This window comes from Pelmatolapia mariae, linkage group LG8 (assembly GCF_036321145.2).
Source record: "Pelmatolapia mariae isolate MD_Pm_ZW linkage group LG8, Pm_UMD_F_2, whole genome shotgun sequence".
NCBI classification, from domain to species: Eukaryota; Metazoa; Chordata; class Actinopteri; order Cichliformes; family Cichlidae; genus Pelmatolapia; species Pelmatolapia mariae.
Genome location: NC_086234.1, coordinates 5,754,295 through 5,825,697, shown reverse-complemented (window position 1 = coordinate 5,825,697; position 71,403 = coordinate 5,754,295). Strand labels below are relative to the sequence as shown.

Genomic DNA, 71,403 nt, shown 5'->3' with positions numbered 1-71,403 from the left:
ATCTGAGACCTGAGAGTACAGCTGCAGGTCTAATGTTGCCCCACGATGGCTGGGGATGTCTGACAGGACAGAAAACCACCCAGCATTGATTACCAGCTAATTATAGACTAAGGAAGTGGCAGCTTGTTTGTTTCTGGGTTGCTGAGGAATACATTTGCACTTCACCAAGAGTTCATGAGCTATCGGGTGCGAATTCCGCTGAGCACTAAGTGCTATCATTTCTGTCTCACTTCTGTCTTGAGTTCACAAGATCTCTCCATTCTCTCTTTCCTCACTTAATTCCACCACCCTCTGTTTTCACAGCCTCTGTGGGTGGTGCCTCCTGAAGCCCTCTTTCACACCCTGTTCAGAGATTTGAATAAACATATGTTGCGTTAATTATGAACCACTGCCATGGTGCTTCAGACAGGAAGGCGTTTTTTAGAAGCTGCTATGGAGGGTCTGAGCTCCAGCTAAGTCGATCTAATGAGAAACGTTTGCACGGTGATTATGAGGGATGTCCTCACTCGTGCTTCTCACAGCTCCCAAACACCTGCTCCCAGCACAGGCTCGCCAAAACTAAAGCCAAGCTTCGTCACAATATTCATTTTTATTACAAACTTAATGAACTTGTCAGCGCCGTGTAGGAAAAGAGCTGCCTATCATAGTACAGCCTCTATAACATATGCAATAACTCTTATTAATGTGTACCAGGAAAGTGCAACTCCAGTTCCAGAAAAGAGTCAAATGCAATAAATTGCACATCTCATAAACCAATAAGTAGTGCCATTCTTGTCTGACATAGCTGCTGAAGACCAAATGTTTTCAGTTGGTAAAAGATCTGGACTGCAGACAGGTCAGTTCAGCACCGGGACTCTTCTGTGAAGCTATGCTGTTGGAAATCTATTATACATTTTAGGATTTTCTTGCTGAAATATGCAAGGTCCTCCCCGAAAAGGACACTGCCTAGATGGGAGGATATGTTGCTCTAAAACCTGAATTTACCTTTCAACATTGCCTGCAATGCCACTCAGCCTTTCCACATGTGCAAGCAGGCAATTCCATAGGCACTAATACACCCGCATATCATCAGACATGCTTTTGAATTGAGTGCTGATAACAAGCTAAATAGTCCCTCTCCTCTTTAGTGCATTGGATGTCCATGTTTTCCAAAAATATTTTGGTTTATCTGACCACAGTATAGTTTCCTGCTTTGTTCACATATGGCTTCTTCTTTTCACTCTGGAAACCTGCATTTGTGGATAGAATGACAGACTGCGTCCATAGAAAATAATTTCTGGAAGTGTTCATGAGCCCATGCTCTGATTTCCATAGTGTGCTTAGTGAGCATCCAACATAGATTTTTGGCCTTAAACCCTGTACACAGAAATTTCTACAGATTCTCTGAATAGTTTGATATTTGTTTATATGTACTGCAGATGTTAATATGTTCAAATTCTTCTGACAAATACTGCCTCTCTAAGATGCTCTTTTTATACCCAGTAATCTCACTGACCCGTTTCTGAATAACTTGATTATTTGCAAATGTACCTACAGCTGTTTCTTTTTAATGTTACTTACTTTTCCGGACCTCTGTTGCCCCAGTCACAAATTGTTGGCATGATCAGTGGTCATGTCCATCTTTTATTTACTGTCTGTGCTATTTGACCAATAATATTTTCCAAACACATCTCTCTGCTGATTTTCTTTGAATCAAAATACCTTTGCTTGATCCTCAGTTTTACCTCTTCAGACTATTGAAATGGTACAATGTGTTTTCTGGCACACTGCTCAGAACTCCAAGGAAACCTGAATGAGAAGCACTGATGGTTCTAAATCATCACAAAAAACTAAAAAGTTGTCTAATTTCAGATTTTTAAACCTTTGCTCAATAATGTTCTAAATGACAACAAATTCATGTCAAGTAAATTTTTATCGTAGGTAAATAATAATCTCTTACTCATCTCTCCATGTGTTGACAACACATGGAGAGATGCTTGAAACTGCTTGAAAGTAGAGTTCAAATGAAATGAATGCAGCGGCTCAGCCTGTACAGTGGGTTTGATTTGTGAACTCTGTGTCAGGCATGCCTTGCCCACCCACATCGGCACAATGTCAAGATCAGATATTTATGGCTGAGGGGGTTAAGCACCCAAAACAAAGCTGACTTAGAACAATGAAGGAAGAAAAATAAATGACACAGTCATTCTAGAGTCAATATTATTTCAAAGCTCCAATGAAGGTTCAGTTTTGGACAGATGTGGCTCAAATACTGTAGGACGTGGATGTTAATGACAAGCATAGGAGTTTGACATAGTGAACATTTTGGTCATGAGTTAGAGCAACATGAAGCCTCCTTGAGTTTCATGTGGGGGGAGGGTGGGCCTTTCCAGTGCAGATTCAGCGGGAGCAAACTGTAAACTATATCTGTGGTGTCAGCTCGTAAATGTTATACCTGCTTTAAGGGTTTCAGTGCGATTAAGATAAATTAAATCTCATTTGAACACATGAAAAGGGAGAAAGAGTCATCCATATGTTTGCATGTTGATCCCATCCCGAACTCATGAGAAGAACTACAATAGCCGTTGATATTTTTAGCATGGTTAAAGTAGATGACCTCTTGCGGCTCTCTGAGTAATTACCTCGTTGAATTACCTGTAAAACCTTTTCATATGTCATATGTGAAATATCGATCTAGCTACTCACTGGTTAGTGAAGTCTTCTCAAAAAGACTTGAGCTGAGGAGTATTTCCATTACCATCTTGTTATTTTGAAGACAGATGTGCCGAGCGAGGAGTGCAGCAAAGCAGCCACAGCTTACAGCATACACTACTTTACTGTCTATTTGCAAACAGTGTAGTCATCCACTGCTGGTCATTAGGAAGAATGCAAGTTTAAGGCACTCCAGGCTGGTCTTTACACCTTAACCCTTTATTGACCGGCCCTTCAAATTTACCTGTAAAATGGGCCCGCCAGTGGGCCCATGGTCAATAAAGGGTTAAAGTTACTTCTATCTTTCTGAAAGTATGGTTTAGGCCCGACTGTAAAGCAAAGTAATAACAGAAAACCATGAGTAGAAAGTGAACACTGCTTGTATATGTGTGTTTTTGCTGCTGATACAACCAAATTTCCCCTTGTGGGACAATTAAAGGATTATTCTATTCTATTCTATTCTATTCTATTCCACATGGGGCACAAATTAAAAACAAATTTTTGAATTAACGCCATGTTAAATTTGCTGCATATTCTTGATAGCTGGCCTTAATATTGCCTGTTTTGGGCTTAAAATTGACAATTTGTAAATTTAGGAACCACTGGGAATGGAATAATTATTTCCTTTAGGTTTGGTATGAACACCTGTTGGTTTTTCTGCTCTTACAGAATGGCAAACTCTATGTAGGAAAGTGATGGGGGTGGATGGATGGGTCAACAAAATATTGAACTTTGTCTTGGAAGATCACTGTTCTGGTTTCTTATTTCTAATCTTAATGAAGTGGTTCTGAAGGTTCTCTGACTGTAAGCCTGTAACGACCACATGGAGGAGCAGAAGTAACCCAACACTGGTATGTCATCATCTTTTACGTGGCTACGGAAAACAAGCCGTTATCATTTTGGAGCTTCATGATTCATTTTCGGCTTGATTTATCAGGTATGCGCTGTCATTTTTGGTTTCTCTTGGGGTAATAACACATTTGTTTACATGATAAGTGCACTACTGTTCTCACTAACCATGTTTTTCTGATGTTCAGCGAAGAGCATTTATGGTATAGAGAGTTTTCTACAACTTTTTCACCAAAACAACTACGTGCTGTGGTTGAAAACAGCACAATGAGCGGTGAGGGGGAACCTGACTAGCAAAGCTTAACGAGGACCTGAAACTCATTATGGAGTGCCATAATGGAGCTGAAAAGCCTGTGTAGGCTCATTTACAAGCAACACCTTTCGCAGTGTCATATTGTTTTTCACATTGTCATTCATGCGATTTTAAAGCCAAACCACATTGCCTTCCTGATTAAGTTTTTGTCTGCCTTAATCTAACCAAACCATGCACGGTTATATAACACTGTAAATTAAAGAAAAATACCTATATTTACATATCAGTGCCCCCAAGTGTGACATTTTATTTTGTTTCTTTAAAGCCGTTCTTGGGAACATAATCCAGGGTTTGATTAGGTTTAGAAAAACCTAATTGGTAGAAAAATTTAGACAGAAATGTCTTGGACATTGATGAGATTTTAAAAAGATTGTAAATCATCTGAAAATGTGGATAATACTGGGGCCTTTAACGTGAGCCACTGGGTCATTAATTACAGGCCAAATCAAACATCTCACTTTCACATTTCCGTTATATTTCAAAGCACAGCAAATTATTTCATGCTGTAATTCCAGCTATCTCATAATCATCACCTTCCTTTAATGAAGACATGAAGACATCTGATGATGTGCCCGTCTATCACCTCTAAATTTGTCAACCCACAGAAGCCGTGGACAAGTTAACCACACTTGCTTTTACTGCATTCTTTTGAAGCCATCAAGATTTTACATCAGTTTCCAGTTACCGCATAGCTCTAAGTACGAGCGCGGTTATAATTCACTATTTATAACTCCTTCTCACCCACTTTAACCCACTGGCTGTACGTTACGTTCAGGCATCAGCGGAAAGTTTAGAATCCGGCGGAAAAGGCTGATATTGTACGGGCTCCACCAGGATTACAAACACTTTATCCTGCTCGGAATATATTCCAAGTTATGCTCCTGTGCACATGAGCACATGAGGGCCACCTGACCTGCTCTTAAGAGAAAATGAAAGCTGATTTGTGCCACACAAGGTGATGGCCTGAGGCTCTAACCGGAAGCAAGAAGAGGATAGAAGAGGAAGTGGTGACTCCAGGGGTGAGCGAGATGGGTGGAGGTGGAGGTGTGTGTCTGTGTGTGGGGAGGGGTGCCGCTCACACTGTGGCCCTCTCACCACCCGTGTCAACACTGATGACTTCAGCGTGCGCCCTTGTGAGCTCACCTTGCTAGGAGAGACGCAGGAAGTGGGATTAGAGTAGTGACAGCGTCGATGGGGATAACTGTGTCATACCTGCACTGGAGGGGGGTTTCATCTATTAATGTGTGTGCATGTGTATGGTCACACACATGCAGCTGTTAATACCCCAGGGTTATCTCTTTCATCTGTGTTTATAAAGCAGATCCCCCGTGCAGGCCGGGCTCGCTGACCAGTGACACACAAACACTAAGAGGTCTTATTAAGTAGAAGAGCCTGCTGCTGTGTGACAGCCAGCTTCCTGTTTCATCCAGCTTTGGAAGCAAATGATGTGTGATTGGTTACAAACGGTGACGCTTTGACAGTTTCAGGAAACATATGTGAAAGTTAATTTTGCATATTGGGACTGAAACTGTACCTGATGCTGTCTGAGGTGTTCTGCCGCCACAGGGCGCACATGTTAAAAAACCAAGTCATAACAACATTATATAATACCCATACTGAGTACTGAAAATGTAGTGTCAGTCCAGCAGTAAGACCCATTTAAACATGCCATTATCAGGGCCTTAAACAAGACTCTGCTTGGAGGGGGAATGGTTCAAGTTGAAGGTAAATTTCAATCATTTTTAGCCTCAGTAAGAGTCTCTCTTTGTTGTCACTTGACTTAAACCCATAGATTTTTATTTATATTCTGAATATAGACACAGGTTTGTTTTTTTTAACTGTATTATTCTTAAGATTATTGCTCAAATAATGGGTACAATGTATTTTTATGTACTGGAAATCATTTTTTTAAGTAAAAGATTACAAATATATTTAACATAAAAATAACCCAAAATATTATTTTAAAAAATGTAAAAATATAATCAATTTCCTATAAAATATGATACATTTCACTGGGCTTTATTTTTAAATAATTTCTATAACACAGTGAGCTCTCTGAAGCTGCTAAAACAGCCAGTCTCGTTGTTGATTTTTTTTATGTAAAAAATAATAAAATAAAAAATAAACTTTTACATTTTGACGTGTTTGGTGATTGAGACTGAAAATGAAAATAAAATCGTGTTGCTGATTCAAAATGTGAACTAGTTTATGGTGACAAAAAAACCTGAAACCCTGTGACACAGAGTGAGTAATACTTTAATAGACTTGTTTTTATAAATATATGTTTCAGCTAAATTACAATAAATCACACTCGTTAACGAATAAACTTTAACGTTAGAAAGAAGCACGGTGTGTCGAGCTGGGAGGAGATAAAAGTACATTTTAAGTACTTTTATTCAGTCTTATTAAAAAGTAGAAATACATAAAATTAATAAACTCGTCTTATATGAACCGACTGCACCATTGTTTATTTTATCGCTAAATTAAATGCGAATTTAACGTGTGAGACTTAACATCTGCGAATGATTGTTGCTTTGTCAAAATTATCAGTGTTATTACTCTAATTATTAAAAACCTCTGCAGGCCTTTAATTGAATTCCACCTCTCACTAACTTCATTAAATTATTATTACCTATTTTCTCTTAAACAAAATCATGACAACAGGTTTTAATGTGCGCAAATGAACCAAAAGGCGCAAAAGCATCAGTGACAATTAAAATTAAAATTATAACATTAATTTTTATTTGCTGTCACTTCTAAAACATTTCTGCTGTGTCCATATTTTAATTTTAAAGCAGAAGACTACACTCTACTCTTCTTTTTCCCCAAAGGTCTCTGCGTGCGTGTCTGTCTGTGTGTGTGTGTCTGTGTGTGTGTGTGGGTGTAATCTCGTGTCTCTGCTGAGGGGATGTTCTCTTTCATATCTGGAGCCTATCGCGCCCTCCCCTGCCTCTGACACACCTCCAAAATATGACCACCTACAAAATGTATATATCATAGGTTAGAAAAGCGAGCATGTGTTTGAGTTACTGCTAGCGACTCCACACGTCAAAAAAAGACAAACACCAACTCTGGCAATAATAAAAGTTTATCGATGAACAGACTAATGAGGCGTGAGGGATGTTTTTATATCTGAACCTCTGAGCGGCGGAGACACCGAGTTAAAAATTCATGTCGGTGCGTTTTGAGTCGTAGGTGAGGGCAAGTGACTTAGGCTGAGTTGTTTTTTGGTCTTGGTTTTTATGATTATTATCGTACATGTTTTTACTCAAACGGAGCGCAAACTTATGACATTTGACACAGCCTGGGAGCGGGGCTGCAAATGGGCGGCATAGGTGGCAACCTCTACCTCAGCATGTTGAATGGGACTGAAACGCAAACTTTCGGAAAGAACGCCGACATCAGCAGTCACTTCCACCGCGGCGGCAAGGATCTAGCCGAGTTCAAAATGGGGATTCAGGACGCGAGGTTTTACTACTCGGACTCTGTTCAGAGCGGGCAGGACGCGCTGCCGCTGCCCTACCACTCGGACCAGGCGGTAGGAGGATACGGAGCGCAGCCCGGCAGGTTTTACGCACAGACCCTCAGCAGCTGCCCGTACGGCGGCGTGCGCTCTCCGCCGAGAAGCGGAGCCGGGCAGGCTTACATCCCGACGGCAGGAGACGGGTTTCCCACGGGGGGTAAAGACGTGTACTCCCCTTCTCCGGAGAATTACCCAGCGAGCTTTCAGCACGGGTTTCAGCGGCAGCCTCTCTACCCTTTACCTGGGCTACAGGTGTGCGGGAAGACTCAGGCTCTGCTCAATAACTACCCGCTGTGGGCCAAGTTCCACAAGTTCCAAACCGAGATGATAATCACCAAGCAGGGGAGGTGAGTCTCACAGACAAACAGAAAAAACTACACATTGTTTCCTCCGCTGTCGATTAGCACATTTAATTGAGCAGAGAGGGGGTCACAGAAAGCGTGAATTTCACACCGCTGCCCTTTGGTTTTTACACTTTCTAATTTACTCACTCACCTGTCTTATCTTTACCATGAGCAGCCTCCGCTACGCCACAAGAGCGCACTTCAATTCACGTCTAAAACCAGTTTTATTTTTCTGTTTCCGAGAGTTGAATGGCGGTCGTCTTCCAGCTCTGCAGGACTGTGCAGGCATCACCGCCACGTCTCTGCTCAGGTGACGTGGTTGTTGGGAGTTTTTCTGGGATAATGATCAGAAGGTGCAAAGTTTTGCGCAAAATTTGCCCCATCCGAGCTGTAGCCTACTTAAAGGATGTGAAAGTACGACAGTTTCTAAAGAATTAAGTTTTAAATTTGAAATTTATTAGGGTACGCACAGAAGGCCACTATGTCATTTTACTGAGAGGCATCTGAAATGTATGTTACTATGCAAGGAATTACAACCGAATTAAAAAGTTGTTGAAGAGCCAAACAAACTGCAAAGTGGAGGCTCAGCTGCAGGCTGAGCTGTTCTTTGACCTATAAAGTCTCTTGGGTGCCTTCACTTTATATCAGCACCTCTTCAGCTTACCAAACAGGAAATTTTACAGTTTTTCGAACCATCAGAGAAAGCGCTAATCTTTTTTTTTTTTTTTTAAATGTTACGTAATCTTTTTAACCATCCGTCATTGGCAATAATCGACGTTACAAAACTCAGTTTGGGGGCAAATCAAATTCTTGTTCGTGCAGACAGCGAGGAAGAAATCTAAAACAAGAAACAAAAACAACCCTCATAGCGATACTCTAAGTGGGAAGCTTTAAAAAAAAATGACGATATCGAAATTGTGATTAAAAAAACATGTGGGCTAAAAGCCTCGCACAGGCAGCTCTCTGCAGTGCACACAGCTCATGGCTTGAGAGGGGAAGAGACGGCGCTGCCGGGCCTCTCTTGATAGGTCACCGAGCATTAAGATGCAGTCACGTCGATGAGGATTAATTCACTAATATGCGACACTTGTGTTTGACACAAGGTTTCAGGCCATAGGTTTCTCATGGCTCGGATCCGTGCACGGAAAACAATTGCGCTGTCACGTAATATGACACTGATATTTCCAGTGGCTTCCCTCGGTTTGTCTGCTGAAACTCAAAATTTTTGTATTAAAATGGCTTGAGTAAAAATTCACAAAGTTTACTCAAGCCATTTAATCTATATATCTAAGGTTGTGTGTGTTGTTGTTGTTGCATGTGGCGTTTTGTGGTTTTTTGAAACAGATGAATTTCAGTTTGGTAGGTGCAGCTTATGTTCTTGCAAAATATTCCCCTTTGACCTGCATGGCTTCTTTGCCTTCTGGTTTACTACTGAAAGTTATTCTGAGTGCAGTACACTTACGGTTTTGGGGGTAGGAAATGCTCCTTTTAGATATACTTTTGATATACTTTCTTGCCTTTTATCTGCTAAACCTGATCACAAATTGCACATTTAACTGTTCGCATGCTTCAAAATGGATCGTTTTAGAAATTCCCTTCAATGCCTTGGAAGTCATTTTATGGTGTGCACAGGTTTTGCAGAATTAGCCAATGATTTGGGGACTTTAGTGTTAAAAATGTAATATTTTATTACGTTTTTATCCGTGTGTGTGTGTGTGTGTGTGTGTGTGTGTGTGTGTGTGTGTGTGTGTGTGTGTGTGTGTGTGTGTGTGTGTGTGTGCGTGCGTGCGTCTTCTATTATTTGACGTAGCAATTCCTGGCAGTTTCCTCTGTAGACAAACTCACTGTGGTAAGTAGCATCATATATCAGGTCACGTAATTAAAATGCATGAAGTACACTTTTATTTTGCTCCAGCTAATTTCAGCTTCCCTCAGAGCAAAGAAAAAGTCAAAGACTACCCGCAATAATAATAGGGTCGGTGAGCGCGGAGGTGTTATCCTTCCACATGTGACAAAAAGCAAATTTTCTTGTTGTGCACAAACCACAAACCTCATATTGTGAAAATGTGAAATCCTGACGATGAAAATGTTGTCTGTCTTTTATCTTTACCCCTGTTTCTGACACTCACACTTTTTCGTAACAAAAAAAAGAAAAAATCCTACAAGATTTTGGAGAAGGTGAGCAGAGAAACACTAAAAAAGAAAAAAAAACTTTCAATATCAGAGGCAATATCCTTCTTAAAATTTTCATCTCGGGTTCAGGCTTCCACAATAATTTTGGTGTGATTTTAAGAGAGGAGTCCGGGGGTCTGCAATGTTAATCAAAACCTCGGTATCAGTAGGCGAAAGGGTGAAAGAAACTCTAGAGAAATGAAGTGAAGGGTCAAACATTACTGAAGCTTTAGATGGCCACACTGAGGAGGTGAGGCACCTTTGATGTTCAGGAAGTAAAAGACTAGGTTCTCTTTTTTTCTGCTTTCTTCAGCCTCCACTAGACGGTGGGTGTACAGCCTGACAGATCTCTCAGAAGCTCATGTAGCACACCTGGGCTTTGAAATCTAGACACATTTTCTCGGCCTGTAGCGAAGGGTGGGGGCGAATTCATCTGCACTTCTCATGAGCTAAATTCAGATTCACCTCACTAGCTGATACCATGGCACAGGCTGTCCTCGGCTAAGACGAAGTTTGTGTCAGCGCAACCGTGTCCAAGGGGTCGAACAAATTGTGGTAGAAAATGGGAAAAAGGGGAGATTTTGTGATTTAAAAGAAATCAAATGACTAAATTTGAAAAGAGAAAGTGAAGCTTTCTTCCTTATTCATTTGTTTGACCAGGGATCCTACACCTGTGGTACTCTTGGTGCAGATATGAGTCAAGAAGGCAAACTTTTCCCTGCAGCTGTTTCCAAGAAGTACATGCATTTGTGGGGACTTTTTTTGGGAAACTGCAGTAGAAAGCATCTTCATTTTTTGTTAAAAGGGTTGGGCCGCGTTTGAATTTGAAAGGAAATCACCTCGAAATGTGGCTGTAACGGAACGATCCTCTGGTAGTTTTTAAAGAGGAAATAATTCGCTTTAATTACAGCACATAACTTACAAAGAAAGTCTTGCTCGGCCATGCAGTGTGTGTTCTAGGAAGGAGAAAGTACTGACTAAGTTCTCTGCGTAAAAACACCTTTTAGGGAAATAATGTAAAACTAAAGTTCAGACTCGGAGGAATCATGCTCATCTGCCCTCTCTGCTCCACTGACTGCAAACTGTAAACTGTATCAGTCTGACATCCTGTAGTTTTTCGAGAGGAAACAATCCTCTGATTTATTTTGTTCCCAAGAATAGATGGTGCTGCTGTGTTTTGAGTAGAATGAGCGCTCAGAAACGGTAATCACCGCGTATGATGAGTTTTAGGTTCCTGTATCTGTTCTTATTAAACCGTTCTGGTGCTTTTCTCAGTACAAGATGTTTATTAACACGCAATGAAAATGAAATGTGGTTTTTATTCTTCTAATATACTGCAGCCCATTGGTGAAAATGCTGTATTTCTATGAATTCATCAAATGATTTAGGTAATAACCAGCTTTATTTCCAAAGTAGGCTTCTCATGTTGTGGAAATTATCACTTCACATCACCAAGGAAATAAGAGTGGGTGTCTTTAGAAGGGCAGCTTGCTCTAGAAATTTAAAGAAGTTAATGCTGAAATTAACATATCAGAAAAACATATTTAAGAATTGCATCGCGAGCTGCCTTTTTGGTGAATGTTTGGAAGTCGTATGTATTCGTTTTTGCTCGCATTCTCTCTCTCTCTCTCTCTGAAAGCAGAAGTGGGACTATTTCAAGGTTTTGACAGTATGACCTGTCACTTCCTGTTCAGCTGTTTATGTGTGCCTATGTAGCTTTTCGCAGAAACATCTAGTGCCAATATTTTAGACAGCTATACAAGTACTTCCTCATACCGTGTAATTAAGCTCCTCTTCAAAGTGAGTAATGTCCACCGCATTTGGAGCCTTAGGCTTATTACTGACACACTTGACATATTTTTTTTTAACTTTATAGCTCTATATTTGATCCCCAAGAAGTTTGATTAAAAAAAATACTGTTACTAATTGAACATAAAGATAGGCTGCTAACTGGTTGTGGGACTAATTAGATAAAGAAATATAAACTGTATCTACTTCCCTGTTTGTTTTCTATTGCTGACAAGTTCATTGTTAACAATGATTTGATTACACTGTTATAAATGGTCTGTATACTGATAAATACTAATATATACATTGATCAGCCACAACATTACAACCGCTGATAGGTGAAGTCAGTATCACTATTCACTGCGATGCTACTTTGCGACTTGGCATAATGGCACATACCACACACCTAAACGTTATCGCAGATGCTCCCTGATGGCTGCAGCCTCCCTCTGCAGGATAATCCAAAAACTCCTCAGGAATGGCACGAAGAAGACAACACCGAACCCGGAGCATTGACTGATCTCCAAACATGTGGTTTTTTTTTTCAATTATACATTCCCGATCTGAGAAGTTAAGCTAATGTCAAAACACGGTAAACCTGCATTTCTTATAATGGCCAACAGGGGGCTACTCAGTTCGATTATACCGAGGTCTTTTAAAAAATGACTTTACTACTCATTTGACCTCTGACCTCAGCGAAAATGTGCCTTTAATTTTATCACTTTAATCGCTAATGCAGTGTTATGTTCTTTTAAAGTGTGGTCCCTTTTAGAGTGAAATAGATGATAAAGCTGGATGTGCTCGGGCGTGGCTACATTTATCTTCTCTGTACAGTGTGTGGTTATAATGTTGTGGCTGATAGGATCTTTACCAGACTGTTTGATTGTTATCCAAAAGCTACTGAAAGAAACATTAGCGAGGCCCTCAACTAAACAAGCATACAAGCATAAACAAGCACACACCAGTACACCAACCCCAACAAATGGGAATTAATGTGCTCCTGAAATTTGTTCCTAATTCCTCACTGTGGAAACGAATGGCCTTGTGTCTTGTTTCATACACAAGAAGCTGGATGTGTTGGAAAGCAGACTAAACTACAACTGGTTTTAGTCTGTCCGCAGACTTTGTTTATGATAAAAATCCAGATTAACAGCAGCATTATCCTTTATGAGGTCTGAAGCATGAAGTCCACAGTATCAGGTGACTACCCCTGACTACTACCCCCCAAAATGGACATTTCAGCACTTATAGTGGCTGAATTCCTCTGCCATAAGTCAATACACAAACAAGGGTGTCCATGTGCTAAAGAGTCCTTGTGTCCGGCAGCAGCTGTAGACTGGCATGTTTTCGTCACAGATGATCAAGCGTACGCGCGGTGACAAAAACTGGACCTGAACTCCTGTCCAGATGAATCAGCGGGTGCGCTCGTGTGGAAAAGTCTTCTCCCTGGTGAATACCCAGTTCCTCTTCTCCGCTCAAGCTACTGCCTCGCATCCCCAGGACAAAACCCCCACCCTTCCCCACCCCACCCCTCCTCTCCTCTCCCTCCTTCCCTCTCTTCACTCCACCCTCTGCTCTTTCCTTTTCCCTTTCTCCAACCTCCGTTTCCCCCCCACAGTTTCCCCTCCCGCGCCCTCCCATTCCTCGCTCTCCAACATCCACACAGTTTATTTTGATTTTTTTTTTTTTTTAAATGTCACTGTCTCTATATTAGTGGCTGGTTCACCACACTCATCTTCTTCTATGGTATTTTGCCTTAAAAACGACTACAGTTATGACTCTTCATGTTCGTACACGGCGTGCTCAGAAATAGACATTTGCCGTTACTGCCAAGTTTCTATAATTCAGTGGCACGCTGGCAGGTTTATTAGTTAGTCTGTCTGGTAGCTGGGTAACTGAAATTTGAGATTTCCTATTGTGTTAAAGCGACTTCATGTGTCTGTGTATCATCATTTTCCAAACTGCAACAGACAGAGGTGCTTTCCTTGTGACTGTATCTGCCATGTAAAAGTAAAATCATGTTTGTGTGACACTCTAGACATGACAGCTACCGTGCCCTTAATTACCACAACGCCACCACACTGAAAATAACTGCACACTATCATGTATGTATGTAGTGCTTTTCAGCGTCTCTGAGTGAACTTTGAACACAAAGAGCCTCCCACACATGCAAATACCCCTCTGTGTTGTGTTTTCTTTGGTTTCTCCCCTTCTCAAGTTCTGATTTCCTATAAAAGGCTCTACTATAAGTAAACTGATAATATGAATGGGGCAAAAAAAAAAATTATAACAATTCCACTTCTTTCTAGATTACTCTCACTCAGTGTAGGTGGATCAATCCATTCATGAGCTCAACAGCCAAGTTTCTGTTTTCACTTGTATTAAATACTGCTGCGGAAGAAGAGCCCTTTCACCTGTTCTTTGCGAGCCACTAAAGAGCTGCTGCCACGATTGTGTTTCACCGAGAACTATGATTGATTGTTAAACTGGACTCGCCATGTAGCCAGAAAACCCCAACTGGGACGGTTCAGCGTAGGGTTTTGTCTTACTAGTGAGCAAGGAGGGCGTGTGTGTGCGAGTGTGTGTGCTGCCGTCTTAAAGAGCCAGCAGTCAAGGAGACAAACCGGAAAACATTTGATCATCTGAACTTTTTCTTTACATGAATTAAGGAAAAGTCCAGCTTTTGCCGTTCTTTTTATAATTAATAGAGATGTGTTTTTGAAAACTGGACATAAAGTTTGCATTTATATATCCAAATTTAAAGTAAAGTACCCTTAGTCTACAAATCAATGCAAATGCGAATTACCACGATTTTTGTAGTAATTTTAACCCTTCAGGATTGTTATTAAACTGTATGGGTACATATGTGAGCATTACAGAGCCCCCTAAGGGTCACATCAGGAATTTATTCAAGACTTCTTTTGCACTACCCGAAAATAACTTTTGCATTTCCTCTGATTCATAAAGAAATGCTGAGCTGTATTATGATACACACACTGCCGTTGGCTGTGGCCACAGCCAGCCTGCATACCCTCAGCTGTGGCTGCTCAGTTGCAAGTCTGTAGCCTTACAGTCAGAAAGATAACCAGAGGAGCTGGTGTACCAGTTTGCTCATTGACCACTGCCAAAGCTGATTTGGAGCTGCAGCTGTGCTCACAGCCAGTGGCTGTATGTTGCAGCTCAGCCTTTTGAGAGGTCTAATGAGCAATAAATGCATAATGTGAAACATCACATCATCTGTGCTTTCTCTCTGCAGAGCATTCCCATAAACCAGTGAACCCAAACCGGGAGCTCGAGTAGCCCAGGGGGTGCAATTGCCAGGGGGGTAATTGGAAAGCTGCTAATCTGAAAAGAAACAGTAGAAATTACGGTTTAATTAAAGTAATTTCATTCATTGTAACAAGAAATTTAACAAATAGTTGATACCGCTAGCTAAGAATATGGCTAACAGCTAAAAATGTTCAGTAACGGTATGGAAAAACAGATTAAAATGATAAACACTTAAAATAAAGCTCGAAAAAGTTATTAATAAAAGTCTGCAGAAAGAAAGTTGCCCCCCCCCTCACTTTTTTTTTACCACAAACAATATGGTTCTTTTTGGCCTCACACAATTGCTCTTATTTTAAACATAACATATGCACCGTGTAAATAGATAGAACTGTCTATTTTTTATTAATAGATTGGGCTATTTCCTAACAGCAGTGAATTACTGGTTAGAACAGTAAGTCAGTAGTTGGGATAAATGAATGTCATACTGTGGTTCACTAAGCATAATCGTAACAATCATTAAGAGTGAATCGATTATTCAAAACTGGCTGAATAATTTTTTATAAAGTTTTGAATAATCGATTCACTTAACGATTATGCTCAGCTGTCAGTTATGCTTAGTGAACCACAGTATCACAGCTTTTAGTTATTTACAGTTATTTCTAGCACTGCTGCTCATTTTGTATATTATACAGTTTAAACACAGAGTAAAGTGCCCCATCGTAATACCATGTGACAAATGTAAAAGTAATTTTATGCATCTCTTAATTTCCCGTACAAACGATGTACACAGATTCAGGCTACACGCATGAAATCCTCATCAGCACAGACGGGCCCCCGGGCTGTCGCTAACAGTAGCCTCTAACTCATTGTCTCGTTACACACCTGTCTTGTTTTTGCACCCCTAAATCACCCGGCTGCTTCAGGGGGGGACAAGCTGATTTTAGATGAGGTCAGTTTCGATCGAGAAGAGATAACAGGTTTTGTAGTTTACCAAAACGATGCTGCCAACATGTAGTGTCATGTTCTCGGCACATACTTTAACTGACTGAATTATATTTAGGCTATATGTCTAACTTTCATTTCTAACGTGTGTGTGTGTGTGCGCACAGTGTGCGCAGTGTGCGGTGATCAAATAGACATGAGACCTTATCTATCTTTTCCACCCACATCAAAATGTTTTAGACAAGAAAGTAAAGGGTGTTTCTCGAAGAGCTATTTTTTCTGTTTTTGTGCGCACTTTGCCCTCTTAAAGTGACTACGACATGCTTTTCATATAACTCATTATAACCATCTATACTTTTACACACTTTCAGCTCCTTTTTAGGCAAATCTATTATTTGAAGAAAAATAGACAAAGGCATGTTTTTATTCTATTTACATTTGTAGGTTTAAAAACACTCGTGTGCTTTTAATACCGAACAAATCAAAGTGGCAGGGGTGGGCAGCGGGAGCTGAATGTCAGTCATTACAAATGCTCCATAGCCTGAGGAGCTTTTAGCTGGGCCAGATGTCAAACACGATGCCTTTATTTACACCAGCTACACTCTGGTGACCTCATATGGACCCAGAGTTCATCGCAGGGGTATTTATAAGCATGCTATGGCACAAAAGAGACAGAAATGAATGAACATGAGATTTGGTGGCATTATCAGGAAAAGCTCAGGTCTTCCTTTAAATCACTGAGTTTCTGTAATGATAAAACAAATGAGATCATTTTTTGTACGTAGTGATCTTTAGGGGCAGGTGAGTTGTGAGGCAAATTTTTAGTCATTATATCTCCAGAAGCGGCAATTTCAGTCTCTTGAAGGACTCTGTGGTTCAGTCTGAAATTTCTCAGTAATGATTTGGTTTTATAGAGAAGCTCAAGGTCACGAGTGGCCACATCCTACGGAGTTCTGCAATATGTTAATGCAATCTTTCCTAAAATTTACATATCGCTAGACTGTCTTCCTCTAAAAAAGATTAGGTTTTTGTGAACTGTTATTCACACCTTTATTTTCATGTTAATGTTTAACACAAACCACAAGCTTTTCCTAAACCTAACCAAATAAATCCGTAATAGTAATTAGTAAATAGAGATGAGATTCAAACTCCAGGCTTCTTTAAAGTTTTCATGCCACCTCTTCTGAATCTGCACGCTAATATGATGTCAGTCAGTCATTTGCTAGATGGCATTTCAGAAACACCTACATGAGTCATTTCAGATGCTTGCAGCGTACAGCTAATATCACCATTTAGTTTGAGCATTTCTTCAGTCTCATAATATTAAAGGGCATTCTCAGTTAAATCTCAAGGAAATAAGTTTTCTGCTTAATAACATTTGCTCACAAAAACGTTGCAAGCAGCACATCTTTGCTATCTATAGTCTACTTTTAGCACCTCATCAAGTCAACTATTATTACAAGCAACAAAGCAGAGGACAGGCCTCTAACGTGGCTGTGAAAGGGGTCTTTTCCTAAAGCTCACCAAGCCGTGTTGATGTCTAACTTAACCAGGAAATAATATGAACCTAGGTGGGGAGAAAAAATAAAAGCCTTGTAGATTAAATCTCCATCAAACTTTTTCTCACCTATCAGTCATTTGGGAAAATGAATATTAAGGGACATGATTGTCCAACTAATTTCCCTTAAGCGGATTTCCCCCAGAGAATGACTAACATTTGTGTGTTACATGTTGCGCTATAATGTAAAGTGTAAACTACAACTCATTAAGGTTAGTAACTCTGAATCACTACAGTAAGTGTTTCGTGTCGACATGCACTCCGGATATTTGGCGCACACGTGAATGTCAGCAGGGTTTATCTGCCGTTGTGTGTTTGTAGTTTTGTGTATTCAGAGTCCATTTCTTATATGTTTGCGTGTGTGTCTTTAATTCCATTTAACCCAGCTTCTCCCTCTCCGTTCCCGGGTCGTCCAGCTAGGGGACAACCTGACCTCCCAGTTACCTCGTCTCACTGGAGTGATCAAAACGGGTTGAACATGTAAAGCCCCAGCAATCGAGAGCATCTTCTGGGGCATCTTTTATTGAAAGCAGCATTAAATATTGAGCTCAAGTGTCAGCCGTCCTCTCCACCTCTCATGACTCCTTTAGCTGCTTAGGAAACCGAGGATTACAGTTTGAAAGGCCAAACATGAATCATCTCAACAGCTTATGTACATACACTGTTCAGAAAATTTACAATAGTTCAGTTTTCAACAACAGATTATTTTAATGGAATGCATAATTTTTAGAGGCTATGTGATTCAAAAGAGAGAAATGTCAGTTGTTTCTGACAACTGAACTTATTTTGTACTGTTTTCTGTTACATAAAGTTTCATGCAATGATGTCAGTGTATATGCATGTAATCAACAGGCATCAGGGTCTACTTTCCACTCTCAGCTCTGTATGTCCACCTGCTGTTCAAATCTCATGTTTGTGAGAATAAAGCTGACTTAAAGCAAGAGGAGCTAAAGTGGCTTGTTTTAGACAGAGGATGAACTAACGGTCTACACCAATAAAGCTGATTTTGAATAGTGATCCAAGTTACTGGAGTCCAAATTTTAATATTTGGAAATATAACATAAACCTTTTATACGGAATAAAAACTAATCTCCTGTTTTTTCAACACACTAACCATGTGCAGGGCTAATATGGATAAAGTGTAATATGGGTTTCAGTCACTACTCACATGCACATTATTTAAAAACTCAGGGGCAGCAGACTGACATGGCTGCTTTCTGTTAACTTTGAAGACAGATATCTTTGCTGGATAGACATTTTCTATTATAGATAGATGTGTTTAACATTGAGATCTGTCAGCACTTTGATGCATTTTGTAACTGTCATCAGAATAATCGTGATAACAAAAGAAGTCATAACCTCTCGAGATTTTATCTGCTTCTCTGTGCACCTTGGACGTGGGCGTAGTTGATCCATAAACCTCTACTGTTTCCACAAAATATGGAGCTACAGTATGTGAACAAAGGTATAAACAACGTTTTTGGGTTGTTGTTTTTTTAACAAATAAATTTCTCTTATGTTTCTCCAGGAGGATGTTCCCCTTTCTGAGCTTCAATATCAGTGTCCTGGATCCTACTGCCCACTATAACGTCTATGTGGACGTCGTTCTAGCTGATCAGCACCACTGGAGATACCAGGGCGGCAAGTGGGTCCAGTGTGGGAAAGCAGAAGGGAACATGCCAGGTACACTGAAACTATAGTACAGAATGTAAAACCCTGGGGCTGCCTTTATGACTGTTAGAAACCAAGATTTGGTCCGCTGATCAAACAACTACATTTACATTCACAAATACTAAAAAAAGAAGAAAAAAAGAGTGCTGCAGCGTCTATTGAAAAAGACTTTGAACACACTGATAAAACGATAAGCGACTAAGATTATAACTTTTATATATAACAGATGTAAAAATGCAAAAGGATATAAAAGGAATGACGTACACCACCAAAGTAATTGTTCTTTACTTGACTGATTTCACTTAAAATGCTTTATATTAACTCCACTATAGTTAAAACCTTAAAATAAACTGTTTCATTATATCAAAGGAACGTAGTTGGATTAGCATTTGCACTGATACATACATAAATGCATGTAATATAATGAAACCGGCTATTCTGGATGACAAATATTGCAATTTTGGATTCATGAGTTTTACTAGTACTCCTAATACGTAAGAACAGCTCTTCTACCTGTGAAAAAAAGTGTCTACTACTCATTGAAAATAGCCATTTTCTTCTCATCGTGCATTTACCACCAGTAGCCGGTAAACAGCTCAAACCCACAATCTTCCTGGGGCTTCCTGCACTAGATTCTAATGCGAAGCTTATGATTTAAACCCGCCATCAAAAATAAACCTGGGTCAGTCAAGCAGGAGACTTCACTCAGTGTGCTGCCTGGAAGAGCCTGAGGAAGTGGTTTATTTAGCAGTATTGTAGCAAACCTAGATGCATACAGTAGGGAAACCAAAACGTGCATTAAGATGCACACTTGGTCTGAGAGGTTTTCAGTCAGCAGCTTCACAACATGTTTTGCAATTTTTCAAAGATTGCCTGATCTTCCTTGGTTTAAGGAGCTATAATAACTGACTTAAACAGGAATTTGTTTCACTCAGTTTAAACTTAAAATCTCCAACGTGTTGAGCCGAGACGAATCCTAAAAACCTATTTACTTACCAGAAAAATACAGTCAAACATTTTTAAGACGCGGAAAATTTGTACTTTGGAAATTTGGAGTATTTTTTTTAGTCAGCCTCCATCTACAAAGTACGACAATTAAATCTTTAGGAATATTATGCCATCTTTAACCCCTCTTTAAACCCACTAAAAACATGTCCAGTAATTTGATCACTTTGAATATGACTAACAATTACACTCACAGTTTCTCCAGCACCTATCAAAGCTCTCTGGGTCCCGCTTTGATCTTCCGTGGCATCCAAGAGTGTCTGAATTACTCACCAGATGTACCTCCAATCGTGCTTCTCCCCAAGAATCTCGTTATACATCAGAGTTCATTTCAGCCACTTCTCTCGTCTTTTCTTGTAAAGACGTGTTCAACGTCAAGCATAGAAATAATTATTTAACACGTTACATTTACATTTCTACGCCCTGTTCTCTCCACAACCTTTCATTCAGTATTTCCTCCTGTTCACACTTCAGAAAAAAAAAGAAAAAACTAAGCATAACAATAGCAAGTTAACCGAGATTTCATTTTATGTGTGATTGATGATAGACAAACCACAAATATATAAATGAGAGAAACTGCAAGGTGCTGTCACACATATGCCAGGTGTTGTGGAAAGGTGACTGCTGATGTGCTACAGTTGTGGAATTTGTGGTGAAACAACTTCACTCAATTAGATTTAATATTACCCTTATGTGGTGTGCAAAAATAAGGTTAGCAGGTCGTTGTGGTAATGTTGTGAGAAATCTTGGCTGCTCTAGGAATATATTAAAATATTAAAGGAAGGAAAACAAAGCCATCCCAGTTTGCAGGGGAAATACCTGATGGAAAAGTGGCGTTTTAAGAAGTTTTTCATCTTCCCTTGTATTAAACTGAAGTGGCCTACAGACAGTAACTTATTATTAATATCCATTAACTTTTGTGCCATAAATATTATGTAGTGCTTGCTGATGATTTGCAGAAAATATCATTTTTAATCGCATCAAATTCAACTTGAATTCATGTAAATCTCTATAAAATTGACTTTAGATCAGATAATATTTTAAGTCCTTAAGCCAGAGTTATTTTTTGTAAATTTACACCTGAGGGGCTCCAGCAAAATGTTGTTTCCCTCTGCCTAATCAGCAAAACAGAAAGTGAATCGCAGCATTTTAAAAATGACTCAGAAAACACTGATATTACTGAAACTGTCCTAAAAAGTCTCATTTCAAAATTTACCAAATTCGATGCTACAGAAATGAAGCATGTCACGCTGCACCTGTTTTAGTCATAGTGTTAGCGGCAGGTTGCATTTTGAAACTGCCCGGTCTCAGCGCATTGATCGTCTGGGTTAACAGGTGGAGGATTCATGGAAAAGCCGCTCAGTTATGGGAAGAATCCTAATCACAGTTAGTCTGTTCATTACTGAGAGCTTTAAAAAAAAAACAAAAAAAAAAACAACTGAATAAAACACAGCTGTAAAGGAAATGGTGCAGAAGAGAAAAAGTGAGTATCAAAGCAAAACTCGCTGCAGCACGATATTCCTGTTCTCTTGTTTTTGTGATAGTTTGAAGCCAAAACTGTGAAAATAAATAAATAAAATGTAAAATTGCGTGCAGCCCTGATTCATAACTACATGCGCGGCTCACGATGTGCTTTGGTGGTTGCAGGGAACAGGATGTACATGCACCCCGACTCTCCCAACACAGGAGCTCACTGGATGAGACAAGAGGTGTCGTTTAGCAAGCTCAAGCTCACCAACAACAAGGGAAGCACCAACAATGTGGCACAGGTACCGTGCTTTTGCCTCTTATCTGCTTTCTATCTACAAATCTGTCTCTGAATATGCTCGCATGGTCAGTGAGTGGCTGAAACATATCGATGAATGCAATAACTGTCACCTTCTGCTTATATTTTACACTACTCTAATCATTTCCTTTCCTATTCTTGATATATGAAAACATTAACCACATTATGAGTGTCACGATGGAAACCATCTGCAAACACGCAATTTCTGCCTGCTCATTTCCTGCCTTTATTTTTCTCGCTTATCGGTAAAATAAAGGTATCTTTGTTTCCTGCTCTTAATCTGTGGCAGCCAAATGACCATAATATTACATCTCCCTGTCTCCAGATGATAGTTCTCCAGTCCCTCCATAAATACCAGCCTCGTCTTCACATCGTGCAGGTAAAGGAGGATGGCACAGAGGACCCCTTCCTCTCTTCTAAAGCTCAGACGTTCATCTTCCCGGAGACTCAGTTCATCGCTGTTACTGCTTATCAAAATGCAGATGTAAGTCACCTCAGACACATAGATGAAGATGAGATTTGTATGCTTTAAAAATATGTTTTAAGGTGTGAACCGCAGCCTGTGTTGCAGACCACTGACATTCTATTCTACCATGTTTGCATATTTATTGTATTGTATTTGGCAACAACCTTCCACAACCGGCCCACAAAAACACCTCTTATAACTTCCATTGCACAGCTTTAATGATGTTGAGAGATCAATGATTCATGCCAGCGACATGTTTTACTGATTTATGCATGCATGCATCAAAAATGCATACACACCAACTTACATTTCTGCAGCCTTCAAGCTAAGAGTCGCTTCACCTCGGCTGACCTGAGCACCGTAGCTCACATCTCTCTTGTGTACGGTGTATTTTTCACAGCTGTTCAAGTAAACTGTGGAAGAGTTACTCCATGCAAGATGCACTCTCCCAGTTTTACATTTGTGTTCCTCCCCTCTGCAGTTTTTAAGATGAAATCTTTCCAATAAGAGATAAAACTGCACGGTAGCCTCATTAATTATTAGTCGGTGACCTCTCTTTCTGCGCTCTTGTTTCTTCTATGTGGTTGCTCACTCCTCTTTTTTCCTTTGCCTACGTTCTCTCATTGCCCTCCTCTTATTCCCTACACAGATCACTCAGCTGAAAATAGACCATAACCCGTTCGCTAAAGGTTTCCGTGACAATTATGACACGTAAGTAATTTCAAAAATGTCTGTATTTACAAAAAGCAAATCCTCTTCTGTTCTCAGTGTGAACCCTGCGTTTTCTCAGCATTAATAATGAGACTGGGTCACTGCTGGCACTTGAATGCCCTGAGTGCTCGTGTCAGCCTTTTAATATTGGAAAAGATGCAATTACTTGCTGCTGCTGAGCATGCTGCAGTGAAAGGGTGTGAGGGGCTGTGAGATGTTTGATAGTTGTTTGAGGTTTGGGCAGGAAATAACACCTTCTTTTTTTCCTCTTCTTCTCACACTCGCTTCTCTTCCCCTCCTCCTCCTCCTCCCTTCTGCCTAGGCTGTATGCTCCTCCCGACTCTGATCGCCTCACCCCCTCCCCTACAGAGGGCCAGCAGCTGCTGCCAGGGAGCTGCTACCCCCAAGGCTACCTCTCTGAACAGTACATGAGCCCCCTGCCCCAGAGCCGCTTCTATGGCCGCGAGCACATTGGTATGGGCCAGCAGCACAAAGACCCATCCGCAAGCCCCGGTCCCCACAGCCGCTGGTACCTGACACCTCAGCAAGGCGTGGCCCCAAATCGGCTTGACTTCACTTCCTCCTATGAGGGGGACTTCTCTGGAAATGGTTTCTACAAGCCCTTCCCCTTGCAGACATCTGCTCACCATGCTCTCAGCTACTATTCAGATCATCCTTTTGCATCTACGAGCGTGTCTGTATCGGGAGCCGCCTCAGCAGGTTGGAGCGCCAGCCGGCCCACCCCACAGTACCTCGGTCACCCCACTAAATCCGGCCCTACTCTTGGGTGGTTTAGACCCATATCATCCTCCTCTTCCTCCTCCTCATCTTCTACATCCCCTGGGAACCCCAGGCTGCACCCTCCTCCACTCCTGGACTCTTTTCAGCCGCCCTTGCTGCAGGACAAGCCCAAAGACACTGTGGGCGTAGTGCAAGAGGAGCCTTGGCTCGAACCACCTTCCGTGAAATCAGCGGACTCGGTCGACTCTGGTCTATTTGAGGGAGGTGTGGGTGAAAACAAGAAGAGGAGGGTGTCGCCCTATACGTCCAGCACTGAAAACTCCCCACCCCCGCGCAGTGGAGAGGTCTGTGAAAAAGACAGCAACAGCGATGCAGACTATTATGGTTATTACACCCACTGAAGATCTCGCACATTATCATGGTTGCCACAGTGTCTCCAAACACCTTCCCACACTGCCCTCATTGACACATTTACTGTCTGTCCAGGATAACGATGAAGGGCTGGAACAGTCTCTGGTTTTGCTACAGACAAACTGCAGAACGTAGAGAAGGACAGTGACCAGCCCCTCGAAGTGTCAGACGACTACAGGAACTTTCAAAGTTAGTGTCAAGGTTGGCGTCGAACAGAGTAGAAGTGACTGGAACGCTGGCCTAAAGTGACATAAACACCAAACAGACATAAAGACCTGTGGCTTAGGCCTTTGAAACATCTGGAGATTTGTAAAAAAAAAAACAACGAAACAAAAAAAAAAGATGTGCATATCTGCTTGCTGACAGACGCCTGCAGCAATTGTCTGTTCTTTCTGCATCAAACACTCTCACCATGTCTCCTTTGGTCTCATCTACGTCAGTTCTCACCTTCAACCATTCACACATCTTTGCAATATGTTCACGTTCATTTCCCATGACGATTCTGAGCAGAAATTATGGCTTTTCACACAGTGTCCTCTATCTAATTAGTGCAACACCCCCTAGTGGCCACAGTGAAGCGCTGTAGGCCATGGAGTGACAGCAGGCTTGTGTTCTAGAAGGGGAACCTTCCTCATACATATTAGGCCAACATTTTCTGTGTGTTCCTCTACATCTGCCAAGATTTTTCCAACCACAGCAAAAATCACAAGTCCACACGACTCCAGGCAATCCAACATATCTTACTGGTTTGAAAGCAAAGCTGTTTGAGTAATATTTAATGTTAAAAGTTATTAAATTTATTGTGACACCTCTTTGTACTTTACTGTAACCCTGTATGCCACTCTAAGTCCAAACCCAGACGCAGGTAATACAGAACCACCTTCATCAATTTCAGTAACTGTCGTAGTCAGGTTTTAATCAAAACTGATCAACCCACCAGGATGTGGTTCACTTTGTCAAACATTAGTAAGCTAAATTTTGGGGGGAGTATTATAAAAGAGTTTGTGCTTTTGAATCTGTCAGTCACATCTGCACTACCCACAGTTCATTTCCTAGTTGTTGGATTCCTCAATTAAGATGGAGATGTTTTCTGTCCTGTATTGTTTTCTCACTGTACACTGACTCCCAGTTAACAAAATTCTCCAATTTGAGGAATTCCTGCTGATGCAAACACTGTTTTGTGGGTTTCGCAGGATGTAGCAGCAGAGATCTGCATGGTTTACAAAGTGTTGTACTGACTCTGGCTGAATTTTTCACATGAGTTCATTTGGGATGGTGCTTGTGATTTCTATTGAGTTTGCAGTGTGCATCTTGGTCTTAAAGCAAGATACTGCCCTCTCAATGCACTGTGAAGCAATATTCTAATAAGTGGGGCCATATTGTGTCTGTAGCATGCTCATGGGAACACATATTGTAGGGTATTTCCAATCGGTTCAAATTATTCCCCTGAAACCAATCAACACAACAGTGCCATCAAGGTTTTTGGTTTAAATGATACCAGAAACTGCATTATGGCTTATGTTGCATATTGGAAAAACCTCAAAGGTACATAAGCATTAAACTCTTTATGTTTAACTAAACAAATTGCCATGTTTTCCGTATAACAGTGTCATAATCTTGAGGATCTGGGTTAATTTAATAGCTCCAAGTTTTGGTATTTGTTTAAATATAGAAATAAAGATATCGGTGCGCACATGTAGGCTTTCAAAGTAATACATTTGTTAAGATTCTTTAAGTTTCACTTCCATACAAATGGGCATTTTTTATGTGAAGTGATGAATCTGAACATCAGATTTGGTTTTGAAAGTTACTGAAATTGCTGGACACAGCACTCCTTCGATCTGATGTGTGATGGGCATGTAGGAGGAGGGAGTTTCCAAGGCGTTCTGACTGTTCTAAAGAAGCATACCAAGAACTTTTAAGCGTGAAGCTAGTCCTTACCTCGCAATGTGTCGACGTTGCATCAGTCAGAAAAGTCCCTCGCTGCAATCATAGCGTCACAATCCAGAAAATTATTGCAGTTTTTATAGATAATATGAAAGAAAAGTGGCACCATGTTCGCATTAAGGGAAGTTTGTAGCAAATTATTCGGTATCAGTTTGTTTTCAGCAGCAGTTTTGCAGCTGCAACGGTTTGTCATAGCATCTGGAAAATCCCTCCATTTTAATCAGTTCCGTCAACATCACATTTTTTGTTTTAGCTTTTGGGCGATTTAGAAGCACTGATGAGTGATTTCAGCAAGGCTAAACTTTTCAGCAGCAGATTTACACAAACCCAGCTGCACCCTACTTTGCTTGGATTAAAAAATATATATGGCAAAGGCCGAGCACCCTGCTTCATTCAGCTGACTTCAAAATGCTCCTATCCACACATGGCTACAGCCCACAATCAATAACAGCACTGATATTGATGAAACAGGACTGGGTGAGGGGAAACGTGAGCGCTTAATCCACACAGCAGACATTTAGTGTGCTCCAAAATTCTAAATGAGAATTTGTATTGTTGCCTCAGTAGTAAGACTGGGGATTCTTGCTGTAGTTCTCCAGGTTTTCCTCAATCTGCTGCCATAAATTGGAGTAGACCCCTAAAGTGGGTCATAGAGGATGACCACACGCACCTGTACTAAAAGAGACAAGGTGCTGTCACCTTCAGACCACAATAAACAGGAAGCACAAAGTGACCAGACAGACACTCTGAATTTCCCCCCTAGTCTTTGGGCCTATCATGTGGTGACGCCAGCTGACAGAGGCCCGGCTCCCACCCTGGTGACAGAAATGAAGAGTGAGGCACCAGTCGGCGCTGATCAGAGGTCTGCTCCTCATTCCTCACTAGGTGTGCTAATGGCCTCAGACAACACTAGGGGCGACAGGCAGATTTTCAGATTTTCTTCACCTTCAGACAGCACCTGGCCGACTACATGCAGAAGCTGGTTAACCCTAATCAGCACCTAATCAAGTTTTATATTTCCCAAAATCCAGGCCAATTCTTTCACACGAGCCAAGCTTGACTGTAAAATAATCAAATGAGGCCGACGCTGAGTTTTGTGTAAATCATGTTTAACTGATGCAAAAAAAAAAAAAATGCACTACAAGAGACTTTGAAACATGCATATAGATTATATATATATGCATGTTTGGCAAACTTACAGCAAAATGTGCTTTCCTTGTGGACTGTATTGGGACATAAATGTCTGCAGAAACAGTTGAATTAGTTGATAATAAAATCTAAAATCATCATTATTAGTTAGATGAGTTGGACTCCTGACTTGATATGCTTTCTTTCTCAGGAGACATGCCGCTGTATAAGTGTGGATGTAAAAAATGAGATCATTTTTAAGGTGATTAATGTCCCTGGGAGCACCTTTGCTTCCTTTGCTTTTCCTAATGTGACTGTGAAAAGGCCTGTTGCTGTATAAATCCTGCCTTTGACCCCTGAATTTTATTGGATCCACCGGATCTCATAAACAATAATAAACACATAACGTTCAAGAACAAATCGTCCCTTAACCAGGACATTTACAAAACTAAACTCAGTGGTTACGAAGAGCTAAAACCTGAATCGGTATGAACTGAAGAAAAAGTAGCTTTTGTAGCATTTCCAAAAGATGTAGTATTTAATGTTTTTGTTGACATCTGTCAGAAAAAGGGTGCCTCTCACATTAACAAAGCTGTACAATCGCCAGTTCATATTTTAAGTGCAATTAATAGAACAAAAATTAGTTTAGATTTCAGGATGTTGTGGCGAGAACAACGAGAGAAGAGTTTTATGTTGACAGTTTGAGTTATGGAGCTCTTGTTAATATAGTACACTGAATGCTACTGCACCACATGAGTGTATGATCTCACATCAAACAGCAGAGAAATGCTTTCAGATGGCTCAGGAAAGACCCCTGCTGGATACTGCAAATATTACAACCAGCTTCACCCTGACCTCTGGTGTTGGACCACTCATACCTCCGTTTCCCCTCAGTCTGCATTCACCTTGAAAGCACAATTCTCTTAATGTTTGGAAACTATAGTTCCAGAAATGTTACTGTAATGCAATGGCGTGAAGGATGGAGCTCAGACAACTCAAGCAACAAGCATGTAAATTTTTGGGTGTGACCCCTGTACACTGAACCGATCCTCCTTTATTTAAGAGCTTTTGAACTGCAATACAGGAAGAAATAAGAAAGATTTCTGCTAGGGAAATGGAAATTCTTATTTATTAAATGTCGAATAGGTTTATTGTAAATGTTTTTTAATTGATTAAAATTAAAGCTTATACATGAACAGTCTCTGCCGTGTTGATGTTGTCCTTTTATTCAACTGATGCAGCAACTTTTTGGGGACAGTGTAACCCATGTTTTTGGTCGTTGTCATTTACAAACTTCCCTTAAATGCAGAACAATAATGAATTATGTACTTCACAAAAGAAGAGACGTTAATTAAATTTGGCTGTGCAGAATAGGCCGACTTTAGGATGCCGCGTTCAAAGAACATAAGTAAGCGGCTAACATCATTTATCACAGGAAACCAATGACAATAAATAAAAAGATCTCTTTCACACCCCTCCAACTGTTTGTTTAATGACCTTGGTTTCAGTGTTAGAGGTAGCATTAGTGTTCGGTTAGGGCATTGGTCCCCAACTCCCGGGCCATTGGCCCATACCGGTCCGTGAGTCGTTTGGTACCGGGCCGCGAGAGTTGATGCTCGGGTGTGAAATTCATGGTTTTCAGGGTTTTTATTGTTAACTCGGTTTCCCTGGGTCTTTTCCCGTGTTGTAGTTGTGTGTCTTATTTTGAAAGAAATATTTAAACGTTACCATAGCGACCAGAGAGCATTAAGGGGCAGAGAGGAGGATGTTACTCTCAATGTTGTTGGTGCATTTCAGGAGGAGGCTGCTAATAAACAAAATAAACCACAAAATACCACAGTTTTTGTCTTCGTCGTATCATTTTATTTTGTTGTATTTATCCGCGACACCTTAAAGGCCGATCTGTGAAAATATTGTCTGACGTTAAACCGGTCCGTGGCGCAAAAAGGTTTTGGGACCACTGGGTTAGGGTATGGGTTTGATATACTTAAACTTAATTTAGAATGCTGCATACAATCTTTGCAATAGTGGATAACTTAATTGTTTGCATTTATACGTGTGGTGTGTATTCATTGCTCGAAAGTTATCACAGGCTAATAAGGTATTTGTTTCTGGATTTACGTTTCTGGGAAGGTAGACTCTGTTGCAGATTCAGCAAATAATAAATTGAGGGGTAAGATATTTGTGAGTGCTTTAATGTCATGGGATGTCCTCTCAAAGTTAACAAAGATGCATGCCTTTGTGTATGTGTGCCCCTCTCCCAAGCAAATATCTGTCCCTCAAACTGAGAACAACTTTCAGGTAAAATGTAAGACGCGCTCATCCAAATGATCTCAGAGTCAGTGCTGCGCTTACCCGATCCCTCAGCAGAACACCATCCAGGTACGAAGTAGATTGAGTGGACAGTTTTTGAGATAAGTAAACAAGTGCAGCACTGTAGACGATCAGAGAGTAAGTATTTAACCAACTACAATTTTACAGTCAGACAGAAAAACAGGGATAATTACCTTTTTTCTTTCTATTGTCAGTCAGATGCTTTCCAGATGATATTGCAAGGTGAATCAAAATCTGAGGGTGCTTTTCAGCATTCACTATTTCATCAATCACCAACAAGATCACCAACACTTTCTGGCTGAAATGCAAACCCAAACTATGACAGAGCCTCCACCGTGTTTTAGAGATGGCTGTAGACAATCACTGCTGTACCGCTGTCCTGACCTCTTCGGTACATACTGAAAAATTTGATCCAATAATTTCAAATTTGGATTTATCACTCCATCAGACCTGTTGCCACTGCCAAAAATACTACTTTATGCCTGTCAAACTGTTTTATCTTTGACATTTTCTATAGAAATCAGAACAAAGGTGTGTTTTTGTGACAGGCTGCGAGCATCCAAAATGGTAAATGGCCTGTATTTGTATAGCGCTTTACTAGTCCCTAAGGACCCCAAAGTGCTTTACACATTCAGTCATCCACCCATTCACACACTGGTGATGGCAAGCTACATTGTAGCCACAGCTGCCCTGGGGCGCACTGACAGACACTTCCGGACACTGGCGCCACCGGGCCCTCTGACCACCACCAGTAGGCAACGGGTGAAGTGTCTTGCCCAAGGACACAACGACTGAGACTGTCAGAGCCGGGGCTCGAACCGGCAACCTTCCGATTACAAGACGAACTGCCAACTCTTGAGCCACGATCGCCCCAAAAGAAGAAAGTTCTTTAAGATGCAATTTAAAATTGGTTCTTTACAAAGTTGCTTGTTTTGATACTGATCCACTCCTCCAGTTATGAACCTTTTTTATGCTTGGGCAGTTTAAAGGTCAGTGTTCAGCGGCTTAACGCAATTTTTTACAAAAAATAAAACATTTCTCTGAAAATAATCAAGTAAAAGGTGGGACTGAAAATTACCTTCAAAAAGTCTGGAGAGCTCAAGATCACTTTCCTGGCTCACAGGAAGCAAAACACACTGTTCAAAAAAAATTAAGTGTGCCAGTGCCACCTGGCAGTTTGCTGCCCTCTGTTGTCTGATTGGCAGATGAATCTTGAAAATGAAATAGGTGTGCGAGGTGGGCTCTGCTCTCTTCAGTGGGAATTCAAGGACAGAATTGTCTCACTCTTGTGTGAGTGTTCATGAGTTATGTGTGGCCACAAGTTTTGATTGCAAGGATTCGTAGATTTGTCAAGACTTAGCATGTGAGGAAAGCCCTGAAAAATGACCTCCAGCAGGCCACTGGTGTGAATGTCCCTGACCAAACAATGAGGGTGGCATGAAATGCTACACATATAAAGGCTAATTTACACCACTGAGCCCTGCTCTCAAAAGACGACATACATAAACTCTGTCTGTGAAGCTAGATTTACAAAAATAAGTGCTTACAGTTAAAGTTTTAAAAACATGTTTAGCGCTATCTTCTGTCAGTATGGAACATGACATCATGTGGTTGGTTGCAGCTAATAGATTTACATTAGTTTATAATAATTTTGCAGTAAAATTGTACATTGTCTCCCCCATGTATTATATTTGTTGTTACTGTTCCTCTTGAAATAAAGTTGGAGGAAAAAGAACTTGTGTTTATGTTAGCTAACTAGTGACAGAATCGATAACTCGGAGGAAAATAGAGACACTAAAACGAAAAGTCGGTTTAAGGGGATCACTTTTGTGCTGCAACAATGAGATTTATGTTAAAACCCAAGATATACTGTCCAATTTCACTGACTGTCTCTTCAGCAGTAAGTGGCTGGTTGCTGTTTGGCTAGCTGCACTTATACGGGCAAATACAGCTGTTAGCCGTAATGTTCTGTGTTGTAAAGCTATTTATAAGTAAGACGAGTGTGTAGAGCAGGGGTAGGCAACCTTTCTGATGACGAGTGCCATTTAAAATTTCCTCAGAAGTCAGTGTGCCATATAATTGCATTAGCAATAAATTTAATAACGCTCTATATGAACAGTTACACACTATATAGAAGAACTTTATAGAATTATATTTGTTCGCAGATGTTGGCAGCTATCAGCGAATAGTTATCAGCTATTTTGAAACAAAAAAAAGGACACTTTTTATCCATAACAGCAAATGAACTGTACAACAGAAAATACAAATGCTATTTATGGTCTCCTCACAACAATGATAAGAAAAATAAACTAAGCCAATATGGCATGTTTGTTAATACAGAGATACACATGTTAATGTGATCTCTGGTCTCCCACTCAGAGACACAGGTCTCCGAGTGTCCAGCATTCAGACAGCTACCTGAGGACACTCATGTGAGAGAAAATCTGCTCACACAGATATGTAGAGCCAAATACTGTCAATAAGGCTTCTGTTCTGAAGACAGTTAAACTTGAGACAAATCTAGCTGCTCATTAAAGATTTCTGGTTTGATCAGAAAATAAAACATTGGTCCATACACCTGAAAGTCCCAAAAACGCATGGTGTCTCGAGTCTACGGATGTATCCGTGTATTTCTGTGTTGCTGATGCTGCGCTGAGCGGACAGCTCCTGAAGCTTTTGAAGTGTCGGAATGTGGAAAGCTAACGTTATTTTTAGCCAATTACAAGTTGAAACTGGTAGTTGGGTTTGTTAGCTAAGATACCGTCATTAAGAAGCGGCACAACTAATGTGTCTATGCGAGCTGATTTGCGATGTGCACCGCTGGCATGGCCATTTATTTTTTGATGCACCTTCTCAGATTAATTCACTGCGTGTCGTGCCCAGGGCTGGACTGGGACAAAAAAAATCGGCCCGGGCATTTTGACTAGAGACCGGCCCACCAGGTATTAAAGCTATAAAGCCTTTGAATGAAAACAAACACTGTTGTGACAGTGATGTACAGTCTTGTTGGTATATGTATGATTTCTATACATTTTACGTCAGATAAAAACATTGGTTGTAAGCTTCAGATAATTATTTAATAACAGCCAGACATTTTAAATGAGAATAAGAAAGTATTTCTTTGTGCCCCCCTTTCCCTGTTAATGCCCTACCTGGCCCCCTGGCAAAGCTTTGCTAGACCCGCCCCTGCACAGTTACCAGCTGTCAGCTACACAAAAAAGGATCCTGGTGTTATTTGTCTCTCAGAAACAGTTCATAACTTCCCTTCAACTCATTCATGTCACCTAAAAGGTAAACCTGTTTCTCCATCACCTGTTCAGCTCTGATGATTCAGTAAGGACATCTCCTGGTTTCATCTTCATGTTTCCCTTTCACCACATATCCAAACCGATATCATGACCAGCAGCTTTTACAGCTGTGGCTCCAGCAAACATCAGCTGATACTAGAAATTAATATTAAATAAATTCTAACAACAGCTGATCAAGCTTAAACCTGCTGCTGTTGTTTAGCGCAACATCCGATGGTTTCCTCTTTCTGGCGCAAATTGGGCGATAAACAAACAAGAGAGAAAAGCCGATCAGCTGATCATTGATCAGTTTCATGATTAAAGTAGCAACAGGAGAGAGAGAGGGGAGAGAATGAGAGAAGAGGCAGCTGTGCAGGGTAAGGACAGAATAAATCCAGCTTTATGTCTTTTTCCATTCTAGCTGAAGTCCGGGACAAACTGCGTCCATTCTCAGCTCAACACAAAACGCATCATATTTTCTCTCAATGCGGGACAATTCCGTCTTTTTACGGGATGGTTGGCAACTCTACTAACTAACCTTATGAATTAAATAAAGTTCACTATCATTAACATCATAGCACCCACCCAGCTGTGTAGAAACTCCGTCATGCTAGCTAGCACGCAGTACGAAAATGTCAGCACAACGAAAATAAACTCCACCTAAACTTGTTTATATCTGACCCAGATAGACTGCAAGTCATAACTTCTTACCTGAAGCTCAGTTCACCTGACACTCGGACTGGCGGCCGCCTCGGGGCTCTCCTCCTGCCTCCCCTTTCCCTCATCCACCTGCTGGCCTCCACCACTTGCTAATGTTACTGAAACTGTGGAAGCTCCGCCATAGCCACCACCAAACAACTGAGTTATTTTTACACACCGACCAGCATCTGGCCAATCCACCACCTTTCATTGTTTATACCGTTACAAAAAAAAAAAAAAATCACCGGGCCACCGAGCAAATGCCCGGTATGCCCGATGGCCAGTCCAGCTATGGTAGTGCCATCAGTTAACCCTTCGCGTGCCAACTGTGGCACGCGTGCCTAGGGTTGCCGACCCCTGGTGTAGAGCCTTTGAGCCAGGTGACACGTGGTTCACGGACCCACAGAAACTGATTTTTCCTCCTCTGGCAGAGGATCAGCGCTATTTTATGCAATGAAATAATCTTTCTCTACTCAAGCATATCAAGACAGTTCACAACATAACATCCCCCTACATGCACATCACACCAGAAATATAACTAAGTTTCTTACCGAAGCACGATTTCTTACGGAATCCCATCAGACCCCATGCAGGGAAAGTGTGCGACGGAGGGGGAGGCTCCGAGGAAGAGTTTTCACAATTTTGGGGACCTTATGTGTTTTTTTCTCACATCATCTCACTGACCGGATTACTTCATATTAGAAGTGATGAGAAGCAAAGCCCAAATGTAAGTGAAGGAGACTGTAACATGGAGATTTTTTTTCCCTTGCGGAAATGCTAATGGATGTAGCGTTTCCAATCGTCTTCGGTAAGAAACTGCTGTTTTTGGTGGGATACGCATGTTGTAAATTGTTTGGTTGTTTTTGGAAAAGCGCAAATATTTTATTGCGTAAAATAGCACTGATCGCATTTTGGCGACATCTGCTTTACTCGCTGATTGCACTTCTCGGTATTCCCGCTGTGTTGACATTTCTGCATACATGTCAGGGCCATGCATTGCTCTAATTCGCATGCCCACGCATGCGCACTGTCCTCAGCTCATCATAGAGATGTTTATTTTAACATAACCACATTTTTCTTTTTCTCATTAATGGTTAAGGATAGAGATAGGGTTACTGCTCCTATGATGATTTGACAAAACACCTGCATGGCGAGGAAAAGCTGGCGTGTCGGACCCCAGCTTGTCAGTCTGGTCACTCAAACAGGCTCTACTCCAAACAGTTCTTATTTAGTGCTTTACAAACCCAAACAGAGTTAAATCTATGTCAGAATTTGAGAGCAGGGATCAGTGGTGTACATTAGCCTTTAGCATTCACTAGTGGATTGTGTGCTCACAGCCTGGCACAGTGGAGCCTGATTGGTATTTGCCATAGAATACCAGAATTGGCAGGTCCACCACTGGCACCCTTTTAACCGATGAGAGCAGGTTCATCCTGAGTACATGTGACAGACATGAAAGAGACTAGAGAAACTGTGGTAATGTTAAGCTACCTGCCATATCGTGGTTTGGTTGTGGGTAAGTAATAGTCTGGGGAAGTATATCCATGGAGGGATGCACAGATCTCTACAGATTGGGCCATGGCACCCTGACTGCCACTAGGTAATGGGATAATTGCCATTTCTATGAAATGATGTCACTTCCTCTCCTTTCTAACACATTGCCATGTCCACATCAGTATAGATATACAGCATGATAACATTCAGGAACTTTAGATGAGCAGGTCTTATATTTCACTTGAAAGTTTATCTCTGTTAGAGGGATAGATCGACATGTTTGACTATCTTTAAGAGGACATAAATGCATCCCCAGACATCTTACCTTTCAGTTTAAGAATCTAATGCCTGATTTAGATGTTAAATCTGCACCATAATATGACATCCACCTTCCCAGAATTATAACTACATGTCACAGAGATGCAGACCTGACCTGTGAAAGGCAGATTTGGTATCAATATGCAGTGTAACCACAGTAAATTGATTAGCACAAAGATAATAACTTTATCACATAATGTAATTGGGCCTAAGTCCATCTAGCTTGTTCATAAGTTAATGCAATAGCTAGTATTCTGCCAGTGTAGACATATGCTGCTTTCTCCTTTTCATAGTTCTGACAATATGCATATGAACTGAGTGTCAGTTAAGGCCTTTTCTCTGTATGTCAGTGAAAGTAATGTGACTGACGTGTTCGGCTCACTTTCACAGCTCTGTGACGCAGATCCACTGCAAGTATAAATGCAAACACTGAAGTCACCCACTATGGGAAAGATTGTATGCACCGCTATAAATTGACAAAACCATACCCTGACCTGAAACTAGTTCTCTCACCTTAAAACCAACTCCTTACCATTAACCGGGTGTTTGAAGGGGTGTGAAAAATAGTTTTTTATTTGTTTCTTTGGTTTCCTGTGACCAATGATACAGCTTTCTCCTATGAACCACTTATTTTTGAATGGTGAAGACTGCAACCTACAATTTACACATTTTTTTTAAATCAAATCAAATCTGCACAATCTGTACATTACATTAGTATCTCCCTAAAGTTGCCATCTTTTGAAACATTTCTTCTTCGCTACCTCAAAACCTGTCCTTCCAGTCCACTTTGAAAGTACTGCCAGGGTCTGAGGAAGTACAGTATTAGCTTGGGATCCTTTGGATTAGTGGGTCCTAAAAGCTATTACAAGGACTCTCTCGAAATAGCTTTTCTCTGTTATGAGAGACCATCGTCTATGTCAGAGATAGCCAAACATACAGGCCTGCATCTGTATGCATGTGTACCTCTCTCCCTATCTCTGAGAGGACATTCACAGATATGAATGTACTGAAAGTTTTAATGTTAGCAGTCATAATCCTTAAATGTCAGTTTAAGCACAACAACTAAAGTCTGACTTATAGTACTATGTTAAATCTAGGCCATAGTCTAACATCCACCTTCCCAGAAGTCTAATTGCATGTTGCAGAGATGCATACTTTAACAACTATAAAAGGTCTGCAATAACTTTCAGTTGTAAAGAACTAAACAATTAAGTTTTCCACTTTGCCAGGGATTGCACAGTGTGCTATAAATTAAGTGTAAGTGTCAAACCAATACCTTACCCTGAAGCTCATTCTAACTCTAACCTGAACAACAAGTTCATTAAACAGGTCTCTGAAGGGGTGTGAAAAATATTTTATTTTTTCTCTTTGGTTTCCTGTGACAAATGATATTAGTCACTCACTCATGTTGAGAAAGCTGCTACCTAGAGTTTGCATGTCTTCCACAGTCACGTTTTGAACAGGCACAGCTATTTAATTAGTGTCTCCCCTTTTTCAAATATGCAAAATTCTTATCAATTCCCATCCCTAATCCTGGGGATATCCTCCCAGATCTGGACCAGGGCATCACTGAGCTCCTGATGAGACTGAGGTACAACCTGGCAGTGTAGAATGGACCAAAACACAATGTCCCAGAGGTGCTCTGTTGATTTAGGTCAGGCTAGTGGGGTCCAGTCAGTGTTATCAATTCTTTAATCCTCCAGAAACTGCCTATTCACCATATGAGGCTGGGTATTGTCATGCATCAGGAATGTTGCTTCTCCAGACCCTTTGACGTCTGTCACATGTGCTCAGGGTGAACTTGCTCTCATCTGTGAAAAGCACAGGGCGCCAGTGGTGGGCCTGCCAATTCTGGTATTCTATGGCAAAATCCAGTCTGGCAACACAGTGCCGGGAAGTGAGCACAGGGCCCACTAGAGGACGTTAAGTCCTCAGGCCACCCTCATGAAGTCTGTTTCTGATTGTTTGGTCAGAACCATTCACGTTAGTGTCCTGCTTTGTAGCTATGGTAGTGCTCATCCTGTTCGTCCTTGCACAAAGGAGCAGATACTGGTCCTTCTGATGGTTAAGGGTTTTCTACGGCCCTGTCCAGCCCTCGTAGAGTAACTGCTTATCTTCTGAAATCTCCTTCAGGAAATCTTCTGCCAGTGGCACATATTGATGTTGGATTACCTGTGTAATCTCTGCAGGGGCCGGGTATCACCTCATTATACCAGTAGTGACACTGCCCCTTGCCAAAAGCAAAACTAGTGAAAAAAGATAAATCTTTTCTTGCCCAAGGATACTTGACATGCAGACTGGAGGAGCCAGGGATTAAACCACTAACCTGATCAGTAGGTGACCTGCTCTACCTCCTGAGCTGCAGCCACAATGATGAAGTTAAGGCCTTGAGTTTGACTCCACCATCTGGCCGGGGCCTTTCTGCATGTTCTCCCTCTGCTTGCATGGGTTCTCTCTGGTTACTCCGGCTTTCTCCCACAGTAAAACGATATGCAACCAGGGTCCTTTGACAGCTAGGCTAGACTCCAGAAAAACACACACACACCCGCTACCCCGATAAAGATAAGCGGAAGAGAATGGATGTTTGTGCAATGTGTAATGCTGAACTTACTATGGCCCCAGCTGTACAAGTGCCAAGTTTGAAGTGGTTTGGATGAACAGTTTTTCAGATAGCTAAAGAAGTACAGTAAGTGTTTCAAAAACAGGGCAGCTATAAGGAGACACTAAGGAGACATACAGGTTGTGCACATTTAATTTGATTAATGAGATGTGCAGAACATGCTGATTATAGGTTGCAACTTTCTCCATTCAACATGAGTGGTTCGAAGAAGGAAGCTGCATCATTTATCACAGGAAACCAAAGGCACAAATAAAAGACAATATTTTTTTCACACCTCTTCAGACACCTGGTTAATAGTAAACACTTGGTTTTAAGGTGAGAAAGTAGTTTCTCCTACTGCGGCATGTTTTCTTTTATGTTCATAACATCCTTTGTGTTCAGGGGGCAGCGGAAGTGAGGAGGAGAAGGAAATATTCCAGCTGTGTGTCACACATCTTTCAAGTATTATGGTGTAGTCGCATTATGGAAAGCAGTCGTTGGAGATCATGACACAACCAAAATTATTGCAACTGTTCGACGTTAACTTTTTTAAAAAGTTGCATTGATGATGGGGACCAGGTCCAGAACCACCTACAGTCAAAAAGATGGAGTCAAGCGTCTATAAATCTGCTATACTTTTATACAATAATATGTTAACTAACTGGTTTTCATTAAACAGAAATTCACATTAACTGCTTATATACTGAAATTCATAAATATCTCCACAAATAGTGACATGGTTGCTGCAGGACGGCAATTTAAAAGCAAAATAACACAGGTACTTGGCAACCTTGCTTTCATATAGGGATATAACCAGTATACAAGTTGAGTCCCCAGCGGCGAAAGTAGTTTAGAAAGAAGATGCCTCCCAATAGGCGACCTGTGCAGTCACCTTGTGATCCTAAGGACTCACCACCAGGTTGAGGCATAGTTGTTGCGTGCTCAGCCTCTGGTTAACCAGTTGGTTGCAACAATCAATCACAAAATGCAAAAAGATTCAGGGCAATCACTAATTTTATCTAGTCACAAGGAGGTTGCCATCCTGTTTTTTCTCTTGTGACTGAGCTATTACTGTCTAGAAACACTTCAGGGAGGATACAACTGTGCATCCTCAATCATAGGCAAGCTGCCTCTCTTTCTTCCCCTCTAGATACATTTTAGAAGCTGAATATCTTTTGAGATAGATTTCTAGGTCACAAGGAGGACAGATGTCACAACCTGATGAATAGGCATGTTATTTGTTTCTCTCCCAGCTTCTCTCTAATCAGTGAGTGCACCCACAGCTCTTCCATTCATCACCAAACATCTCATCTGATTCTTTAGTCATTCTCTACCAGATTGCTCTAGCTTGTCTCACTTTAGTTTTGCTCCCAGTGTTTTTCACTTAAGCTGAAATAGTTATTGTTTTCAGACCAGTTTGATCTTGGCCAGCCACCCCGGCCAAACTCCACCAGCTCCTCTTCTGGCACATCCCCCCTGCCCGTTCACCCACTGGCTGGTTTCCTTTCACACTTAGCCATCACACCTCTGCCTCCCTGCCTGCTGCACAGCTCTTTACATTATCCTCTTCAACCATTTTCTTCCATCTTTTAAGCTCCTTCCCCTGCTGCAAGAGAAGTGCAGTAAAAGCCTGCAGGACTTAATTATGAGCAATCTCAAGTCTATTTCTCCTTTTATGTCCAGAAACTTCCAGTGGTCTTTTAAAAGAAAGGGCATCTCATAATAAATGCAGTCCCAGTAAAAAACACAGTCATGATATCACCAGTTTAATGTAATGTATAAATACAGTATGTGCAGATTTCCAACCAGCTGGATATTCATTTTGCTATTAATGACATATAAACAAAGGATAATATATTATCTCCTCTTTTAAATATCTGATTACTGAACATTTGTAGCTCTTATTTAGATTACAGGTCAAAAACACATTAAAAAAATGTTAATATTATATATTTTTTGGAAAATAAATTTCAATGATAACGTAACTAAAGCAGACAAATTCTGTCTTTGACTTTAGTTAGGCAAAAAGAATTGAAATTCTCAATCAAGAATCTCTTATGCCAGAATGTCCTGAGCTATGATAGGCAAAAGTTCTCATAAAGAGGAAGCAACAGATATCAAGTTGGAGTACTTCATTTTTTGGACAGTTAAATATATGGTGTATAGTGTAGCCCAGGGGCAACTCCAGGCCTCGAGGGCCAGTGTCCTGCAGGTTTTAGATGTGTCCTTGATCCATCACAGCTGATTTAAATGGCTAAATTACCTCCTCAACATATCTTGACATTCTCCAGAGGCCTGGTAATGAACTAATCATTTGATTCAGGTGTGTTGGCCCTGGGTGATATCTAAAACCTGCAGGACACCGGCCCTTGAGGCCTAGAGTTGCCCCTGGGCTACACTATACACCATATATTTAACTGTCCAAAAAATGAAGTACTCCAACTACTCCAAGTTGCCCACCCTTGGTGTAGCCTGAAGTTAGATTTGCCTGCATAAAGAGTCTGTTGTAACATATAAACTGAGGTTTCACAGTCATGGTGGTTCTCCAGTGGAGTCAGGGTGTGCCAAAGGATACACACAGTATTTTTCTATTATCCATAAAATTGTGGAGTGTCACTGAAAACTGTACACAGATGAGGATCAATAGAACCAGCTGTTTTTGTCCATTACTATCTAAACCTGTGTTAGGTTTAGATAGTAATGGATAGTAATGCACGTTGTAGGTGGTCCCTGCCACCGATGTGTTTGAAAACGTCTGAATTAAAGGTCTGCTTAGAAGTTCAAAAGTTTTGAACCATTGGAATCAAATTCTATACTCAATATAGAACATTTGCACACATAGCAGTTAAGGACACTATTTTTTATATTTAAAGTCATGGGTTTCTCCAGTTTCTAGAACTATATATGCATATATTCTTTACACTCTTTTTGCTCTATTTTGGTCTCCACCACTGTGTAGGTGTATTACTGTCCTTTGATGTTGATAACAGCTGCTTTAAAGTTATGATCTCTATTGTGATTTTTTTCTTCTCTTTTTCCAAATGTTTTCTCAAACACAATTGCAATGGATCAAACTATCACAAAACAGCATCCTGATAGAAACTCCACAGAGAAAAGCAATTTTTAAGTCTTAAAGAGTTTAGAGTTTGTTGGGAAAAAAATAAATTCACATAATAACTGCATGTTGATTTAAGTAATCTAAAAAAAATTAAATGAATAAGATTTTTTTTTTTTTCCATTAATGTTTGTTGGGTATCTGAAGATTCCCATGAGCCAGTCACGGGTGTGCAGAAGAATCAAGAACAGATCTGCAGCACTATCTTCACTCTCCGAGTGGTTCATACGTGCTGTCCAGAATATCCACGGCTGAATATCCACTGATCTCGTCCTTTCATGTGGTTTTGTCCACTCATTTCTGCAGTCTCATCTCATCACCACAGAGTTACGTTTTCAAGGTTAGCAAAACCTGGATTCTCTCGAAGTTTCCAGTAAGTCCCATTTGTCAACCACACGTCCCGTCCAGAGGAATCTTTGGATCTCCTGATGATGTAAAATAACCATAAAGAATAATAACTTTCACACCGGCATTTCTACGGTTCATGTATTTGCATGTTGTTGATGGCAGAAACGATTTGAAATGTTTAAATAATGTTACTGAAGTTACAAAGTTGCCATATAAAGCTGCAAGAACTGAATGGACTGTAAATATTTTTTACTGAATGAGTTATCCATGTACTAAAGCAAATTTCAGTCTATGGAGCTTTTCCCCCTAGCAGTTGTTTTTAAATGTGGCACACAAATGACCTGAACTGTACAATTACTTCAAATATACAGACACAAAGATATAAGCAAATATCAAGGTTGGAAGACCACAATTAACATAAATCATGATTATAAATGGAAATTATCAATGAACCTGGATTTTAAAGGGAATTGACTTACTTGAAAAAACGTGGAACATGCTCTTCACCCCTTTTGGCGAGCTCTTTTCTCCGCTCTCTCTGCATTTCTTCAATCTCGTCCTTCTTTTTGTCAGCTTCATCCACCCTTCCATCCTCCAGCATTCTGCAAGAAGGTGACATCAAGCTTACACCATTATATATTATATTATATTACATTAATATATCTATATATATATATATATCCTCAGTTTCCTGTTCTTAGCTGACAGGAGGGGCACCCAGTGTAGTTTTCTGTTGCTGTAGACCAGGGGTGTCGAATTCCAGGCCTCGAGGGCCGGTGTCCTGCAGGTTTTATATCTCATCCTGGGTCAACACACCTGAATCAAATGATTAGTTCATTACCAGGCTTCTGGAGAACTTCAAGACATGTTGAGGAGGCAATTTGGCCATTTAAATCAGCTGTGTTGGATCAAGAACACATCTAAAACCTGAAGGACACCGGCCCTCGAGGCCTGGAGTTCGACACCTGTGCTGTAGACCATCTGCTTCAAGATTAAACATGTTATGATGTCAGAGATGCACTTCTGCCTACCTTGGTTGTATCAATCTGTATAATACTCTGTGTGACTAGGACTCAGTTTCTGAACCCAGTATCACAGGGTTGTTCTTAAATACCCAGTGCTGAAATCACCTTTCTTCCCCATTCTGATGCTGGGTTTGAACATCAGCTGGTCATCTTGACTATAACTGCATGCCTAAATGCCCCGAGTTGCTCCCATGTGATTGGCTTTTTAGATATTTATTTCTGTTAAGGAGCAGTTGAACAGGTATGCCTAATAAAGTGGGCAGTACATGGATCTATCTACTTCTAGATAGATAATATTCCAGAGCATTGTAATGGACCACAGCTGTGTTAAAATCCCATCTAGTATTGTTTTCGGTTTTCCCTTTTTATTTTTTGCATTGGAAAGATTTCTGACCTTTGGTCTGGGCGCAGGCGCGTATCTGTAGGAGGCAGAAGAGGCTTCAAGCCTGAAGGGAGTTCATTCAACTCCATGGCAAAGCTGGAGAAACCATAGTACAGCAGGTAATCCTTTGGCTGTGGATCTGTGGGGTGATAGAAGCCTCTTAGGTGAACTGAGGCACAAACGTGACACTTGGCTTTATCCTGATAAGCTATTTTGGCAGAAAGAGTACCTAATCATCTCACTTAACCTCCATTTAAACTTCTAAAGAGAAGTTTTTGCACCCAACACGTGACTCAGACTAAAAAGAAATGATGGTCAAAACTAAACAGACAACATTTAAGGAAGCATGTCTTAGTTATTTAGGACTCACTTGGCTTCCAGATGCATTTTGGAGTCGGCAGAGTGTCACAGAAGATGCCTTCATGCCACAGACCTCCAAACCGGTGAATGGCACTCCCACTTTGGTCCAACACCACGCCCTGAACCTCATTCTTATTCGTTTCTGAACCCCAATAACGAGACTGCAGCAGAAGAAAAACTTGTTAATCACGCATCTAAAGAGTGTAAGACACGAGCGCTGAGTGGTCCCTCACCTTGACAAAAGTAATCTTGCATGTGCAGATGTTGCTTTTGAGGTTTTTGATGATGACCTCTCCGTAATGCTCCAGATAGCGCTGCTGGCTGAAGACGTTATGGATGCAAGTCACTACTTTGTTCCACTCATAGTGGTCACCATACCTGAGGAAAACACACAAATGCAGAATATTTGGTCATCACTGACACAGATGGTCAATTTTAACCCTGGAGAACCAATGGGGTCAGAGCCGACCCCATTGGTTTTCTAGGGAAACCATGGGGTCAAATTTGACCCCATGGGTTCTCCAGGGTTAAATCAAAAAAGATGGCAAATAATTCTGATTGCAGCTTTTCAAAAGTGAGGATTCATACTTTTATTTGGGGTTTTTTAAGGTTTTGAACATTTGTAATTTAAAATAAAAAAATCACAGTTTCTAGCAGCGACACTGAGTTTAGACACAGCACAGGAGTCCACAGTATCCAGGCTCATAAATGGTGAAACAATTCACAGGTATGACCAAGTGTTTTATTCTTTTTCTTTTTCTTTTAAGAATTTTTCTCATGGCAATGCAAAGCTTAACTACCATCCTAAGGTGTGGCCCTGAGGGTGAACCACTGGAACTATGGCACCTCAGATGGTGTGCCAGCTCAGCGTATTGAAATCACTTTCTTTACAAAGCCAAAACAACTGCTGTTCACTGAATACTCTACTCATTCAATTTTCTGGCTATATTATTGCCCCTAAAATGGAATTTTAGTTGGAAAACTACCTTTCTGACACAGTGGGAAAGACGCAGATGTGCTAGTGTAAATGGTCTCACAAAAAGCTGCTATGCCCCACCTGGAAGTGGGTAGCATCCAGATGTCTAAGTCACACCTTTGTATTTTATATCAGGAGCTTCTCATTGCATCTCATTTTAGCTGAACATTTAATCTACCAACAATTTTTTCAAATATCAACGATCACTGGTTGGGTTCTTTTATAATATGTCAGCCAGAGAGGAAAAATTGAAAATAAAGCCAGATCGTTTACCTCGGCAGAGTCACGTTTACCATTCCTGTTGGCAGGATCTCCAGCGACTTCCCCCAGAATTTATTTTTCCATCGCTGGTCTGTTCAGATGTAAGAAAGTATTGGTGACACTATACAATATACTCACATCCTTCCTAAAAGCATAATTAAGTCAGAAAACAGAAACAGCTATGATTACAACAGATAAAGAGAGTGTGCTGCTTTGATAAAAGAAATTGTTCACCTTGCCAGAAGGAGAAGTTCTCTGAGTCTGCATGGCAGGCAGAGATGGGAGGATGGTGGCAGACCTGGGGAAGTACAGAGACTTCATCACAAAATTATGTCTTTCACTATTTCATCCTCAACAAAGAAAAACAGTTCCCAAGTTTAAAAAATATTGTAATATTAAAAATATGGTAATATTGTGTCCATTTAATACATCTTCCTCAGTAAACCAACAGGTTTACCTGCAGCAGTTTTACCTGCATGCGCTACAAAACCAAATCCTATTCCACCGACACTTTGCCACCAACCAGTCTAGAGCTGGTTCCACACATTCAATCCAAAAAACTATAAAATTGACAGCCCAGACTAAAGACTCTACCCCGATCCTCTTACCATTGAAATTACCCAGATTTCTAATTCAGATTAGGATTGCTAATTAACACTGTCTGTTGAATATGTGGTTCTTAAAAAGCACCAAGGCAGAACTAATACCGCACCAGCACTAGTGTCAGTACCAGCCTTTCATTTGCTGCACTTCATGGTATGGTTCATGCTCTAAGAGAGTGTTTCCCAAACGGTGTGACCTGAGGCAAGTCGAGGTATGCGGTGGGATTTTGTATCAACCGTACGATGCTTAACAAATTTATTAGATTTTACAAAGATATTTAAAGAGATATTTCAGAGATCTGTCAAAAACCTGTTCAAAAGTAAAAATTATTATTGATAGGCTTAGACAAACTGCATGCATTTTTTATACCCAAATATAAGCTGGAACACTGGACTTCTCTAAATTAAAAAGAATAATCATTTGCTCTATGATTATTTATTATTAATTAATTAGATTATAGGGCCTAATTCATCTTTTCCTACTTTATCTTTTCTATATCTGTTCAGCTGTATAAATATCCCTTCTAGGTAACTGAGTGGTTTCCGCATATAAAGATAACCATGATACACCTGATTAAGATACCTGCTCACTGATGAGGCGGAAACCTCGGTCCTCTCTGATACACTCGTAGGTCTCCCCCAGAATCGGGTTAACGGGCTTGTAGCGGTTCCTGAACGTCGCAGTGGAGTAGCCAGAGATAGCGAAGGCAGCAACGTAAACCTAAACGAGATAAAACAAAAAACATAAAGAGTCGCTTTGTTTATCTCCATGTAAAATAATTTTATTTAGTTATTGCTTTCTATGCTATATTTTTCTTTCTCTTGCGATTTTAAATATTTCCCCTTTAAGGTCATCTCCTTGTGCATCTCTGGATCACTTTAAAGGCCCCTGACACACCAATTTATTCCTGTAAGTTCTAACCACCTGCACTTGTCCACCTGGAGTGCATGCTCGATCCACCTCACTCTGTCAAAATTTCATTTTGGGTAACTGACAGAAAGTCCGATTTGATGAGTAGAGTAAGTGATATACAAAGCTCGTGTTAATGTGGAAAATACCAGTTCATAGCGAAGTGAGAGTTTTAACTTAGGTCACAGTGTGAGAAAGCTGAGGGCTGTTTTTTTTATAGGCTGATATGTAGGCAGTGGTCTTTTTGCAAACAGAAGAGCTGCCTCTTGCTGGCCATCACAAAGAATGCAGTTTTAAGGCACTTCCTTTAATCTTTTACTACAAACATTGAGCTGGACGTATATCTTTTCCTTTTCTCTCTTGCTCTTGGCGAAGGCGGTCGCACTTTTTTTTCCTCCTCCTCTCCTCTCCCTTAGCTTCCCTGCTTAGCCTCTTGTGTCCTTGTCTAGTCTCGTGTTTTTTGTATTACTTTTCCCTGGAACACTCTCTCACAGTCTGTTCTCTAAAACCTAAAAGAGGAATTATGGATTTGATCAACTGGTCTCTGAATGCAGTTGACACCCCTTCAACGAGAAGTCTGGGCTCGGGTGAGCCTGAGTGCTGAAGATATCTACCTATTCGGAACCATGATAACAGGGTTCTTGCTGATCGGAGCTGGCTTGGCCCTGGCTTATCGAAGAATTAAGGAAGTGGAACCGGCTGTTCAAACCCCCACAAGGCTGCCCGCTGGGATTGAAACGATGGGACGAGGCGTGAGTTTCTCGAAATGGGTCATTGAGCGCAGCACGGATGAGATCTTGGAGAACCGCACGGCTGCCGTGAATACTCAGAATAAGACCTCTGAGTGCAAACTGATTACATCTGGAGGGGCTCGCTCGGAATAACACCTCTGGGCGCAAATTGATCACATCTTGGGAAGCGCACTGCGGTCGTGAGTTCTCAGAACCTGCTCTTTGACCACAAGAATGACAACACCACGGAACGTAAGTTTGGATAACATCATAGAAAGCTCACGGCTCTCCAACGGGAGATTGAGAGACCAGTGTCGGACTGTTAGAACAGCTTTGAAATTCTTATGAGTTGTTCGCACTAAAGTAAAAATCATCATCATTTTATGCGGAGACCCCTTCAGCGCCAGCTGTGGGCTCAAGGCTGGAGCTGAACAACAACACCCAGATAACGACTGTGTTGAGACTGTTCTTCCCATTCTATGCAAGGCCACCTGGGTTGGCTGGAAGACTGTTTACTTAGCCTGGCAGGGCGAAGGACACCGTCTCAGCTGAACTCTGGACACATACACACACACACACACACACAGACACACACACAGACATATATACACATGCAGATATACACTCATCCCCCCTCCCCCTCCAAACGCCTTCGACGCTTATTCCCTTCCGATGCTGACGGTGGATCATGGAGCCCGGATGTACTGTCTACATTGGATGTCTCTTACCCTTTACCCACCCCTGTTGCTTGTCATGTGTTTCTTTGGTGTATTAAGAGTTTTTTTCATGTGCTATGTGCAGAGGTGTTTTTTTCTGTTCCCAAACTGATCTCCCTGTTGGAGCTCAGTCTGGGGGGAGTTATTTTTTTCTCCTTATCTTTCCTCATGTTGTGCTTTTCCATGTTATACCCCTCTGACCTGTCTTCCCCATGTGATGTTTGTGTAATGTATGTATGGTCGGATGGGTAAGACGGCGCTGGCACGGCTGGCAGCCTTAACCCAATTTCCCTCGGGATGAATAAAGTATAATCAATCAATCAATCAATCAATCTTATGGTATGTTAACTCGTTTTAAGTGTGGACAGACTTACCATCCTCTGGTAGGGGTCTGATGTGTTGTTGGCAGTATCCAGCAGCTCACTGTACTCCAGCTCTTCACACAGCCTCTGCAGCAGGTTAATGGGCTCATTGAGAACAGCTGGCATGGACACTCGAGCCAAGTCTTTACCTGTGAAGAAACAAAACAGAGGGCTCTGAAAACTGCCATGAAGATTCTTTTCTTGCGTTTTATCAATTCAAGTACTGAGTAAGTCTGGATTCCTGGTTCTTACCTATGTTGTTATAGAGGATGGCCACGAGCCCCACGTGGCTATTGTCAGGACAGTGAACAGGCAGTTTCGTTCGACGTCCAGTGCTCTTGGGAACAACACTGTTGGGAGTCCTGGAAATGCTGGCACGGTACTTCCGGGTAGCTGATGCTGCAAGGTTGGTTAAATAAAATAATATTATTATTATCAAGAATAAAAGTACGGCTGGATGTTTCTATTCAGGCAATAACAAGAATAAGAGTCTGCATCAGTGCCAGTGGTTTTGAGGTTGTACATAGTGTGAATTGTTGTTTTAGTTAGTACAATATTCACATCAAAGAGTAGACAGAAAGAAGAGTAGGTAGAACTATTCAACAATACTATTCAAGTACATTAAAGCTTTTTTTTTTTTTAGGATATTAAAAAAAAACCACTGAGTTTTTATACACTTTAAACCCTGGTCACTGATACTGGTGTACCCACTGTGTCCTTCCTCCGGCTCAGAATTGGTGGTGCTTCCATCACTTAGTCCGGATTCATCAGACACCTCAGAGGAGCTGCCCCACAGGATGTCATCACTGGCATCAAAATATTCTGCAGCCGAGTCTGCCACCGAAGGAGGTCCTTGGGATGAACGCCTCACTGCCTCAGGCTGGCACCGGAGGAAGAAAAAAAAGGAATGAACAAAGAAAATCAGCCACCAAGTATAAATTAAAAAAAAAACAGGATAAAGTGTGCCAGAGAGTCCAGATGACAAATCTAACCTGAGCTAATGTGTTAGACTGGTGCATGTTGTTAGCGTCCCAGACTGCCTGCAGCTTCTGCCTCTCCTGGGACAGAGTCTCATGCACCGACTTCAGAGAGTTGAGCACTAAAGGAGCATTAAACAACAGTTTCTGTTGAACAGGAAGATATCTGTGGCATTTACATATTTTGCAATAAAGTGATTCCCAGGATAAGTATGCTCAAATTTACGTTTGTCTACCAGTAGATGACATGTTTGTGTTGATATGTTTCTCTGACCTCGTTGAGACATAGCGCAGATGTCCTGTTGGATTTTCTTCCCTTCGGGCGAATTGACCGTGGAAGGGGAGAGCTGAGAGTAGACGTAGTCGGGGATACAAGGGACTGATGCACCGAGGTGGGCCGAGTTGCTCAGGTGACTTGAGGACAGCTGTGAAGTGAACAGAGGAAGGACTGTGGTTGATTTCCTTGCTATCTATCTTTGTGTGAGTAGATGTCACTGTTGTGTTGTGTTATCCAGCACAGGTTTAACCAGCACTATGAAGGGAAGTCCCAATGTTTATACCAGGGAATGGGAATGCACCACCAACATACAGAGATCTTCACAAATCTTACTAGTACTGCTGAAAGTGGGAGTCCTGTTTTACTGCCCATCTCAGGTTTGAGCTTACAGAACATCTCAGAGGATCCAAATGATCTTTGGGTCTATTTGGGACATCTGTAGTTATATATAGATCCCCCGAAAGGCTTTTTAAAACATTCAGCGTTGTATTTTCTTGTCACCTTTAGGCCTCTTTGGGTTTGTGAAGACCTCTAATGTTAGGGGTTAACAGAGACTACAAAAGCACCTACAACGGAGTGGAAAGAATAGTTTGATATTAGGGAAATGTGTGCTCTTTTAGATGAGTTGGATGAGTAGACTCCCATCATTGTCTTCACCTGCTGTTGATTTCTTACACCTTTGTCTTATTTCGCTACATAAGTCTTCTTACATAATTGTCCACATTGTATATATAGTCATTTATTCCTCTGTATCCTTTTCCCTGTGTCTGTGATTGTGTGGATTTCATACATTAGGTTTTTGCAGTATTCTGGAATTGTTCTTAATAAAGCTTGCTTTTTGTTTCTTTATTGAGCCTATTTGTCTACATTAACATGTATTTGTAAAAACTAGAATAAAATCTGGAGCTTTTGGGTGTTACACATGATGTTAATTAGTTAAGATAATGGCTGAATTGCACCGAATTTTTATTATTGTTATTAAATACTCCTGTGCTTCTGGCTAACGTAAAGACACGGCTTGGAGTGTAATCTACAGGGTGGGCCATTTATATGGATACACCGTAATAACATGGGAATGGTTGGTGATATTAAAGTCCTGTTTGTGGCACATTAGTATATGTGAGGGGGCAAACTCCTCAAGATGGGTGGTGACCATGGTGGCCATTTAGAAGTCGGCCATCTTGGATACAACTTTTGTTTTTTCCATAGGAAGAGGGCCATGTGACACATCAAACTTATTGGTAATGTCACAAGAAAAACAATGGTGTGCTTGGTTTCAACGTAACTTTATTCTTTCATGAGTTATTTACAAGTTTCTGACCACTTATAAAATGTGTTCAATGTGCTGCCCATTGTGTTGGACTGTCAATGCAACCCTCTTCTCCCACTCTTCACACACTGATAGCAACACCGCAGGAGAAATGCCAGCACAGGCATCCAGTATCCGTAGTTTCAGGTGCTGCACATCTCGTATCTTCACACCATAGACAATTACCTTCAGATGACCCCAAAGATAAAAGTCTAAGGGGGTCAGATCAGGAGACCTTCTCCTGAACAATTGGTGTTGCCACTGAGTTAAAGCCTCCATATCAGCGCTGGTATAGAAGGAGAGGAGGCCAAACCAGGAGCAAAGAAATTGCTGAGTTTCTTTTGGGGGGGGGTTCAACATTTTGTCCACAAAATCTTTCCAAGCAGTTGCAACAACTCCTGTATCATTTTTGAGCTTCTGTACTTTTATATCATTAAAATGTTAGCAAAAAGCAACACGATCGTACGCCAGGTTACAAAAATCGAGAAGTGCACAAGCAGCACCTTAGTCCTCATATGTATAACTAAGGAAGTCTCAACACAGTAGAGAATATGGGTTACACTGGCAGTACTGTTTTCCTTTTTAACCTGGAAAAAAACTTTCATCATTCATGAAGTTATAATTCATGGTTAGGAAGTCTGCTGCAGAGTGTGAATGAAGAACATTCAAACATTTTTAAGCATGAAGTTGTCTCATGTACTAATAGTGACTCACCGATTTAGTAATCCCACGAATAGGCTTTGGATTAGATTAGAGAAAGGTCCCAAAATGTTACTGGAGAATTGGGATTTCATAAACCCAATATGCTGACTCAATGTATGATTTCAAAAACCAAGATGTACTATATGTCAAATTACTATTTAATTAATATGAACATTTAACAATCTTGCTGATCGTGTCCTTTTTAAGAATTTGAAGGCTACAGACCATTCTTACCATTCCCAGGGCCTCCACTCTGGACAGTGTGCGGGAATGACCCCAGATCTTCCCTGATTTCGGCTTCTTCGGTTTCTCCAGTGACAGATTCTGCACCAAAAAAGGTTTATTTTCTCATGTGATTATGCTGGAGACATAATGCAGTATGTACAACGTGTTTGAATGATCAGCCTATATGCACCTGTATGCTGATGATCCGTTGCAGGTCTCCATTAGTAAAGGCCTGCCCCACCTCCAGTGCCTGCAGCCTCTGGATTAAGCGGTTTAGCTCAGAAAGGTCCAGATGACAACGGTTCAGCTCTGGCAGGAAATATCAAGGAAGCATACTTTTTCTAACTAATTAATCACAAAAGATTCCTGCTGGCCACAGAGCTAATATACAGAAATAGCCGTTGCACTGTGAGTGCAAGAAAAACACCTTTTTCTTTAAATCTGGTGGACTGAGACAACAACTTGATGTTTATCAAGTTTTATGCAGCTGACTATCCCCTATTAAATGGTGTTAGCATTTTAACATGATTCCAGAAAATTGACCAACAACAAAAAAGAAAATTTAATTATATTTTCCCCAATTTAACTCTAAACAGTAACGGGACATAGTAAAATACATTTAAGTAAACTTATTGTACTTTTAATGTACTTTTTCCTCAACTGCATTTACCTCACAGTTATTGTTACTTGCTATTTTTCATGCCTAAAGAATTTGCATACAAAATGTAAGACATGTAAAGTTTACAATATGCTTTGATTTAAATCAAACTATCCAACAGTATATACATTATTAATGATAATTAATATTAATTTTACTGTTCCAGCTTTTTCTTTTCAACATTTGTAATAATTGAGATGTGAATGTGATTTTAATAGGTCTGACGAAACTCTGGATAATTGTATTGGGGTTTTAACACTTCATATACGTCATATTGGAACAGTTGGAAAAATACCTGTACTCCAACCAACCTCAAAAGCAAATGTTAGTTAGAAATAATGCACACGCAATAAATGTCATGGTCCTGGGTCGGTGACCCAGTGTTTTTGGTTTTGTACTTTTACTTTTGATAGTTTTGTATTATGACTGTTGTTTTGGGTTTCCTAGGGTTTAGTGGTGGTCCCTCTGTTTGGTGTCTTCCCTGCTTGTGCATCCCCTTAGTGTAGTAGGTCTCTGTGTTTGGTCCGCGTGTGTCATTATGTGTATGTGTTTCCTGTTTTACTTTGAAGGTCTCTGTCTTATGTCAGTGTGTCCTGGTTACGTTCCCCTGCCTCATCGGCTGTTATGTCTCCCAGGTGTGTCTCCCTCCTGTTTCCCATCCACTGATTACTGGTGTGTATTTATAGTGTGTGTTCACCCGTCCTCGTTGCTGGTTCGTCTGTGTTGTTTCCCCTCGGTCTCCCTGCGTCTCTCCGTGTGTATTTCCCTGGACCCCCCTGCATCTTCGTTTCTGGTTTGTTTTGTTAGTTTTACCCAGTTTAGGTTCCAGTTAATGTTCCCAGTGCCATTGTTGTTTGTATTTCCTTTCGTTTAATAAATCCTCACCTGCACCTAAGCTGCCGCATTTTGGGTCCTCATATATTCCCCCACGTCTGCCACACCGGACGTGTCAATAAATAATCTAATAATAGTCACATAGGACATATTGGTCATTTTTAAGTCACCTACTTTAAGTCTTCTCTGTAAATGCTATTTGTGGGTGTTTTATATGGACACTCAATTATATTATCAAAAAGAGAAAACCAAGTTGAAGAATGCTGAAACTTGAAGACTGTACTCAACAAACTGCCACTTTTAGAATCACCTATTCAGTTTTGTCTTTGCAGCCAGGACTATTAGACAAATACCTTGAACACAGATGTCAGGATTGTGGCTTTGTTGCAACCAGGCGGACACCTTCGTGTTCACGGCTGTGTTAGCTGACGGCAGCACGCCTGACGCTCCAGCTGAATCTGCCATCCCTGTGGCGCTCTGATAAAATAGAGGCAAGAGAACACCGGGTTACTCTCGGTGGCCTGTAACGACTGCGGCTTTCAGTCTGACGTCACTTTCTTACTCCATTATTACCAAATCTCCATTCCTCTGAGCTTGTTCAGCTGCAGTGGGAAGGGACAAAGTGTGGAGGAAGCTGTTGTGAACATGAGCCGCCTCATTCTTCTTGTACAGGCGGTGAGCTTGTAGCTTGGTTACCCAGATGTAGAAGAGTTCATGACTCTTTGCCTTCATATGATACAGAATGTCCCCTGCATCCAAATCAATCCGATTTGATTTCTTGTTTATCGATATTACTGCGAGGCTCACATCTAGCGAGCCCTGGACTCGTCCCCTGGCCACCTGTCAAAAACAAAGTGATATAAAAATTATTTACTGACACTGAATAAATCAGACATCACATTAAAGAAGAAATTGGGTTAGAGGTGGTTTGCCAAGTGGCTTGTAGAAGATGTAAGCAGGCTAAACTTAAAAGATGTGCTCTATAAAGATTTGCAAATAGGATTTGTGTTCAACCATCAGCCGGCATTGAGATCAACTGATTTCCCAAATGTCAATATAAGAGGAAACTACCCTCACCAGCTATTTCATTAGTTACACCTGTTTAACTGTTTATTAATGAAGATATCTAATCAAAGCATCAGCAACTGAATGCATTTAGGCATGCAGACATGGTCAAGGTGATCTACTGAAGTTCAAACTGAACATCAGAATGGAGAAGAAAGCTGATTTAAGATACTCTGAACATTATTGTTGGTGTCACACGGGTTGCCTGAGTATTTCAGGAAATGATGATCTACTGGGGTTTTCTCTCCATCTCTAGGCTTTAGAACGGTCGTAAAAAGGCTAGCAACAGTTTCTCGGGGTGAAAAAGGCCTGGTTGATGTTAGAAGTTAAAAGAGAAAGGTCAATCCTTGCATTGTCTGGACAGACGTAAAATTTCACTTACATCTTGTTGATTTTTGGAGTAGCGTAAGGTCCCTCCTTCCAAGACGAAGTACCGCTGAAAAAGAGATCATCTTTTTTGAAACTGACAGATTTTAAAGAGACCCAACGTTTGAGCAGAAATGTGAATGAGTGCACTGACTTCTGACCTTGTGCCAGCCTTTAAGTGGCCATTTCCTCCTCTTGAGAAGATATCCTTCACAGATTCCTGGGGCGGTCCTGTCTTGAGGATCGTCACCTGCTCCCTGCATTTCAACCTGAAGGTCGTCAATTACTTCCCAGTCTTTGATAATCTATGGAAAATATGAAGAAAAATGAAGTGTCCGATTCAACAGGAAAACTGTCGTTTCTTGCTTACAGCGTAAATAAATGGATAAAAATGAAAGTTTAAATGAATGAATGGAAATATCCTAAAGTTGTAAATTGAAGAAAATCAATCTGCAACTATTCTGATAACCGATTAACCGTTTTAATACTTTTTAAGGCAAAAATTCCAAATATATTTGAAGATTTGTGGCTTTTTTTTTGCTGCATCTGATCATATAAACTGTTCTTTTTTGATTGTTTATTAGACAGATCAAGTTATGTGACTTTTTAAACATATATATATAACTTCAGCAGTCTCAAAACTTCTGGGAGGATGGGGATGATCAAGAGGAAATGTGGAGTTGATGAATCTAATTTATTTTCATGTTTTCATAGACCTTTTGTTTCATAAGATCCTATCCTGAACTGTCTGACCTGTCTGGAGTGGCGAGATGACAGAGTGCTGCTACTCTGAGAGTGGGCTGGCTTGTTCCAGGTATGGGAAGTCTTCTCCAGGCCACTTGCCAGCGATTGGCTGCGATTGAGTGAAGATCCAGACAGGTCCATCTCAGAGCGCCGACCTCAGACTCCCCTTCTTGTTGTGAGCGAGTTCTGCTGCAACCTACCAAAATCCCCCTGAAATCAAAGGAAGACCAAGAAGATGATGGTTATTCTGAGAGTACAAGTGCCTACTTCCTTATAATTATTTCCATTTTTTTTTTAGCTGTAATAAAGCAGAATTTAAAACAGAAAAAATCCTCATTAAATGCAGTAAAGTACTAGCACTTAATTTGTCAGCATCAAACTATTATTGTACTGCTGTAACCTGCCTGTCTTACTGTAAAAAATAAAAATAAAAATCAGACCCATATAATATTTAAATAATATTTTAAATAATCACATTTTTGCATTGTTGCAATTCCTCTGTTCCGGTTACAGGACTGCTGCTATTTTCAATAATTTATAACTACTCTTAAAAATGAATGCCACATCTGATGAATCAATGCAGGCCAATTGTTCTTAGCCACATAAACATAAAACTGGAAAGCACATCACACATCCACAGCAGTCAAAGTCTAATCAAAAAATAACTGAAATAACCATCACAAGACTTCTTAAGTAGTGATTTCTCAAACATTTACATTTTCACTTGCCAGAGAAAATCTACTGTCCTATAATATCAAAAACAAAAAACGGCACCAAACCTTTAAACCAAATCAGTGAACACTGGGCTTGGAGACACTTTCATGTACATTAAGCCTGTTTCCCATTTATTTCCCCCTGATCCAAACTGGCCTTTGAAAGGTAACACCAGCCCTTTAGCAAAGAGTTAGTGCACACTTATTTTAGCTGCAACAAAAATCTATTTTAGTCAAAGTAAGGCAGACAGCCTCTTAATTGAATGTGCATAATTATTATTTTTCTACTAGTCTTCTAAATATCAGACAAAAGGTCAATTTTTTTCTCATAACCTTAATGTTCTGGCCGACAAATCTAAACAAATCTGAGAAAAATTATCATTTGAGTGTTTAAGATTCTGGCTCCTCAAACACCATCAGCTGACGAAGCTCATTTGCTGAAACTGTGTTCTTAAAACATATTTAAATTCCAGTGGTTTAAAAAATATAATTGATCAACTAATCAGTGATGGGTGAAAACTGATATGTTCCTCTGATTGTTAAACTTCTCATTTAGACCTGTGATATTAACTGTGTCACATATCGTTCCTTCCTTTGTGCCCTTCCCATTTCCTGCCTGTATCCCCGCTAGTACTGTGAATAATAAAAATAAACATAATTATGAGCCTTTAAAAAGTCAGGACTTAAGTGAACAATAAGTTGACAAACAATCCTGCACGAACAAACAAACAAAAACTTTAAATATATTGATACATTTCTACCTTGATGTCTTATTTTCACCAAATCTTGCATTAGGTCAGTTTAATTTAGTCCTTTATGAAGAGCTGTGAAGGGTGAGAAAGTTCCATGAGCAGCAAGTGAAAGTGTTTAACAGACTGAGCAGAGCAGGAGACAAGAAAGGAATCTAAGTAATCCAGTTACCTAACACAGGTGAGAGCTGAGCTCTTGGTTCAAGCCTGGTATCATAAATGCTACCTGGATATAGCACAGCACACCTGAATCCTCCAACCAGATCACTCTGGATCCTAGAGTCAAGCACACTGATTTAGAGCATTTTACTGACCAAAAACAAACAAAATATACAAGCCAAAGTTGGAAGATTTATCTAAGAATATGTTATGTTTTATCTTATCATAATGAATAAATCACGCTTTAAGGTGCACAGATTTGGGGGGAAATATGTGACAATTTATTATCAACAGTTTTAACACCAAACTCTTGTTTTGTTATGGTCTGTGGGCTTCATTGGGTTATTTTCTGTTTTCTGTTTAAGTTGACTTTTTGTTGTTATTCTAAACCTCTAATTTTGCTGACTATGTTGACTGAGTTGTGTTACAATTGTCATTCTGTTTTCAGTTCAGTCATGTTCTGATATTTATGAGTGTTTTCTTGTCTTCTTCTTCTTCTTGTTTTCTAGTTACGTCCTTCCTGTTTTACTTTGTAATTCCAGTCTCCTGTGTCTTTGTATTTAATTCTAGGTCATTTTGTATGTTTAGCTCAATAAGGTTATTTCCCCACCTTCCTCTTCCCGTGATTGCCCTGTGTGTGTCTGTGTGTATATACATATAGTCCCAGTTGAGTCTATATTTGGGTCTTCATTCCTGACATGTTTTTATTGTTGTTCTTATAGCAAAATGATTGTAATTTTGTCTTTTAAATCAAAGTTTTTAAGTCTCACAAAAGGCAGGTTTAGTTGTACAAATATAAATAAAACAACATTATGTGTCTTAAATTATTATTTTATTTACAACGACACAAGAGCGAATGCAGATTTCTAATTTAACAAGTTTATTTTGTAGCAGATGCAACATTTTAAATTTTAAATTTGTTTGATTAAAAAAACAGATGTACCTGGTTCCAGATCCTTAAATGTGTGCACATCCTTAGACATCTGTGACATTAAATTTATTACTTTGGGTTTGAGGCTGATGGTTTTTTAAGCTTTCATTTGCTGATATCTAATAGTTCAAGAAAATCTTAATTGACATTTTAATCAGCCTGTGCAGATGTAATTATTTGCGCAGTCTGGTTAACAGCTACTGTATGAGACTATGACTGGATTGATCTGTTAAGGGCTCCCTTTGACCCTCCCCCTTAATCTAAATACAAGCCACACATCAAACAATCCTGCATCAGTTTGGAGTCATTTGATGAAACACAACTTTAGCAATACGAAGCTTTAGAAAAACTCTCAGTTGGACTGAGGATCTCCAAATATTTAGCCTAATTAATTTTGGGTAATTATGGTGTGGTCTGCTGGGGTGGCAGCATCTCTGCTGGGGACAGGAAGAGACTGAACAGGCTGATCCGAAGGGCCAGCTCTGTTCTAGGATGCCCTCTGGACCCAGTGGAGGTTTTGAGTGACAGGAGAATGGTGGCTAAGCTGTCATCCCTGCTGGACAACATCTCCCACCCCATGCATGAGACTGTGACAGCACTGAGCAGCTCCTTCAGTGGGAGACTGCGGCACCCACGGTGTGGGACGGAGAGATTTCGCAGGTCTTTCCTCCCCACTGCTGTCAGACTCCACAACAAAGACTTTAACTGATCATACACACACATCCACAAATGTGCAATAACACAAATGTGCAATAATCTTTCTGGCACCGTTGTATTTTTCACTCTGTTGTATATAGCATTTGTATTCTATTTTTATCCTATTGTATATTTTATTCTATTTTATTCTACTGTATATAGTATTCTATTTTTATTCTATTCTGTACAGTTGTGTACTGTATTTATTCTTATTTTATTTTATTCTAATTGTCCTTCATAACTTTTGCACTGTCCACTTCCTGCTGTGACAAAACAAATTTCCCACGTGTGGGACTAATAAAGGTCATCTTATCTTATCTTATCTTATCTTAGCTGTTTAAGCAACTTAACACATATTTAGCTAATTAAACTGCTAAAACTACTGGAGGTGGGTGAATCTGTGGCTTCTGGGGGATCCCTGTGCAGTTTGCCTTGTTGGTAATCCACTCTTGTGCAGTGTGTGGCACCATGGCCAATACCGTCTGCAAGGAGAGGATTACCTCTTCTTAATTGGTTTTTCAAGAGATGTTTTTAGCTACTTAGAGTAACCTGGACACGGAGTAACTCGATCTGAAGACGGAGAGCACTGACACAATAATATTATTCATGATTACCACAGAGTAACACTTCTATACACTTAATATAAATTTATGCCATGGTTTGTTTACTACTTAGAATGTTTTATGACTTTCAAGAGCTGCAGAAAAGAAATACTTTTTTCCAAAGAAAACTCTTGTATTTGCCGTATTTTATGTGTATTTGCGTTTAATTTGTGAGTCTGAGAACAAGCTACTAATATTCGTTGAGTTAAAATTTGCATTTTAACACAGACATCACAGCGTCAGTCTGCAGAATCACTGTGGGAATATAACTTTCATATTTATATTTTTTGGCCTGACTTACTTAAAGAAGGTTTCTCGGGTGCAACAAAATGCTTTACAAATCTTTCCAATACACTGTAGTAAGTAATTTTGCCAGTACTGGGATGCTAAGTCAGTGCATTCAATTTGATTTCTGTCTAAATCTATCCAGAAGCAGCCTGCCTTGCTGTTATGTAAGGGCAAGAGAGGATGAGAGTAACTGACCTCAGTACTGAAAGCATGTGGTGGAAACAGGATGAAAGGATTTGCAGGTTTCTGAGCTTGCTTAGTCAGAAAGGGACATGCACAATAGTCCGCACTGAGTTTTATTATGATTTCCACTCACATTTTATTTTGGTTTCATGTTCTAGACACAGAGAAATAAAAAACCTCTGTGTATCTCCCATGTTTAGAAGTTATCCTTACAGTGTAAATATCATAGTTGCATACATTTAAAGCACTCACACTCCAATTCATTTAACTCAACTTCCAAACTGCAATAAAACATTAAATAACTCAAAGATGATGAATGGTTATTTGCTGGACTACTGTTTGACCTCATTTGACCCAGAAAACCTAGATAAGACAATGTGCAAGCAGATGGATGAGTGATGTAATGAGCTCACAGGGGGGGAAATGGTGGCCAACACAACAAGTCAGCCAAGTTGGAGACTTCATGCATCGTGCCTGAGGGTGGAGTTAAGATGCACAGATTATGACTGTTATAATCTCTTGTGTGGAATAAAATACTCTTACCAATAGTGTTCAGGACAGCTAGTATACACGAAAACGTGCAACTTACATCTAAAAGACTAAATGCTGAGCACTTTTTGGACTCCAAACTCAGAGGGAATTTTTTTAAAAAACAAAACATTACAAAGGGCAGTGAAACAGTTTTAAAGGTAGATTCTTGTCCTGATCACTTCACATCCTTGGTTAACAAGTCATTTGTTTCACCTGTAAACTACTGAAGTCTGCATAGGGTCTAATCTGGATTATTATACTACTGCCTCAGCACAACGACAAGTAAAGGTTACTTTCATTTGAATCAAATGCTTTTAGTGTTGTTTCATTATATATATATATGTATATGCAGATTAACATATTCCCATGACGCATTCGCTGTCCAGATTACACCACACATAACTGCTGAATTACACAGAATTACTGGTGGTTATATTTGGTGTTTTCCATTAAGATTTAGCCCAAACTTTCACATTGTTTGTCTGGCATTTTCAAATCTATTTTGGAAAAGCAATTTTTAAAAAATCCCACCTGAAATCCACCTCCGACTCTCATCGTCTGTCCTTCCGCGTCTGATTAATCCGACAAAAGTCTCATTTGGCGTTTAATAATCTGTGAAAACTCACCATTTCGATGAAAAAATAGCGACAAACATTGAAACAAAAGAAGTCAGACTGCATGCTTTATCCAGAGACAATCACATAATCTCACCCGCCGTGCCCTCTCTGCGGCGGGTGACAGCAGCTCCCTCAAATCCAAGGAGGGCCGTGCGTCGCAGGCAGCGCGCACCATGCGCAATGTGTCCTGCCCATTATCCGCATTAGCTGGAATTACACTGAGTCTCTAGGGCTGTAGTGGAGAGTGAATCTAAGCAGGCTCCTCTCTCTCTGAACACTCAGTTTACTCATTTTTAGGTTGAAGCAGAGATTAAATGGACAAAACCTGAAGCCTCCTCACACAAACTTATTAATACAGTATTTTAGGGGATATTAATGACCTTTATATGTTAATAACTTCCAGGAGAACACCAGAATGTCTTGATATGGCCTTCCCAATTCTTAATAATTCACAATAAACCATGATTTACTATTTCTTTAACATTATATCTTATTTTTAATAGATTCAGTTGTGCAGCTTCTGTCGTTTTGTTAATAAAATCTTAAAATTTTTAATACAGTTCTTTTTTCTCTGCACTCTAAATTACATTGTTGTACTACTGTTTGCCTGCTCTTGTGCAGAGGTGCACACTGTTGAAGTGAAAATGAGTAATATGCATCCCTCCCATTTGACCCAATTAGCATGCTGTAATCTGTAATCTGCAGATTAACTCATCAGATCTGTGACCAGTTGTGTTTATTTTGGCTGGAGCTGTTTTTATTATGCCACTTGGTCACAACTCCATCTGGCACTGTACTAAACACAATCTCCTGAAATGTAAACTGAAGCATTATAACCCCAACCAGTGAGAATATGCGATTGGTAGTGTTTGTCTGTGGAAAAGTTCTGCGCAGATTTGCATGAAAGTGTGAGCAGAGGTGAATAACCAAAAAATATATCTGGATCCAAGATTTTGCCCAATAATTGGACATAACTGGACATTTTCCACCATATCATCACAAATGCCTGTCACACTGAAATAGGAAGAATATCACAAGTGATCCTAGTCCTTCTAAATCCAAAGACTTGACTGATGGCAAGCCGTGGCAGAAGTATGCCATCTTCCACTGTTCTTTGTTTTTTTTAAGCAAAAAAATCCCTCAGTAACAGAAAGTCTTCATATAAACAACATGAGCCAAAGTAAGCACTGAAATCATTTATTAAACACTTAAATAAAGCCATTTGAAGCATTATTTATCCAATAACTCGAGACACCTCCAGGCTGAGGTGTCCGAAAGGTGGACGCTCACTGTGTCACCAATTTATCTCTTTCACTCAAGACTTTCTTTTCAATCAAGTCTGATTGATGCCAAATTAAAACAAAGACTGCATCCAGTCCATTTACAGTCGTTTGCTGTTCCACTTGGCTCTCGATCTGAAAGTCACCAGTCCCAGTAATGTCCTCTGTAGCTCTACGTGGCCTCCTCTGCTTTAGGAGCTGCCTCTGCGCTTCCATCCGAGCTCTGCTGTTTGATATACTGCTGGAGCAGCTGTGACAGGTGGGCCGGGTGGCGCTGCAGCAGGTAAGCTGTGTGGGAAGTCAGCATGGAGAGCCCGCTCACCACCTCGCCCTGGATCACAGTCATTGACGGCAGTTTGGAGTAGCTCACGATGCCCTGTGCACTCAGCAGCGTGTTGTCTATACAGGCTCCTGATGAAAGAAGAGCAGAGATCATTACAGATATTTGCAATGGATTCCTTCCATTTCTGGACTGATCTGAAATCTGTTGTACTGAGGCAGGCTTCATTTGGCAAAATATTATCCGTTTAATTTTACAAACAGTTTTTAACACCGGTTCACAAACTTGGGTTAATAAGCATGATTTGGTGCAGATTCAGTGTTGGAGGGTTTAAAAACACACTTCCATTTAAGGAAGTGAACATGCAGACAAAGCGAATGTCTGTAGAGGACAGACTGAATTTGGGCCACAGTATCCTTGTGTACACTCACAGTACACTTGGCATTTTCTAGATGAGAGGCAGCAACTGCTTATCCCATCTAACTGGATCCCTAACTTCATCTACAAATCGATTGTGCTCCAAGGTTAGACGCAAGCAGGATGTGGAACCTTATCTCAACCCACAGCCCCAAACTGTCACCAGCAGAAGATTGACGAGTTCATTTAGAAGACAATTTAGCTCAACTTATCTGAACTCATTTCATGGTTCCCGAGGCATCATAACAATATCCAATGCTAATTATTCCTCGTACGTGGACGATAAACTTACCCAGGAGTGTCATCTGTGGGCTGCCCCTCAGAGTCGTCAGCATCTCTTTCACCTTCGGCTCTTTGCTAACAAACATAACCGTTGGGCCGACGAACAGAGGACCCATGTTGCAGTAAATGGAGTCACTCAGGAACGACCGCACGACCTGAAAACAAACAACTGTGAATTAGAAGATTAATGATCCTTGATGTGAAATTGTGCAGCAGGATGTTCTTCTATATGAAGGACGCTGTGAGCTAAAAAGCTGCAGACAGAAACAACTCAAAGTTTATCGTCTTATGTATCATCAGAAAATGATTTATTGTTGCTGTTATAGTTTATGTAAAGTATAAGGGATGGTCCTGGGTGCCATCAGACAGTGAGCAAATTCAGTCGTTACCCTGGGCGTCAACTTGACATTGGTTACACTTTTCAGAAGGTGCACATCAGGTTATGTGGAAGGTTAAGGCGTGGTTAAGTAAGTTATGATATAGATTCCCCACAGAAGTCTAAATCACGCATTAGAAGTATTACAGGACTACTCATCCATGGAGTGTACAGTTGTCAACATTCAAGAGAATATAATCCACACCTTGTTGTCCTTTCTGACCCTAAAAATGTTACCAAAAACACCGTCTATTACTCAGATTTGGATTAATAAAAGCTGTTTTATTATGTTATTATTCAGAAACATCTGAGAGTCTTTGACTCCCGATAAATAGGAAACGTCACACTAAGTGTGTGTGTGTGCGTGTGTGTGATACCTGGAGAAAGTGTTAACATATTTTGAAATTTGAAAGAAAACAATGTGGCTCTGGTAAATTTTATACTCTCACAGAATCACCAATGTCAGTCTTACCTTGTTGGGGAAGAACTTGACTGTGATGTTGTGTTTGTAAAGTAGGTGCCTGAGAGTCATCATGTCTTCAGCACTGCTGCTGCTGTTCTGGACCACAGCGATCATTTTACAATCCTCAAACAACTTCTTCAACTCCCTCTTCATTAGTAAGGTCAAATCATTATCCTGAAGGAATGAGACGGAAGAGATTGACACTCAGTAAAGCACGAGACCTTCAGACCAAACCAGGAAAAAAAGAGACTACTACTTGAACAAAAGGACTTCAAAATCTGCTTTAAGTACCAAAATAAAAGCCCAATTAATTCTGTAATGTGTAAAATTCTGGTTCCAAAAAATGTTCTTATCATTTACCTGCTGAGCAGCAGAAAATATATCGTATTTCACTGTAAAAGATGAAGCTTTCAGGTAAAAATAACCTCATCTTTGAAAGTGGTAAGAGTAGCTAAAGTTCTGAATAAGCTTTACATCTATCAGAGTTTTTATACACAGTTGTTATGCTACTTTTTAAAACAGACATCCAAAGCAACAGACAGTACACAAGAGCGCAAGCAGGGTGGCGACATGTGTCAAGGTGACAGAAGCATAGCAGTACAAGTAAAAGGTAAGATTTACAAGGTGTTAGTGAGACCTGCTATGATGTATGGTTTGGAAACTATAGTACTGACAAAAAGACAGGAGGCCAAGTTTAAGATGTAAAGATTTTCATTGGGAATGAGCGGGATGGACAGGATTAGAAATTAGTACATGAGAAGAACAACTTAGAGGGGTAAGGTTAAGAAGGTTTGGACATGTTTAGAGGTGGGATAGTGGATATACTGAACAAAGGACCGTGAAGATGGAGCTGCAGGCAAGAAGAAAAGAGGGAGAGCACAGAGACAATTAGTGAAGGAGGACATGAAGAGGGTTGGTGTGACAGAGGAGAATGCTCTGTCACATCATGGGATAGGGTAGGGTAACTGTGCAAGTTAAAGGTTTCATAATGACCAAGCGAAAAATAAATATGACAATATTGCAAATATTTAAATGAAACCAACTTTCCCAATTACCTTGCAAATTAAATACAAAGTGCAGATGTGGAAGATAAAGTTTATCATGTCCTTAAGCACGTGTACAAACACTGTTGTATATTCCCATTTCTTTTGCAACAGTGATTAAACTGCTCCATCAGCTGCTGCTCTGTCTGGTAGAGTTGTTTGGGATGCAATGCCAAATGCCTGTTTTTAAGCAACATATTTCAAAGGTTTTGTAAACCTAAGCCAATCCAAGAAATAAGCACACAATGCTGAGCAGTCCTATATGAAGTGAGACTTGTTCCGATCGTGCAGGCTTTGAGTAAAAGGCTGAACATGCTGGTGTGTTACCTCCTGGACGCGTTTGGTCTGGGACGGGTAAGCGCCTGGAGGAAACTCCCGTGCGGGGGGGATGTACTGAGTAACAGCTAGCAGCTTCTGTTTCTGGATGTGCAGAGGCTTCCTGTGGCGGGTCACAGCCTTGGACCCGTGTCGGACACTCTGTGTGAGGGGAAGCCATCCTGAAAGCCACAAATGTCAGGTAAATGTCTGCTTTACAACCAGTCAGTGAGCGCTGCGGAGCTAACATCGACTAACTGAGCCTAATAACAGCTAAAAACGGAGTCCCCGCTAACGCTACTAACAGTAGATAGTTGCTGAAAATTAGACAGCGAATCACTAACCAGAACCGCAATGTTTAAAAAAAATAAGTATTGGTATAAGTATAGTACTTTACCCTGTTTTGGCAGCAATTTTGAACACAAGGTCGCCGCCATCTTTCACAGGAAACCGTCGTGATACAGGAAAGTGACGAACGCATGCGTGCTGCGTTTACTGACATATCGGCAAAAAGAAAACCTTCCTCATATTTAACAAACTTTAAGTGTAAAAAGAAAAAAAATAACCTAAATGAAGCTGTGCTTTGTGATGAACACGTCGGAAAACATTTAAAAACTGATAACCTGTATCCATATACGTATTATCTAAATAATTTGGCTAAAATAATAAGCAAATAAGAAAAGACTCCGAGTGTGCTTGTACGTGAACGCGTCCTAGCGTAATGACGTACCATTACCGACGTTCGTTTTTTGTTTTTTGTTTTTGTTTGCTTTTTTAGTTCATACGAACACAAATCCGTAGATTACATAGTTACTAAATAAGTAGAGTAAAATGTGATTTTAAAATCGCTGCTTTTCTAACAGGATTCTTTTGCGTAACATTTTACGTAAGGGAGCGTTACGTCAGCGTGTGTTTTACAGGCATGAGGCGCATACTCAGTACGATTATATTGAGACATATTTGCTTTATTGGAGGAAATCTGCTCTCTCGTGCCACTAGGATAGTAGGGCTGCCGCGCGTTTTTACCTCGAAATACTGCAGCGGAACCAGCATGGACCTGAGTAGGATGAGGAAGAGGTACAGAGGAGATTTGGAGGTGAGAAACTACTGAGTTACCTGCGTTGGGATACAATGTATTGAGTCATGTAACTGAAGCCACTCTGTCGGTGCTGTGCGAATGCAAGGTCATGATATGAACCCTGAATTAGATGTGCAAAAAAAAAAAAAATACAGTGAGTGTGCACAGCTTGAATGTAATCTGGCTGTCTTGGATAGAGTCTGTGACCATATCCCACTGCGTTAAATGTTTCCGTATGGGGTGCGTCTTACTTCAGTGAATTACTTTCTCATCTACATTGCTAAATGAATACAGTAATTAACTATTATTTTAGTAGCTTCAAAATCTGCTTATCATCTTCAGCTTTCATCAGTTAACCTACACGTGCATGTGCTTGGGCTGGGAGCCGGAGTACCTGGATAAAAAGCCACGCAGGCACATTGAGATCATTGAGACTTAACACAGAAAGGCCCCAGGAGGTTCAAAACAGGGAGGTTATTGCTGTGAGGGACACTGCTATCCTTGTTTTTGTTTTTAAGCACGTTTCGTGTGAGATTCATATGAACTGATATCATTTAATGAAACACGCACCCCTGTGTAGTACTGAAAAATGACCACAACAACAACAAAAAATTGATGAATAGTGTGCTGTCACCACCATTAAAATGGGACATCCTAGCTGTAGCTGTAGATAGTACCACACACTTTTATCCTTTGTCCCTCATCCCACATATTCAGATGATATCCCACATGTTGGTTGGCTCTAGTATTTAAAACCATTTCCCATAAAATCTGGCTTTTATCTTCCCGGATAAAGTGCCAGTTAACAGTTTTTTGTTTTTTTTCGCTTATCCCATGCTTAACAGGGAAAAGTGCAAGGGAAGTCACTACAAAGTCATGAGCTCTGCAGATTTCTGCAGGATATGATGTATAGAAACTACCAAAAAGAGAAGGAAAAACTACTGAGAAGTGGGTCAAGCCTGTGAAATGATATGGGTTTAAGAATACTATCAAGCAAAAAACTTCCTTTTATTCTTATTGTTTGGAAAGTTGCATTCAGATAAAAGGCTGTGTAATTATTGTCCCACACAAATTTACTTTTAGGTAGTTTGCATCTGGTCACGCTGTATACAGCTGGAGAAAGCAGGTGTTCCCCAGATGTTTCACATCTCAACTTTGACTTCTCAATAGGACGTATTTCTCTGGCATGTTTAAAAGTGATAAACACGATTGAATAACTAATAAAATCGTAATTATACGGCCTACAGCCTTTACTCACTATAATCCAAAAGCATCAGTGAATCATTTGAATCCTGCATTATGTAAAAGTGGCTGTTTTCCTGTGTTTTTTTACATCTGTATCGGTTGTTTTGTTTCCAGTGCTTTGAGGAGAGTCAGCTCGTGTCTCTCGACCCCATCAAGCAGTTTGGAAACTGGTTCGATGAAGCCACCAAGTGTCCTGAAATAGGAGAGCCCAATGCTATGTGCCTCGCCACTGCCACCAAGTAAGAAACGCTGCCACCTGAACTGATTGGCGCTGATTTCTTTTCACAGTTTTGTACAATTAATCGTATCTGTTGTGCACTCAGTGATGGACGTCCGTCCGCTCGCATGGTCCTCCTGAAAGGTTGCAGCAGTGAAGGTTTCCGTTTCTTCACCAACTATGAGAGCAGAAAGGGCTGCGAGCTGGTAAGAAGCATCTTTATCGCCGACTCTGTCAGCAGCCGTCTACATCCATGCTCTGCTTTTTTTGCCCTCAGGTGGTTTTGAATGAATGCATAATTCTTCCTTCTCCTGTCGTCTTATTCCACTCACTCTCATTCCACTGTGTTGTTTTATATGATGTGTGTTCTCCATGTTATTGTCTCACAGATATTGAGATTGACCTGTGCAGTGTGTTGTGCTTGTGTCATTAGTTACTGTGTTTAAATGCTAACATTATATTATTGAGTCCAGCTGTTTTGGTTTTATCAATAATGTATTTCTGAAGCAAGTAGTTAGCAGGAACAAAAAATGACAAATCAACATCTGTATCAGTCATACAAACAAAAATGGCACCAATTCACTGGCTTATTTTGCAAATACATTTCTATGACTTTGGGGATAATGAACTCTTTATCTTTGGATTTTTGCCCATAATTTAGGCAGAACACGTTATCAAGCCGTTTCTTTGCTTTAGAGTTTCAAAGTGTTTTTGATGCCTTCATGAGCCAAGGCTGAGATGGTTTTAGCGCGCACAGACGAGGTATAGTGGATATAATGGACAAAATATAATGACTATGGAGCTGCCAGGCAGGAAGAAGAGAAGAAGACCACACAAAAGGTTCATGTTAGATGCTAGTCATAGGGTGAGATGGAAGCAGGTGATCCACTGATTTTAGACATCTTTAAAAAAAACATTTGAAAATGCATTTCTATTCTTTAGCTTTTAAACCAGACTAAGTACTGATTGCTTTCTGAAGACTTTGTTTTTATTATTCTAAATAAAAATTATATTGCGTGAATTTTTTATTCATCGGGTTTCAAATGTTTTGCATGAATTTTGATATGCATTGTCTCCTTTTTGTCTTAAATCTAATACTGACACTTGTCGCCCCTTGTTGATAAAGTCTGCCTCCATCTCACCCTGTGTCCAGCATCCTCGACTGTCACAACAACCCTCTGCATGTCCTCCTTCACTTCATCCATGAATCTTTAAGGCTTCTTCTGTGTTGTCGGGTCCTCTGATCACTTTCTTCTCCACAGGAGAGCAATCCGCATGCATGCCTGGTCTTCTACTGGGAACCGCTAAACAGACAGGTGGAGAAACCTTAATTTTACTATTACGTTTTACTATTACGTTCTTCTTTAAACTTTTTATTTTCATAATAAATGTAAGTTTAATTTAATTTTGATTTTCAGATTCGCATTGAAGGCACCGTGGAGCGGATCCCCTACCAGAGCTCCTGCGATTATTTCCACTCCCGACCAAAGAGCAGCCAGATCGGCGCTGCCGTGAGCCGACAAAGCACTACTGTGCCTAACAGAGATGTAAGCGCCGAAACTGCTCCACCTGCACGTTGTAGGTGATGCGTACAATGTCTAAGTCTCAGTTTTCACAATTTTTTTCAGTATCTGAGGCAGAAAAATGCAGAACTGGAGGAGAAGTACAAGGACACAGAGGTGCCTATGCCTGATTACTGGTAAACCTTTGCTCTTAATTAAAGTTAATAACATGTTGGTACGGCTTCTTAAAGCTTTTTCGGTTCGTTGCCTTTAACTGTCCCATGATGTGCTTTTCCAACAGGGGCGGCTACATCGTAAAGCCTTTTTCGATCGAGTTCTGGCAGGGACAGACAAACAGACTTCACGACCGCATCGTCTTCACCAAGCTGAAGGACGGAGAGTCCGAGCTGGGAGAGTTTCAGCACGCTGCAGAGGGAGGCTGGGTGTACCAGCGACTGTCCCCGTGAGGAGCATCAGCAGACTGTGAAATAAAGGAGAGGACATGTTTCATCTCGACTATCACTGATTTAAAAAGATCACCATCTTTACCTCACATTAATAACCTTGCATTAGTAATAGGTGCTGTTGTGCGCGGTTTATCAACAAGCCAAATGTCACTGTGCTGTCTTTGAGGTGAACCATGTGTGCTAAGTGGATAAGTGGAGCAGCGTGGCGCAATCTGACTGTGCAACTTTTGAGTTTTCCATGCTTTGTAATGGAAAAAGGGCACTGGCCTGAAAAAGTGGAGCAAACTTTACCCACTCAAAATAATGATTAACAGTATGGCTGTGGTTGTTTAACAGTGCAGTCTTTGACCTTCTAGGACATGAAAACTGTTTCTTATTTCTTAAAAAGCACAATCTGTTCCACTCATCAACACTTAGCTGCAGTTCTTCTCCAATGGTGTGATTATTTCTGGTCTGTAGTTTTCTAAAGAAAATATGGAAAATTGAGACAATTGTTTGAGTTTAGCTCATTGTGTTAAGTTTCTTGATTTCTTTGAGAGAAAAGATTCAAATCCCCCGAAATTATGCACAGTGGCCACTTCATTAGGTACAGCTAAACCGTCATGTCCAATCCAATGCGACTGTTGCCAGAACAAATACTTTTAGGCTGTCTAAAGGTTTGGAGATTTTTTTCATGGACATTACCACAAATCTATCGGCACTGACTTCATAGTTGTTGGTGGTCATGAAATGCATTGTTAATGGAAGAAAAGTGTGACTCTTTTGCTAATTATGCATTCAGAACACCATCTTTGGCCATAACCTGAACAATAAATATAAAAATGAATTCAGAGGCTTTTATATGGGGAATATGAGAGCATTCTCAATGTGTCATCTTAGAATTTGTGACAAAAAGAGCTTGTTCCTCATGAGAAAACCTTTAATATTTCTGACTGAAAACTATGTTTCAAATTCATTGTTGTCTCTAGACAGAGTTCACTGTCTCAGTCGTGTTAGCAACTCATGAAAAAATCACAAGTCTGTTAACTGAACAACTAAAGTATATTTTTCTTCTAATTGGTGACAAATACAATTTTACACTTTCAAATGGAAAATATGTGACCTGTACTGGTGGTTAACTTAATTTAAATTGATTGTATCAGTCTTAAATCTATGGCAGTGTCTCTGCAGTGACTGCCTTTTAATAGTGAGATTAAAAGAGCACGTGATGTCATTTGTGCCAACTGTTGTGTGTCCTGTATTGTTTGAGGATGAAATTGTGGTATATAGTTTCAAGTAACTGGGGGAAAATAGCTATTAATAAAGTTTTAATTTGTAACTGAGGACTGAGTGTGCGTTTGACCAGCAGATGTCAGTAGCACAGCTAACAAGCACCAAGATTCAGCGAAACACGATCACTCAGAATCACTAGAAACATGCAATATTCTCATGGATTAACTGTTGACTTGTGGATTTCTGTGAATCATTCGATGATATCTGTCATTTTCTCAGCTAACAGCAGGGCAGCTCCACTACAAAATGCAGAAGCAGACCACAGGGTGTCAAATATCACCCTGCTTACTATCACCATGTCAACAAAACAGGCTGAACAGCTCACTAACCCCAAAGAACGACCTCACCAAGATCATCGCGTTTAAACAGGTTACCATCTGCATGTTAACAGCTCTCCTCGCTGTAGACTCCAGCACAAAAAGAAGAAAATCTTACATGTTAACAACTTTTTTATTTATTAAAAACAAAAAAGCATCTCAGAAAAAAAATTACAGACAGCATTTCTTGTTGTTGATGTGTCATATGCAATGGCTGCAGGAGTTATTTGGACAGTTAAACCAACAAAACAGCATGAAGTTAATTCACAATGACATAAACAGATATTTGATTCGTACAAAAGCGCAATTAGCATATCCAAGTCATGTTTTCTGATATGATTGTATCCATAAACTGTACCGCGGTCACCTGGGGCAACCTCCAGGCTCG

The 71,403-nt window shown here is 40.5% G+C and overlaps 4 protein-coding genes across 5 annotated transcripts; 2 read left to right on the top strand and 2 right to left on the bottom strand.

Annotated features, from left to right (window-relative positions):
• Positions 1–6,893: 6,893 nt before the first annotated feature.
• On the top strand, positions 6,894–28,456 carry tbx21 (T-box transcription factor 21). The gene is made up of 6 exons (XM_063482590.1): positions 6,894–7,723; positions 18,979–19,133; positions 21,774–21,895; positions 22,238–22,396; positions 23,028–23,089; positions 23,412–28,456. Exons 1-6 carry the CDS (start codon positions 7,176–7,178, stop codon positions 24,229–24,231), a joined length of 1,866 nt encoding a protein of 621 aa, XP_063338660.1. The 5' UTR covers positions 6,894–7,175; the 3' UTR covers positions 24,232–28,456.
• Positions 28,457–39,797: 11,341 nt separating this feature from the next.
• Positions 39,798–60,609, bottom strand: osbpl7 (oxysterol binding protein-like 7). Of its 2 annotated transcripts, XM_063482587.1 has the most exons (22): positions 60,376–60,609; positions 55,002–55,202; positions 54,410–54,553; positions 54,265–54,318; positions 53,391–53,657; positions 53,171–53,294; positions 51,516–51,634; positions 51,326–51,424; positions 51,113–51,136; positions 49,087–49,237; positions 48,828–48,934; positions 48,547–48,715; positions 48,088–48,234; positions 47,848–47,984; positions 45,700–45,837; positions 44,749–44,812; positions 44,527–44,605; positions 43,511–43,655; positions 43,288–43,438; positions 42,930–43,056; positions 41,990–42,112; positions 39,798–41,587 (listed from the first exon to the last, which is right to left on the bottom strand). In XM_063482587.1, exons 2-22 carry the CDS (start codon positions 55,131–55,133, stop codon positions 41,479–41,481), a joined length of 2,610 nt encoding a protein of 869 aa, XP_063338657.1. In that variant the 5' UTR covers positions 55,134–55,202; positions 60,376–60,609; the 3' UTR covers positions 39,798–41,478. The 2 variants fall into 2 exon arrangements, with proteins under 2 accessions (XP_063338657.1, XP_063338658.1); XM_063482588.1 differs by lacking the exon at positions 51,113–51,136 and having other exon boundaries at positions 51,335–51,424.
• Positions 60,610–61,642: 1,033 nt separating this feature from the next.
• mrpl10 (mitochondrial ribosomal protein L10) lies at positions 61,643–65,395 on the bottom strand. Its single transcript, XM_063482589.1, has 5 exons — positions 65,315–65,395; positions 64,930–65,099; positions 63,569–63,733; positions 62,731–62,875; positions 61,643–62,152 (listed from the first exon to the last, which is right to left on the bottom strand). The coding sequence occupies exons 1-5, from the start codon at positions 65,352–65,354 to the stop codon at positions 61,914–61,916; spliced, it is 759 nt and encodes a 252-aa protein (XP_063338659.1). The 5' UTR covers positions 65,355–65,395; the 3' UTR covers positions 61,643–61,913.
• A 338-nt stretch (positions 65,396–65,733) lies between these two features.
• On the top strand, positions 65,734–70,639 carry pnpo (pyridoxamine 5'-phosphate oxidase). The gene is made up of 7 exons (XM_063481919.1): positions 65,734–66,013; positions 67,355–67,479; positions 67,564–67,663; positions 68,720–68,773; positions 68,876–69,004; positions 69,086–69,156; positions 69,261–70,639. The coding sequence occupies exons 1-7, from the start codon at positions 65,840–65,842 to the stop codon at positions 69,424–69,426; spliced, it is 819 nt and encodes a 272-aa protein (XP_063337989.1). The 5' UTR covers positions 65,734–65,839; the 3' UTR covers positions 69,427–70,639.
• Positions 70,640–71,403: the final 764 nt, after the last annotated feature.

Coding starts and splice junctions, on each gene's coding strand:
- pnpo (XM_063481919.1), top strand. CDS start 65,840: ATGAGGCGCATACTCAGTACGATTATATTGAGACATATTTGCTTTATT. Junction 68,774..68,875: donor GGGAACCGCTAAACAGACAG/GTGGAGAAACCT, acceptor TTTGATTTTCAG/ATTCGCATTGAAGGCACCGT. Junction 69,005..69,085: donor CTACTGTGCCTAACAGAGAT/GTAAGCGCCGAA, acceptor AATTTTTTTCAG/TATCTGAGGCAGAAAAATGC.
- mrpl10 (XM_063482589.1), bottom strand. CDS start 65,354: ATGGCGGCGACCTTGTGTTCAAAATTGCTGCCAAAACAGG. Junction 63,734..64,929: donor AGACCAAACGCGTCCAGGAG/GTAACACACCAG, acceptor TCATTCCTTCAG/GATAATGATTTGACCTTACT. Junction 62,876..63,568: donor TCAAGTTCTTCCCCAACAAG/GTAAGACTGACA, acceptor GTTTGTTTTCAG/GTCGTGCGGTCGTTCCTGAG.
- osbpl7 (XM_063482587.1), bottom strand. CDS start 55,133: ATGGACCTGTCTGGATCTTCACTCAATCGCAGCCAATCGCTGGCAAGT. Junction 51,635..53,170: donor TCCTGACATCTGTGTTCAAG/GTATTTGTCTAA, acceptor ATTTCCTGCCAG/AGCTGAACCGTTGTCATCTG. Junction 47,985..48,087: donor CATCCTCTATAACAACATAG/GTAAGAACCAGG, acceptor GTTTCTTCACAG/GTAAAGACTTGGCTCGAGTG.
- tbx21 (XM_063482590.1), top strand. CDS start 7,176: ATGGGCGGCATAGGTGGCAACCTCTACCTCAGCATGTTGAATGGGACT. Junction 19,134..21,773: donor AGCAGAAGGGAACATGCCAG/GTACACTGAAAC, acceptor TGGTGGTTGCAG/GGAACAGGATGTACATGCAC. Junction 23,090..23,411: donor TTCCGTGACAATTATGACAC/GTAAGTAATTTC, acceptor CCTTCTGCCTAG/GCTGTATGCTCCTCCCGACT.